At 45.0% G+C, this 72,089-nt stretch overlaps 4 non-coding genes across 4 annotated transcripts; 2 read left to right on the forward strand and 2 right to left on the reverse strand.

The window, feature by feature from the left end:
- The first annotated feature begins 45,743 nt into the window (after positions 1–45,743).
- trnap-cgg (transfer RNA proline (anticodon CGG)) lies at positions 45,744–45,827 on the forward strand. Its single transcript is given in 2 exon segments — positions 45,744–45,779; positions 45,792–45,827. It is a non-coding gene; the product is annotated as a tRNA-Pro (tRNA).
- Positions 45,828–51,286: 5,459 nt separating this feature from the next.
- Positions 51,287–51,368, forward strand: trnas-uga (transfer RNA serine (anticodon UGA)). The gene has a single exon. It is a non-coding gene; the product is annotated as a tRNA-Ser (tRNA).
- Positions 51,369–55,026: 3,658 nt separating this feature from the next.
- Positions 55,027–55,098, reverse strand: trnae-cuc (transfer RNA glutamic acid (anticodon CUC)). Its single transcript has one exon. It is a non-coding gene; the product is annotated as a tRNA-Glu (tRNA).
- A 16,583-nt stretch (positions 55,099–71,681) lies between these two features.
- trnar-ucg (transfer RNA arginine (anticodon UCG)) lies at positions 71,682–71,774 on the reverse strand. The gene is given in 2 exon segments: positions 71,682–71,717; positions 71,737–71,774. It is a non-coding gene; the product is annotated as a tRNA-Arg (tRNA).
- Positions 71,775–72,089: the final 315 nt, after the last annotated feature.

Genomic DNA, 72,089 nt, shown 5'->3' on the forward strand with positions numbered 1-72,089 from the left:
AACAGCTTTTTGCACATTGGCCCTTATAGACCAAAGTACTGACACAGGAGTTGGGTTGTCACGTTGCTGTGGTTTAAGGCTTTATTGGGGCCCAATTAAAAATATTGTGTGCAGTTCGTTTCAACTATCTGCAGGAAAGATGCAAATAAGTTTGAAAGAAAGCAGAAAAAAATTTACACAGCTATTGCCGGGGCTGAATGTTTTTAATTAAAAGGAAAGATTACATATGTCAGCACTTTATTCCCGTGCGAGTGGAAGACTGAGGGGAGATTTGATAGCGATATACAGCATTATGAGGTGTATAGAGAGTGTAAATGCAAGTGGGATTTCTCCACTGATGATGGGCGAGAATGCATTTGGAAGTCATGGGTGAAGGGTGACACGTGAAATGTTTAAAGGAAACATGAGGGGAAATCTGCAGAGTGTAGACAGTGCTGCCAACTCAAATATCAATTGAGATTCTGATGTTAACGTTTAAGAGATGATTGGAAAAGTACTGGGATATGGATGGCCACGGTCCGGGTGAGGTTGATGGGAGTAGGCAGTTTAAATAATTCCGCTCGGACCTGACGTGCTGAAGACCTTATTTCTGTGCAATGGTTAGAACTTTAGTGTCTCACAGCCACTATAATGTCGTCGATACTGTTTTATCCCTCTGTCCTTGCACACACTGAAGCATGGAGACTGAGTTAATGGATGGTTACAGCATGAGAAGATGGAAGCTTTGTGTATTCTGCATTCCCCAATTGCCTGCGATGGGTTTGAAGGAAGACAAGTGTGAGCCCGGATATTTGCTTTGCCTTCGCTGCGTTTTTAGTTTGCGTAGATTTGTGTGTTTCATTTATTATTGATTTCACAGGGAGACACGGATTCCACACCGGTCATGTGGATTCAGGGTTAAATAGATCGAAATATTTGCGTATTTACACTCGATACAATAAAACCACGATTCAGGGGTAAATTGACATTAGGATTAATTAGAGTGTACTTGAATTCGGAATTTGGAATTGACATTTTGTAAGGCTGGTTCATTTAATAAGCACCAATAGCTGCTGCTGAACACTTTGAAATGCTGGTTTTAAGTTGTAGGGCTCAAATTTGAAAACATGCTTTGAAGTCATTGTAGCATTTGCCCTGTAATATGTAAATGCCAGGTCGGGTTAGAAAACGCGCTGGCGCGGTCAGTTGCTCAACGATTTGCTTACGTCATCAGCCCTAATTCCATTAATTATCCAGGTGCCGCTGTGTTTTCAGATTAAATCGGTTATTTCCCTCAGCCCTATTTCTTGGAGCACTGTAACTGCAGACTCGTAATAGAGTTGTAAAGTGTACCGAAGTTTCGACTCTCCATGTGGAACACGGCTGCCCTTTGTCTCCCAGACAGAATTCACTCTGTCTCCCACATCATCTGCCTTCCGTTAGGAAGCCAATTCTGACTCAACGCAGCCAGGTTTCCCTAAATCCCAGGCCTCCTGACTTTCTGAATGAGTCTACTATGGGGAACTGATCAAACGCCTGAGCATAATTAATGCACCCACATCGACTGTCCTGGTTCATCCGTTAGTTTTATTTTCACTTTTTCAAATAATTCAATCTGACTCATTAAGGACAACATGCCATGTTGTCTCACCTTAACCAGACTACGTTCCTCCAAATACTCATAAATTCCTTCTTCAATAATTCTCTCCGGTAGTTTACCCACTACTGTTGTAAGACTCCCTGGTTTATAATTCCAAGAAGCATCCCTATTATCTTTCGTCAGCAAATTAATAATATTTCTCCACTCCAAGCATCTAGTTCTACTTCCGTGGCCAGCGAAGACACAAATATCCTGTCCAGAAGCGAAGTAATATCTTCGCTCACCTTCCAAAGTTACCTGGACTATATCCTTTCCGGTATCGGGGAATCATCTATTACAAAGACTATATCACTTCCGGTATCGGGGTATCATCTATCATAATGTTTTCCAAGTTTCTATCGCATCCTCTTTCAAGGCGTCGGCTTGTTCGAGCATATCTGCCTTTTGACGCTGTGTTCACATTGATCAATGTATTCAGCGAGGAGCTTCACCGCCTCCTTGGAGTCCAGACACAGATTTTCCTCTTTTACCTCTGGTCTGCCCACACTTTCCCCAGTCATCCTTCTGTTCTTCTCTTATCTTAGTGCATCTCTACTCCCCTTCGAAATTTGAAGTCCATTGTTAAATTGTTTTCTGTCTACATTTTGACTCGCCATAACCCTATCTGAACCTTTCTTCCCAAAACTTAGGTGTCCTTCTTTCTTCTTCTTGACGAGCTGTTCCATATTTCTTGTCAGCAAGGGTTACTTACACTGTCATACTTTCCCTGCGTCACTGAGACAAGCCTATACTGAACCCCAGGTAAGTGCTCAGTAAACAATCCCCACATATCTGTTGTGAATTCCCCTGAGTATATCATTTTCCTGTTCACCTTCCCAAGTTCCTGCCCGGTAACACCATACATCGCAGACCCCCAATTAAATAAGTCCATGCTTTCTGTCCTATTTCTCTGCAAGGTAAATGGAGGGGAGTTCTGCCCTGTCGTTCTGAAATAATGCTGACCAGCGGATCTGTCACCTGATCCGTTTCCTTTTCTAATATTAGATCCGATATGGACTTTTCGCTAATCCGCCTGTCTTCATATAGTGACATGAATCCTTCCAGCACGCAACTGAGGAATTCATAACCAAACCCTTTTACCCTGGGGATGTGCGAAAGAATATTAGGGAATTTTCAGTTGCCCTTGCCAATAACATGACACGTGTCCAAGTTCCGCTTCCCGATCGGTACCTCACTGTTTCACTTGCGGCATTTTATTTTGTTAATCTTGTGGGCGCTGTATAGAATGCTCCAAACGGAGAGATTGCGCCCTTCATCTTTCTGTGTTCGTCTCACAGTCTATTCCCAAACGAACGCTCCACGTTGTCCTCCATATCCGCAGCTGCGATAATATCCCTGGTTTCGCATCGCACTCCCATTACACTCTCTCACGCGACCCTGCACATTTTGAAAAATCTAAAACACGGAAAGCCCTGAAGCCATCCCTGCCCTTGTGACAGTCGAATGTCTGTGATAGTTCGGAACATACTTCAACCAATATAACAATCACACCAGCAGCATTGAGCGTTTCTATTGCTACCTACCTGAACTGTATGAAGGCAGCAATCGTCCGCCAATTCTGCAATTTCCGGATGATCAGGTATATGAATGTTTGAATTTATAACATATTTGCCAAACCTGTTCATTGTAAGACGACTTTATTAGAAATCTCCGCTGAATTGTCAGTAGACACGGGCATTATCTACACAGATGGCCATTTAATGTAAACACATACTTCATTCCATTCCTCAGCTCTTCTCTGAATTTCCTCTGTGTCAGTGTATAGATACAAGTATTGGTGCACATACTGAGTGTTTGCAACATGAACCCAAATTGTTGTAGGATGTATACCGGGGAACTCAAGTATCTGTCCTGGTAAAAATAGTTTTGCGCTTTCCATTTTAGAGAACGGGCTAAATGGGGAATCCAAAATAATATGAAGTTACCTGATATAGAAAACAACAAAATCATCGATTTTCTGCGTTTTTCCACCTCGGCATCTTTCTGATTGTCGCGGCTGTGCCGAAGCTTTCTGCGGACTCTATTTGCCACAACGATATGTCTTACGGTTAACCCGTTAAACACCAGGATTAAGCCGATTGGTATCAATGGTGTTGAAATGCTCTGAAGGAATGCGTATCCTCTCCACACGGGTGAAGTAGCGTATTCATATGTGCCGATGCACCGCCACGGCGTGTTGTCAATGATGACGTAAGGTTCAAGGGCAAAGTAAGTCGGGACACATTTCCCACAGCTCACTATAACCACGGTCACGATAACCAAAGTTGCTGTTCCCTCGGTGCAGTATCGCTCCCGCAGCTTTCGGCAACATATTGCGATGAAGCGATCGAAGGTAAAACTGACCGTAAACCAAACAGAACAGTCCCGCGTCGCAGCCGCAAATACAAGTGTCAGAGCGCATAGAGGAGTGATGAGCAGGGATCTGGAATAAATGTAGATATTGTTGGTCTGTTCCACTAAAGCAACAACGATAACCACCATCAGATCCGCTGTCGCCATTCCAACCAGGTAACGGGTGATGCATTTGGAGAGTCCGCATTTACCCCGAGAAAGGATCACAATCGCCGTTAAGTTAACTGCAAGAAATTTGGAAACAAAATAGAAATACGGTCAGTTCCCTGAATGCCCCCATTCTACCGATTCTATGCAAGGTATGGTCTGTTTGGAAGTGGAAAGCGGGAATCCAGTGTGTGCGGTCTCGGTCGCTGCACTCCGGCTGGAGGACAATGACGGATGTGAGTGTCAGTGGATTGGCGACATTCCCACAGTTTAGAGCGAGGCATCCGAGTTCCACGACTCACGTACCGGTGAGCAGTCGATCGCCACAGTAAACAGCACCATTTCCTTTATTATAGGAGAAAGAACAGACGGGATTATTTGTAGTGGTGACAAAGTGGAATCAAGGAGATGCAAACCTCGAGTTCCCATTTACTGACTTACAGAAGAACAGACCTATGTGTTGAAAATAGACTGGACCGTCATTTAAATAAGATGTCACGTTGTTAGAAGCTCGAAGTGTCTGCACTGATAGAAACTCGGACCTAGAAAAGCAGAGACCATCATCACTTCAGAAAGCCTAGCGAGGTGAAATTATGAAACATTTACAATATCGGCATGAACATGATTGATTAATAAAGAAAACACTGCGATGGAAGTATTGAAAATGAAAATAAAACCATTAGATGCCTGAATCCTCCATTCCGGTAATACGTTTCAGCCAATGGTAGCATCTGTGCTCAGTAGCAGTGCGGATACCGCAGCAGAGTAACGACGGCACCATACATAAAGTGACCAGCTCCGGCATCTTACCGGGGACACCAACCGCTACAAGTGTGGGATAGTAAATGGCCGCGATGTAATAAATCGTCGAATATCCCATATTCCGTCAGAACCAGCGTTCAGTTGTACGGAACGTTTCAGCTGCTCAGATGGACTGGGGATCGGTTTAGCAGACTTTTATTGAGGAGAAAGCAATTCCACTGAGGCAATTAGCGTGACTATCACGTCAGGGACATTAGTGACAACCAACTGCTCAAACTCTTACTTTAAACTATTTTTACTCATTGTTCCCGTGTCTTGAATTTGACTCCTCAAGGGATATTGCAATCTATTTAATTTAAAACAAAATATGATGTGAATCTCCCATGTTATTTTCCATGATGCCTGGCTTCAGCTATTTAAATGGGATATATTTATATCTGTGTTGCTTTTAATGTTGGCATTTATCTTGAAGTCGATTTATTTTGTAACATTTGACGGAGCACATTCGCTTCAAAAATTGAAGGGAGGAGTTTGTTCTGACGGGTGAAATGGCGAATTAAAGGGGAACATTCGTTCATTCTTTTCTTTGGTTCGTTGCAGTCATTTCAGGCTATTTGAGTGATGAAACAGAGTGTCAGTTGACATGTGTTACAATAACACTGCACTTATGTGCCCCCAAACACGTTTAAAGTTTTAAACCCCGGTTTTCCTCTTACCCTCCGTTTTCTCTTACCCCACAGTCTGTCTCTCTCTTCGCTACCAAGGTTCTCTTTCACACCCAGTCTATCTCTTCCTCACAGTTTACAGTGCGGGGGTGTGTTGGCGTGTGGCAAAGTGGTTAAGGCATTCGTCTAGTTATCTGATGGTCGCTAAATCGAGCCTTGGCTGAAGCTTTCGTATGTGTCTTTGAGGAAGACACTTAACCACATTAATCTGCGACGGCACCTAATGCCCTAATGGACAACATCGGTGGCGTGGAGAGAGAGACTTCTTCTTTTCATTTTTTTATTATTATTATTCAAAATAACAAGAGTACATCGAAGCAAGTAACACTCACAATGTCTCATAATAAAAAAAAAACAATATTAAGGTTTGAAAAATACGAAGAAGAAAAGAAAAAAATCTACTAAAGCAAGAAAATGATGTGAAAAAAATGAACCCATTAGATGTTGTACCCCGTTGGCATGTGTCATACAAAAAGCTTCTAAAGATAAACATCAAACCACCAGGAAAACAAATATATAATATACCAAAATTCACAATTAGATTGTGGAGGAAATCTATCTATTAACTCAAATGGTAGTAACGAACAAATGAACCCCATCTTTTCTCAAAATCAAGCGTAGGTTCAAAGGTTCGACTTCTAATTTTCTCCAAACTAAGACATAACGTCACTTGAGAGATCCAGTGTGACAGAGTGAGCCCGCCTGGCTATCAATGTAACAAACGCAATACCATGTTGGTCAGGCAAAGAAATACCGCGGATATTTTGAGGTATCATTCCAAAGAGCACAGTTAATTTGTTACGTTTTAAATTAATTTTAAGTGCTTTAAAAATTGTAGAAAAAAACTGACTTCCAAAACTGTCCCAGTATAGAAAAAGACCAAAACACGAGTGTCAGTGTAGCTGTCTCAGTTTTACATCTATCACAATAACTATCAATATTAGGAAAGATCTTAGACAACCTCTGCTTCGTCAAAGAATAACGATGTACAATTGCAAATTGAATCAATGACTGGCTAGCACAAATCGAGGAAGAGTTAACCAACTTCAAGATACGCATCCAGTCCTCTGTTATAAAAGTCAAATTAAGTTCGTTTTCCCAATCTTGTTTAATCTTTTCAAAAAAGGGCGCTTATCCCATTGTAATAATAAATTATAAATTCTTCCAGTGGAACCCTTAATCAAAGGGTTCATATTCATAATAGTATGACAGGTCGGCCTCTAATATGCAAGGAAAATTACTTAAATATTTTTCGTAAGAAATGTCAAACTTGGAGGTATTGTGAGAAGTGCGAATATGAACGAGAGTATTTATCGACTAATTGTTCAAAATACATCAGTCTATCTTGTTTAAATAGACCCAAAAAGTAATTAATACCATTATTTATCCAAAATATAAAAAAATTGGATCTCTCAAAGAAGGATTAAAAATAGTTTTGATAAATTAAACTGCAAAGTTTAAAATTTTTAAGATAAAAAAGAACTGAAGAGAAATTTGTAAAGAATATTTAATCACAAGGTATAAATTTAAATGTGCAAATTTATTTAATTGTATCCGTAGAGCCGCTCCCAATAACGAGGTTAAATGAAACTGTTTCACAGCTTTCAATTCCAAATCTGCCAAAATTGGCCGCATATTCTTATCAACCCAGTAGAGCCAAAAGGACATATATCGCACATCAACAGCCCAGTAAAACATTCTTAAATTAGGCAAAACAAGACATCCATCTTTTTTCAATTTTTGTAAGTGGCATTTACCAATTCTTGGTCTTTTGTCATTACGAATAAAAGATGAGATAATAGAATCATTTCGATCAAAAAACTTCTTAGTCAAAAAAGGGAGATTATGAAATAACTATAACAATTTTGGTAAAATCATCATTTTGACTATATGGATGCGGCCAACAAGTGAACATGTATGTGGGTTCCATCAGCTAAATAAATACTACATAGAATCTACCAAGGGGAAAAAAAAAACTTTATAAAGATTCTTCTTTTTTTTGTGATTATAACGCCTAGATATCTAAAGGAATCCATCACTTTCAAAGGAGTATTATCATATGTATAAACAGATTCATTTAAAGGAAACAGTTCACTTTTATTCAAATTAATTTTATATCCAGAAAAATCTCCAAATTAATTAAATAATTTCAGCAATGCAGGGATAGATTCCTCGGGATTAGATATATAAACCAGTAAATCAGCAGCATAAAGAGAAATCTTATGAATCCCATGAATATCCTTAGCTTCACGAAGAGCAATAGCAAGGGTTTCTAATATTTAGTTAAATAACAAAGGACTTAATGGACAACCCTGCCTTGTTCCCCGTGAAAGCTGAAAAAATGATCTATAATTATTAGTAATAACTGTAGCAATATGAGTTTCATATATCATTCTAATCCAATTATTAAAATTAACACCAAAACCAAATTATTCTAAAACATTAAATAAATATTTCCATTCGACTCGATCAAACGCTTTTTCAGCATCCAAAGAGGCAATGCATTCTGGAATTTTAAAAGAAGACGAAAATATAATATTAAATAATCTCCGAACATTGGAAATGGAATAACGACTCTTGATAAATCCTCTTTGATCTTTAAAAATAATTTCACCCAATATATTCTAACCGATTGGCCATTATCTTTGACAGGAACTTAGCATCAACATTCAATAATGAAATAGGTCTTTTTGAGGCACAATCGGTAGGATCTTTATCCTTTTTAAGAATTAAAGAAATAGAAGCCTTATGAAAAGTAGAGGGTAAATCACCTTTCACAAAAGAGTCCTTAACCATTTCCAACATATACGGAGAAAACAATTTTCCAGCCTAAACGATCACAATTACATTTAGCCAATTCTTTTCTTTGGAAACTTCGGGCCTGTGGGGAGATAGCAGGACAGTGTGGTTAGTTCGGGGACTGACATAGGTTCATAGCGAGAGATCGCGGTAACAGGATTCGTTTGGGGACTGACACGCGGATGTGTGGAGAGAGCAGGGCAGTGTGATTAATTCGGGGACAAACATAAGTTTGTGGGGAGAGATTGGGGTAACGAGTTTCGTTTGGGAACTGACACAATGGTGTGGGGAGAGAGCGGGGCAGCGGGATTAGTTTAAGGACTGACACAGGGCTGTGGGAAGAGAGCGGGGCAGAGGGATTACTTTATGGACTGACACAGGGCTATGGGGAATAAACTGGGACTTCACGGGGCAGTGGAGTTAAGTTTGGGGTGACACGAGGCTGGGGAGACAGCGAGATGGTGGTATTATTTTTGTACTGACACAGGCCTCTGGGATTAGTGCCTGTCCCCGTTTACGAAAGGTGGGTGCCAGTACAGAGTGAAGCACGCAAAAATACGAATTTTGCTGTATTTTTCACAAGTTTTAGGTTTGTGTTGTTCCAGAAATAGTTAAAATGACAAATCGAGCTCCCCTGCCCATTCCTCTGTCCAGTAGCTCCCCCTAACGGCGCAGCCGCGCATTCCCATGCTTTCACTCCAGCCTTCCTTTGACCTCCAGGCTACGGAATCCCCGAGCCCAGGAGCACCGCCAAACACATGAGTGCCGGGTGTTCTGATCACCCACCCACCGGGCCGGCTCTGCCCCATGGATCACAGACGTAAGGTAAATCTACAACCTTCCCTCACCTTCCTACAGCCTCTTCGGTCTCAGGACCTCTCGACCCGAAACGCCTCGCAAGCGAGACCCCTCGGTACACACAGTGGGGATGCTCCCGCGCCTCCAGCACCCTCATCAATTGAGACTGAGGCAGGAGGTCGGGAGCGTTTTGTGTCCGGATGAGGGTAGGCAACGGCGAATCACAGTACCGAATAGGAAGTAGAAAGGAGCGGGAGTGTAGAGGAGGAACACAGCGACGGCGACACGGGTCAGGTTCTCTCTTTCTGGGAGGGGACGTTTTCTTTTGGAACGTACCCATCTCCAGTTCGGCCCAGCTCCAGACTGCACTTAGCTCCGACTGCAGACTGGAAAGAGGGCTGGCTGCAGCCCGTCCGTGAACTGCCTGGGGCACACCGCCTCTCACCGTCCCGTCCGGGAAGGACAAGGGGCAGCACAGAGAGTAGGGAAGACGATTTCTGCGGAGGGTCGGAGAGAAAGAGAGAGTGAGGTTTAGGTCGGAGTAGGGGATGTAGGTGGGGGTGTTCGGGAGAGGAAGGGAGTGTGATTCGTTAGAGATGGAGATCGCGAAATGGGGTGGAGAGTGTGATCAATGTGACAGGGAGTGAGGAGTCTGACCGAGACGGAAAGGGTTGGATGGATGTTTCCGAGTGATTTTATAATGGAAGTTGTACAATCCTAAAATGGCGTGCGGGTATGAAAACCTTCAAAAGACTCACGATACATAACCTTTTCTCTGACTCAGAATGCCCCATCCTCCCTCACACCAGTCTGTCTCTCAGCCCCCAGTCTCTCTATCTCCTTCCCCTACTGTTTTGCTCTGCCGGCTCTCTCTATGTCACTCGCGTCACCTCCAACATGCTTTCTCCTAGTCTCTCACCTCACAGCTACTCATCTTTGTCTCTCTCCAGCCTTGAGGTCTCTCTGTAACTGTTTCGTCAACCCGCGACAAATCACTCCGTGCGGCCTCTGTTCTCGTTTTCCACCGATATTCTCTCTCCCCGTCTCTTTCTCTTCTTTCGCTCCCCCGTCTCGCTCTCTCTCTCCAGTCCGCCTTTTTCACGCGTCTCTCTCTCTCTCTCTCTCTCTCTCTCTCTCTCTCTCTCTCTCTCTCTCTCTCCTCTCTCTTTCTCCAATCACACTCCCCACACTTTCTCGCTGTCTGCCCCTAGAGTCCCACCATCCCAATCGTTATTTTCACGTGATCTGTCTACTTCCAGTACCTTTCCTACCCCAATTTCCTTCCACACTCCGAACTTTCTCACCATCTCTTCCCCAGGTCTCTATACTCAGCCCGTCCTCTGCCTCCATTCGTCCTCTCTCTCTCTCTCTCTCTCTCTCTCTCTCTCTCTCTCTCTCTCTCTCTCTCTCTCTCTCTCTCTCTCTCTCTCTCTCTCTCTCTCTCTCTCTCTCTCTCTCTCTCTCTCTCCCTCTCTCTCTCTCTCTTCCTCTTCCCAGGCACCCTCTACCTGGCCACTCCGTCTCTCCCACAATCTTCCTCCGTGAAGCATCCTCCCTCAGTCTCTGTCTCGCGTCCAACTCTCTCTCCTCGTGTCTCTCCCTTCGGCTCTCTCTCCCAGTCTCTTTTCCCACTAGTATCTCCGCCCCCGTCGTCTTACACTTTCCAAAGTCTCTCTGTCACGGATGACTGTTCTGCCAGGCTTTCTCATATCCCCCACCATGTCTGCATCACCCTGTCTGTCACCGCAAACTCCTTTTCCCCTGCGATTTCCTCCCTCCCTCCGTTTCCCTCTCCACAGCCCGGTCTCTCTCTCCATAGCCCCAGTCTCTCAGCCACTCGTCTCACTGACTCACCGGCCCCTCTCCCCAGTCTCTCTCTCGCTCTCTGCACGCCATTGCTGCTCTGCTGACATCCCTGCCAGCAGCTCATTCCAATTCACTTTGGCCAACTTCTCTCTCTTACCACAGTAATTCCCCTTACTCCACTGAAACACTGCTACATCAGACTTTCCTTTCTCCCTATGAAATTTTAAGTTGAACTCAATCTTATAGGGTCTGTAACATACACATATATATTTTCCTCGTTGTGCTTTGTAAATGCGAGGACTGGGACTCAAAGCCACGGATTCCTCTGGTAGGAGTCGGTCGTCTAGCGGGCGTCGGGGGACAGTCTGCAGATGATGTCGTCGTTGTTTGTTTGATATTCTATGCGGGTTTGCTGACATATAGACAATAGACATTCAGCCCTTCGAGTCTGCACCGCTATTCTGAGATCATGGCTGATCATCCACTATCAATACCCTGTTCCTGCCTTGTCCCCATATCCCTTCTTTCCCCTATCCATAAGATAGCAATCAACCTCCTTCTTGAAAGCATCCAGAGAATTGGCCTCCACTGCCTTCTGAGGCAGTTCATTCCACACCCCCACAACTCTTTGGGAGAATAAGTTTTTCCTTAACTCTGTCCTAAATGACCTACCCCTTATTCTTAAACCATGCCCTCTGGTACTGGACTCTCCCAGCATCTAAAACATATTTCCTGCCTCAATCTTGTCCAATCCCTTAATAATCTTATATGTTGTAATCAGATCCCCTCTCAATCTCCTTAATTCCAGCGTGTACAAGCCCAGTCTCCCTAACCTTTCTGCATAAGACAGACCAGACATCCCAGGAATTAATCTCGTGAATCTACGCTGCACTTCATCTACAGCCAGGATGTCCTTCCTTAACCCTGGAGACCAAAACTGTACACAATACTCCAGGTGTGGTCTCACCAGGGCCCTGTACAAATGCAAAAGGATTTTTTGCTCTTTTACTCAATTCCCTTTGTATTAAAGGCCACCATTCCATTAGCCTTCTTCACTGCCTGCTGCACTTGCTCATTCACCTTCAGTGACTGATGAACAAAGACTCCTCGATCTCTTTGTATTTCTCCCATACCTAACTCTACACCGTTCAGATAATAATCTGCCTTCCTGTTCTTACTCCCAAAGTGGATAACCTCACACTTATTCGCATTACGCGTCATCTGCCAAGTATCTGCCCACTCACCCAGCCTATCCAAGTCACCCTGAATTCTCCTAACATCCTCATCGCATGTCACACTGCTACCCAGCTTAGTATCATCAGCAAACTTGCTGATGTTATTCTCAATGCCTTCATCTAAATCGTTGATGTAAATCGTAAACAGCTGTGGTCCCAATACCGAGCCCTGTGGCACACCACTAGTCACTTCCTGCCATTCCGAGAAACACCCATTCACCGTTGCCCTTTGCTTTCTATCTGCCAACCAATTTTCTATCCATGTCAATATCTTCCCACCAATGCCAGTGAGCTCTGATGTTACCCACCAATCTCCTATGTGGGACCTTATCAGATGCCTTCTGAAAATCGAGGTTCACTACATCCACTAGATCTCCCTTGTCTGACTTCCTGGTTTCATCCTCGAAAAACGCCAATAGATCAGTCAAGCATGATTTGCCGTTGGTAAATCCATGCCTGCTCGGTCCAATCCTATCACTGCTATCTAGATATGCCACTATTTCATCTTTAATAATGGACTCTAGCATCTTCCCCACTACTGATGTTAGGCTGACAGGTCGATAGTTCTTTGTTTTCTCCCTCCTTCCTTAAAAAATGGGGTAACATTAACCATTCTCCAATCCTCAGGAACTGATCCTGAATCAAAGGAACATTGGAAAATGATTAGCAATGCATCCGCAATTTCCAGAGCACGCATATGCCACATATGCATGCCGCGGCGGCGTCACGGGAGGTGGGGTGGTTGTGAAGTGGCGGGGTGGGCCTCGGAACACCTGTTGCTGGATAATGATCTTGTGTGTGCACCTTGACCCCGTGGCAAAGCTCTCTCGTTGTGGAGTGGGGGAGGGGTGGGCCTCGGGACACCTGTTGCTGGATAATGATCTTGTGTTCCCACCTTGACCCCGTGGCAAAGCTGTCTCGTTGTGGAGTGGGGGGGGGGTGTGGGCCTCGGAACACCTGTTGCTGGATAATGATCTTGTGTTCGCACCTTGACCCCGTGGCAAAGCTGTCTGGTTGGGCTGTATTCATGAGTATTAATATATGGATAAATGACAATTAGAACAATTAAACTTAAATTGAATGGAGGGGGGGGTTGTAGGCTGAAAGGGGCGGAGAGAAGTAAGAGTGAAAGACAGTGGGCGTGAGAAGAGTGAGACAGGGGCAAGGGGAAGAAAAGTAGGGAAAGAAGGGTACCAGGGGATGGAGGGACGAGTCTGAGAGATGGGAATGTATTCGGTGTGGCTGGAGTGGGCTGAGAGAATGGTGAGGGATAGGAAGGAACAGGGAGACGAAGTAGTGGAGGGAACAGTGGAGAGGGGAGGGAAGAAGTCTGTGAGGGAGCCGCACACATTCAAACAGGGTGTCGGTGGATTTTCCATTCCCTCTGTGGCAATAAGGGATCAGATGGTTAATACAAAAATAGTAAAATACACAATTGAAGACCAGCAAGACGACAAAAGTAGAAAATGCCAAGAGAATCCAGAAGCTATCCAACACATCGAAGGATCTTGCAGCAGTTTAGTTCAATCCGATTACTTGCCCAGACAGAACCAAGCGGCAAGCATCATTCACCAAAGTCCTGCTTCAAAACACAAACTCATGAAGGATACTATACTATAAATACAAACCTCATTCAATTTGAGAGCCCGAGTTACATTGAAATGATGACAGATCCATTATTTCATATCCATAATAACCGTCCCGATAGAATGTTACAGGACAAAAAAACAACTTCATTAATTGATGCATTCCAAACATACACAACATGCTAAAATCCAGAAGTGAAAAGAGCAGAACAATGCTGACATAAAGGAGAAAATTCATAGACTATGGTATGAACAGGGTATACGTTGTGCCGACAGTAATATATACCAAGTCACTGCACAGTAGTGACGGTAATATTTATGTAAATGTCCAAAACGCACCAGTACTAAACCCCACCAGAATAAAAGGGAAGTTTCTGGCAATTAAGAAGTCATTAAAACGTCATTAAAGGCTTTTGTTACTCTCCCATCCCCGGCAAGCACCCAGAGAAATGAGGAGGAAACGTGTTTTTCTGACAAAGTAATGCCAGTCACATTTAGAAATAGGCTTACTGTAGATGATAATCGGACCTCGGGCAGACATTCCATGTGCAGGTGAAACACACCAGGAAGTTGATACAAATTCACTGGATACAGGTGAACACGAATGTTGAAGTTTGAATATCTGTGAACAGGGGCGTTGTCTGCTCAAAGCGTGTTGGCGGACGTGCCGATCCGATGTTAGATGCGAACAGTTAAATCTCACTGCGGTGTTGTCTACTCACTGCGAGCACGGAGCGGTCCGAGCTGGTCTCCGGTGCGCTCAGTGTGAATTCCTCCCGTTCTCCTTGTGCCGGCAGTGTTTCCGCTCGGTGCTCCATTTCCTCACCGTCAGCGAGAAGCAACGGATAGGCCGATCACTTGACCGGTGAGCATTTACGCCGGAGGACGGGATTTGTTACCGTTAGACGTGTGGCGGTAACGGCAGCGGGAATATGGTGAAACATACAAACAGAAGGTGGTTTGATTTTAATGACCGGTGGGAGGTGGAAGCCGCCGGCTGCAGTTGCCGACGAGTCTGTTCCGGATCTGGGTCTCGCTCGGGCTCTCAACCACTCTCGCAGCTGCCACGTTCTCCGATGACCGTCAGTTCTGTACTGTCGAGATGGGAAACACAAACGGCGACCGCCTCTGGGAAGAACTTAGATAGTTTGTTTGTTAATCAGTTGAATGATTGACGTGAGAGGATATTTCGCTGCGCTGATGAACTGCTCTCTGAACTTGGACTGAGTTACCCCACAAATAAACGTGTTTGTGCAGCAACTTAATACCATCAGCATGTATCCGGTTTGTTGAAATATGTATTCCGAATCGTTGTAATTATTCTGATCCAATCCAGCAATGGTGTAATAAAGGAATTCGGCAACTTTTACTGACCACAGGATGATGAAGCTTCCGGAGATGGAGAGAAGTAAGATCACAGACCTCCTCCTGCTATCCATCTCCGGGTCACTGCGGTTTGCCGCCTTGCTCTGACCCCTCAGCCCCTTACGGACGCGACTAGCCACTAAAATGTGTCTGACTGTCAGAGCGTTAAGTAGTAGTATCAACACGAACGGGAGTAATGGCGTTAGGACGGTAGAAAGCCAGCTGTATCCCACCCACCCAGGATCCGTATAGTAGCTCGATTTGCGAATGCAGCCCCAGCGTATATTGTCAATCACTTTCATTGGTCGATACATAAAGAAGTATGGCACATTTTTAAATAAGAAAAGAACGCCGGTTGTTGTCAAAACTACAGCTGCAGTTTTCCCGGCGCAATACTTTGCTTTCAGCTTTTGGCAACAAATGGCGACAAAACGATCAAAATTAAAGGTGACAGTGAACCAGACAGAACAGTCAGTGGCTACCCTTAAGGGGACATAATTCACACTACATACGGGGGTTATGTCCAGAAACGTCCCGGGCAAATAATAATTAAAGACCCTCAATATAACCTGAAACACGATTGTCAGAAGATTCGCCATTCCCATGGCAACCAGGTAGCGCGTGGTGCAGGTGGATAGGCCGCACTTTCCGCGAGACAGGATCACAATCGCCACTAAATTCACTGGAGAAACAACAAAGAATGAGTGAATTACTGTCAATCGAAGTTTGTAGACAACGCATTTCTGGACTTTAACAGGTGTAAAGAGGGACTCGCAGGTGCCTCGTACAATTACATCCTAGGTGAATGGAAATACTACTCGGTCCTGGAGTCGCCCCATGCAGCGAAACCCCTCTCCCAAAGCTTCTGTCTGCCGTTCCCATGTCTTCGCCTCCTCCCCAACTCCCGTCGGTTCGCCTCTTTAAAATATAAAATTCTGCAACTGCGCTTGACCGTGACCAATTGCAACCAGGAAGTTCCATTTCCCGATTTTAATGATTTTGCCTGTATTTTGAACGTTAGTGCTTGAACCATCCAATTATCAAAGGAAAGCCAATTTATCTTTTGCAAAATATTTGCCTCTTTTAGAGGTTGCTGCAAAATCACTGCAACATTATTCTAAATGCTGCGATGCTTATAGTTCCAGAGCAGAGTATCGCGTGTACCTTATCCCGTCTGACCTGCAACAGACACTGCTGGATTGGGTTTTAACTCCTTCTTCACTAGATGTATCGTAGGACGCGGAAACGAAACCTGGTGCACTAAAACGCACACAGACCATTATTTGAATTTTGCAATCTCACAATGGTTCTGAGTCTAACTCACAAGTGTTGTCTACCGTTCTCCCCTGAATTTCACTGGCGATCCAGTCAAACTTGAAGCAATTGCTTCAAACACGGCGCAATACGATGAATCTGACTGTAAAGCATGTTACGCTGTTGATACGGAATAACACCAAGTAGCTGGATTATCGGAGTTTACTTTGACAGATGCTTTGCATTGATAAATCACAACTGTCTGTCATGAATCCGCAAAATGGATCTATCTATTCTATCTTCCGCTCTGCAGTTGTTTCAATTGCCGGCTTATTTTCAGTCGAGGTCACGGATTAAACTTCAAGGGATCTTCTGAAGGAACACAGAGCTTGTCACAATGTCTGCACCGCACTCTCTGATACACCGGCATCACAACGCTTTCGGTAACTCACCGAGTCCAAAGACCGCGCTCACAGAACAGCAAATGTTAGTTCGCCTCTGTTCTTACCAGGAACACCAATAACGGCAATGATCAAGAAATATATCTTTCTCACACGGAAAAATGTTTCAAGCATTCTGTGTGAGATTCAGCCTGTCTTCCAGCTGCTCGCGATCTCGCTGAAGAAACTCTGTGCTGTTGAATCTCCACGGTCATTCATTTATACTCGCTCCAGCACACTTAATGTTCAATATTACACAAGGCTGACGTGTCTTCCAACAGCTGCGGTAAAAATACACATGATGTAATTCAAATAAAATCCCAGTTGTAATGAGCTATAGATAGCTTGGCACGAAATTTCCAAATCTCAAAGATGATGTACGTTGGTGAATGTTTTGCGAAATGTCGTTGGCCTCATGGACGTGGCCACCGTAGACCAAAGCTGTGTTGTCATTGACTGCTCTGTTTCACTCTGAGAATTGTTTCGGTGATAGATCTTACAATAGAATTAAATAAAAAAGATTAAGTTGTTTGTATCTCCCTGTAATATAGTGAAGAGCCTTAAACTTATAGTATAAAGACAACGCACCAAACCGTTAAGCAAATGAATTCCACTCATGCAAAATGCCGGAGGAAGTCAACAGGTCAGGCAGCATCTGTGGAAATATATGAACAGTCGTCGCTCCGGCCGAGACCCTTCTTCTCATTGATGAACGTGTCGTCGAGTGCCTTATCTCCACCGACAAAATATTCCACTGGCGAACCGCTTCCATTTCTATCCCCATTCCCGGTCCGACATATCTATACCCTCCTCTTCTGCCACGATATGACCCTCTCAGATTGGAGTATTAACACCTTCTGTTCCGTCAAAGTAACCTCCAATTTTATGGCATGGACATGGATATCTCCATTTTCCGGTATTTCCGTCTCTCCCTTCCCTCTTCTGCATTTCTCCACTCTTCTCCTCATCTGTCTATCAACGCTCCCCACCGATCCCCCTACTCATTCCCTTTCTCCCATGATCCACTCTCTTCTCCGATCAGATTCTTTCTTCTCAAACACTCTGCCTTTTCCGCTAATCACATTCCAGCCTCTTATTTGGTCACCCGACTCCAAACACCTTGCTTCACCTATCATCTTCCGGCTTGACCTCCTCCCACTCTCCCAAACATTCTTATTCTGGCACCTTCCTCCATTTTTTACGAGTGCTGTTGCACGTTTGGGCCCGAAACATCAAGGGCCGATTCATTTCCACAGTTGCTGCCGGTCCGGCTGTGTTCTTCCAGCGTTGGTGCAGCCCGTTACGTGGTAAACCAGCTCCAGTCAAGGTTCGCAACGGTCTGACGTAAAGTAATTCAATTACCGTACACACCGTCTTCGGATTGGTTAAAAATGCTTAAACCGACAGAGCATCTGCATCCATTACATTTTTTTTTACCAGCAATGACAATTGTTTTGCAGATGCACAAAATTGGTAGCTTTGTTGACCATGAGGTAGGTAGCCGGATTAACATATTTGACGAACCGAACAGCGCTTTCATTGGAAATACTGTTTTGGACACTGTTGATTGGGACGACCTACCAGGGACAAGTTGCAGTGGTTGCGTCTCTGGCATTGAGACTGGACCCTCAGCTTAGAAGTGAAGGAGGAAAAAGAGGAGAGCAGTAGTGATAGAGGATTCGATAGTTAGGGGTTCAGATAAGAGGTTCTGTGAAAGAGATCGAGAATCCCGGATGGTCTGCTGCCTCCCTGGTGCCAGGGTCCTCAATGTCTCAGATCGAGTTCTCAGTATTCTCAAGAGGGCGGGTGAGCAGCTGGATGTCGTGGTCCATGTAGCGACCCATGACGTGGGTAGCAAGAGTGAGGAGGTCCTGAAAGGTGAGTTTAAGGAGGTAGGCGCCACGTTAAAGGACAGGTCCTATAGGATAGCAATCTCAGGATTGCTACCAGTGCCACGTGCAGGTGGGTTTAGAAATAATAAAATAGCGCAGATCAACACGCAGTTGAAGACATGGTGCAGGAGGGAGGGCTTCAGATTTATAGATAATTGGGCAGTTTTCCAAGGAAGGTGGAACCTGTACTGGCGAAACGTTTTACATCTGAACTGGAGGGGGAAAAATATTCTTGCAGGTCGGTTTGCTAGAGATGCTACAATGAATTTAAACTAGATACAAGGAGGGAGGGGAAATAGAGTGTAGGAACAGATGTATGGGAGAAGGAAGAAAAAGAAGATTGTAAAGTTATTGGCACCGTTAGTGATAAACAGAGAGTAAGGGGTGGAAAATTTCTTCAATGCTTTTAGTTTAATGCTAGGAGCATTGTAAGAAAGGTGGATGAGCTTAGAGCATGGATTGATACTTGGAAATATGATGTTGTAGCTATTAGTGAAACATGGTTGCAGGAGACGTGCGATTGGCAAATAAATATTCCTGGATTTCGTTGCTTCAGGTGTGATAGAATCGGAGCGACAGGACGAAGAGGTGTTGCATTGCTTGTCAGAGAAAATATTACAGCGGTGCTCTGGCAAAATAGATTAGAGGGCTCGTCTAGGGAGGATATTTAGGTGGAATTGAGGAATGGGAAAGGTGTAGTAACACATAGGGGTGTATTATAGACCACCTAATGGCGAGCGAGAATTGGAGGAACAAATTTGTAAGGAGATAACAGATAATTGTACTAAGCACAGGGCTGTGATTGTGGAAGATTTTAATTGTCCACACATAGACTGGGAATCCCGTACTGTAAAACGCTGGATGGTTTAGAGTTTGTAAAATGTGTGCAGGATACTTTTTATGCAGTAATACATGGAGGTATCAACTAGAGAAGGGGCAGTGTTGTATCTCCCGTTAGGGAATGAGATAGGTCAGGAGACGGAGGTAGGTGTTGGGGAGCACTTCGGGTACAGTGATCACAATGCCATTAGCTTCAATATAATTACGGAGAAGGATAGGACGGAACCTAGGGTTGAGGTTTTTGATTGGAGAAAGGCTAACTTTGAGGAGATGCGAAAGGACTTAGAAGGAGTGGACTGGGACAATTTGTTTCATGGGAAAGATGTAATAGAAAAATGGAGGTCATTTAAAATTGAAATTTTGAGGGAACAGAATTTTTATGTTCCTGTTAGGTTGAAAGGAAAGGTTAAAAATTTGAGAGCCATGGTTTTCAACGGATATTGGAAACTTGGTTCGGAAAAAGAGAGATATCTACAATAAACATAGGCAGCATGGAGTAAATGAGGTGCTCGATATAAAGAATGTAAAAAGAATCTTAAGAAAGAAATTAGAAAAGCTAAAAGAAGATACGAGGTTGCTTTGGCAAGCAAGGTGAAAATAAATCCAAAGGGTTTCTAGAGTTATATTAATAGCAAAAGGATAGTGAGGGATAAATTTGGTCCCTTAGATAATCAGAGTGGACAGCTATGTGTAGAGCCAAAAGGGATGGGGGAGATTTTGAACAATTTCATTTCTTCGGTATTCACGAAGGAGGAGGATATTGAATTGTGTAAGGTAAGGGAAACAAGTTGGGAAGTTATGGAAACGATGATGATTAAAGAAGAGGAAGTGCTGGCGCTTTTAAGGAATATAAAAATGGATAAGTTTCCGGATCCTGACAGGATTTGCCTCGGACCTTGAGCGAAGTTAGTGTAGAAATAGCAGGAGCTCTTACAGAAGTATTTCAAATGTCACTAGAAACACAGATGGTGCCGGGGTTTTTGGTGTATTTCTCATATTGTTCCATTGTTTAAAAAGGGTTCTAAGAGTAAACCTAGCAATTATCGGCCTGTACGTTTGACGTCAGTGGTGGGGAAATTAATGGAAAGTATTCTAAGATATGGTATATATAATTATCTGGATAGACAGGATCTGATTAGGAACAGTCAACATGGATTTGTGTGTGTAAGGTCATGTTTGACAAATCTTTTGGAATTTTTGAAGAGGTTTCTAGGAATGTTGAAGAGGGTATAGCAGTGGATGTTGTCTATATGGACTTCAGTATGGACTTTGACAAGGTTCCACACGGATGGTTAGTTAGAAAGGTTCAATCGTTAGGAATTAATATTGAAGTAGTAAAATGGATTCAACAGTGGCTGGATGGGAGATGCCAGAAAGTAGTGGTGGATAACTGTTTGTCAGATTGGAGGCCGGTAACTAGTGGTGTGCCTTAGGGATCTGTACTGGGTCCAATGTTGTTTCTCATATACATTAATGATCTGGATGACGGGGTGATAAATTGGATTAGTACGTATGCAGATGATACTAAGATAGATGGCGTTGTGGATAATGAAGTAGTTTTTCAAAGCATGCAGAGAGATTTAGGCCAGTTAGAAGAGTGGGCTGAAATATGACAGATGGGGTTTGATGCTGATAACTGCAAGGTGCTACATTTTGGTAGGACTAATCAAAGTAGGACATACATGGTAAATGGATGGGCGTTGAAGAATGCAGCAGAACAGAGTGATCTAAGAATAATGGTGCATTTCTCACTGAACGTGGAATCTCATGTGGATCGGGTGGTGAAGAAAGCTTTTGATATGCTGACCTTTATAAATCAGAACATTGAGTATACGAGTTGGGATGTAATGTTAAAATTGTACAAGGCATTGGTGAGGCCAGATTTGGAGTATTGTGTACAGTTTTAGTCACCGAAATATAGGAAGGATGTCAGCAAAATAGAGACAGTACAGAGAAGATTTACTAGAATGTTACCTGAGTTTCAGCACCTAAGTTACAGAGAAAGGTTGAAGAAGTTAGGTCTTTATTCTTTGGTGCGTAGAACTTTGAGGGGGGACTTGATAGAGTTATTTAAAATTATGAGGAGGATAGATAGAGTTGACGTGGATAGGCTATTCCCATTGAGAGTAGGGGAAATTCATACAAGAGGACATGAGCTGAGAGTTTGGGGGCAAAAGATTAGGGGTAACACGAGGGGCAACTTCTTTACTCAGTGTGGTAGCTGTGTGGAACGAGCTTCCAGCAGAAGTGGTAGAGACAGGTTCGGTATTGTTATTTACATTAAAATTGGATAGGTATATGGACAGGAAAGGAATGGAGGATTATGGGCTGAGTACAGGTCGGTGGGACTAGGTGAGCGTAAACGTTCGGCACGGACTAGAAGGGCCGAGCTGACCTGTTTCCGTGCTGTAATTGTTATATGTTTATATGGAAATATAACACAATATTCTATACTCTTTTGATTGCTCGCAACGAAGTGCTTATGTATTGCATGGCCTGAACTGAATGGCGTAAAATAAGACGCTTAAACTGTGACTGGATAGTCGTTGCAGTGATAAATTAATGGGTCGTGGGTGATGGTATTCAGTTCATCAGTTGGCACTGATTGGCAGATCAGCATCAATATTGAAGTATGTGATAATTATTGTCCATGGGTGAGTAGTGTAAGGACATTCACAGTGTAACAGGGTTCTCGTGAGTGCTGATTCAGAATCAGATTTAGATTTCTGTTTCTTATCAACGGTATGTGACGTTATTTTTTTTAACTTAGCAGCAGCAGTTCAGTGCAATACATAACGTAACAAAGAAAAATATTAATAATTATAAATAAAATAAAAAAATAATTATAAAAAAGTAAATCAGTTAGGTATATTGAGTAGATTAAAAAAAACGTGCAAGAACAGAAATACTGTATATTAAAAAGAAAAGTGAAGTAGCGTCCAGAGATTAAATGTCCATTTAGGAATCGGATGGCAGAGGGGAAGAAGCTGTTCCTGAATCGATGGGCGTGCGCCTTCAGGCTTCTGTACCTCCTAGCTGACGGTAATACTGAGAAAAGGGCATGCCCTGTCTGCTGTTGGTCCTGAATAATGGACGCTGCCTTTCTGAGACGGACAAGGTAATGGAATTCCAAGCATCAGTGAAGGCGGTGATGCGGATTGATAATGTTGTGTTTAATACTTGGCTTCACTGACATGTATAGTTACATTGCTCGGGAGAAGGTTCTTGGGAAGCCGAAAGGTGGGGAGCTGAATAGGTCACCTGGACCCGCTGATGTCCGTCTGAGAGTTCTGAAAGAGGTGGCTGAAGAGATTGTGGAGATTTAGTAATGATTTTTCAAGAATCAATGGATTCTGGAATAGTTCCGAAAGACTGAAAATTTGGAGATGTCACTCCACTCTTCAAGGAGATAGAGAGGGAGAAGAACCTAAATTGTAGACCAGTTAGTCTGATCTCTCTGGTTGGGAAGATATTGGAGTCAGATGTTGAGGATGTGTTTTCAGTATCTTTGAGGTTCATGACAAAATTGGCCATTTTCAGCATGTTTTTATGACGGGAAATTCTTGTCTGACAAGTATGCTGAAATCCTTTGAATTAATTGAAGAAATAACAACGGAGATAGAGAACGGAGAATCGGCTGATGATGCGCACCTGGCGTTTCAGAAGTTCACATGAGGCTGCCTATCAAGTTATAAGCGCAAAATATTACAGGAAAGATTCTTGAATGAAGAAAGCAGTGGCTGATTGGCAGGAGGCAAAATTAGTAATAAAGTAATAAAATAGAGTAATAAAAGGAACCTTTTCCGGTTTGCTGCCGGTGACCAGTGGTGTTCCACAGGGATCTGTGTTGGGACTGATGCTTTTTATGTTGTATTACAATGACTTGGATGACAGAATTGACGGCTCTATTGCAAAGTATGCGGATGATACCAAGGTAGTTGGAGGAACAGGTTGTTTTGAGGAAGTAGATAGACTACGAGAGGACTTCGACAGATTACAGGAAAGGGCAAAAGGAGGCAGATGGAATACAATGTAGGGAAGTGTATAGTCATGCACTTTGGAAAAAAAGAAATAAAAGGTAGAATATTTTCTAAATAGAAATTTAAAAAAAGCAACAACGATGCACAAAGGGAATGGGAGTCCTTGTGCAGGATTCTCTGATGGGTAACTTGCAGGGTGAGTCGGCGGTGAATGAGATAAAGGCGATTTTAGCATTCGTTGCAACAGAGCTAGAATATGAAAGTACGAAATTAATTTTGAGACTTTATGAAGCAGTTTGGTGCTCTTATGAGTCCGGTGAGGACTCACTTAGAATATTGTAAGCAGTTTGGGGCTACTTATATTAGAAAGGATGGGCTGACACAGCAGTGAATTTAAAGGCGGTTTACGACAATGATTCCAGGATTGAATGTCTCGTAATATAAAGAGATTTTGAGAGGTGATATAATTGCAACCTATTTAATGTCTCGATGGATTGGATGTGCAGAGGATGTGTCCTATGGTGGGAGAGATTAGCACCGTAGGAGGCAGTTAATAGAGGGGCGTCCTTTTGAAATGAAGATGAGATTAGCCGGAGAGTGGTGAATCTGTGGAATTCGTTGCTACAGGCAGCTGTGAAGGCAAAGTCTTTATGTTTATTTAAACAGAGGTTGATAGATTCTTGACTAGTCTGGACATGAAGGGACACAGGGAGAAAGCAGGAGATTGGGGGCACGAATAAAATTGGATCAGTCATGAGGAAATGGCGGAGCACTCTATGGGCCAAATAATCTAATTCTGCTCCTACGTCTTATGGTATTATGTTTCATACTCATCTCTCGGTTGTATTGTATCTTGCTGATCTGTTTCATATTCCACCAGCTCTATTCCCCTCACTTATCCTGTCCATAGACAAAGGAGAGACAATGGATCTTGTTTGCTTGGATTTTCAGATGGTCCGTAAAAAGGGCTTGTACCTGAGGCCGCTGAGCAAGATCACTGCTCGCGGTATTACACGAAAGGTACTAGTAACGATCGAAGATTGGTTTACTGGCAGGAGGGAAGGAGTCAGAACAATGTGAGCCTATTCTGTTTGCTGCCAGTAAATAGTGGTGTTCCGCTGTAGTAGGTATTGAAATCAACGATTTGTGTGAAGGACTTGATAACTTGCTGAGCAACTTTACCACTGATATGAAGGTAGGTTAGAGCAAAACAGGTGTCTGCAGATGGACTGGGACGGACATGGAGAACAGGCGATGCAATGGCAGATGAAATGCAGGTGGAAGACTGAGTGGAGATTTGATAGATGTATACCAAATGACGAGGCGTAGAGACAGTGTAAATGCAATCGGGCTTTCTCCACTGATGTTGGGCGAGAATACCACTGGAGATCATGGGCGAAGGGTGAAATGTGAAATGTTTAAGGGAAACATGGGGGTAAATTTCTTCACCCGGAGGGTGGTGAGAGTGTTGACAGTGCTGCCAACGCAAACGGTAATTGCGATTCCGATGTCAGCATTTAAGAGATGATTGGATAAGTACAAAAATCAGAGTGATGTGGATGGTCATGGTCCGGGTGCACGTCGATGGGAGCAGGCAGTGCAAATAATTCCTCACGGCCTGACGGACTGAGGACCCTGTTTTGTGCAGTGGTTCCCTATGGCTGTCTGACTGTATGTCTGGGTTAGAGCGTTAGTGTCTCACAGCACCGACCAATCTAGAAAGTCGTTGATACTGTTCAAAGCCTCCGTCCTTGCACACATTGAAGCATGGAGAGTGAGTTAATGTATGGTTACAGAATGAGAAGACTGAAGCGCAGATGTGAGATGATAACAAGGGTGTCACACGACAGAAATATAAGTTCACCCCTTCAGTAAGGCGGTAAAGACAGTAGTTTCGGGCTAGAGGTGGGTGTGACAGCGGTCCCGGAACAGTGAACAGGACTGTTGCTTCAGCGGTGGTAACGGAGATCATTAGCACCAATACTATACAACAAAGGATCCATTTAATCCGAATCCTATCCTTGGTCAGAGATTGAAAGTGAGAAATCTTGGCAGTCGTTGGAGGCTTGGAGTTGTGGAGACGTCATATTTTAATTGTGTTGAATATTAACTCGTGGACGATACGTTATTTTCTGCGTCTCTTTGTCTTGGAGTCGAAAGGCTTCATTAAAAGTTGTATGACTGCAGTTACAGATGTTGGTTAACTATTGAACACATAACAGGAAGTCATTTTCTGCAATATTTTGAAAATATGAATGCATTGTCAATTTGAAATATAGCACGAGGTTTCGATATAAGTGAGTTCAATTGAAAGAGAGAGAGAAAGATTACGGCCATGAATGGCTTTATGTGAGGTGTGTGTTTCTTTAGTTTGTGTTGGGGAGAGTGATTGAATTGATCTTCTTTTTCACCATACACATGACAAAAAAATTGTGTCACCTTGCGAGATGTAATTTCTAGGAACTGATGCGAAATTCGGAGTCTGTGTATCTTTCTGAAATTCTATGAAGTGTTAGTGTATGTGAGCCTCAGCTCCCCACATCTCATTCTCCCAGGTTCTTCAGAACACGGGCTGAGGCCTTTTGCTTTGGAAGTTGTTTATTCTCTATTCTCCACTTGCCGGCTATGGTTTTGAAGGAAGAGAAGTACGAGCACGGATGTTTGCTTTGCTGTCAAAGCGTTTTAAGTCTGTGTCGTTTTGTATGATTCATTTATCATTGATTTCAGAGGGAGATACGGACTCTACACCGGCCATGTGGATTCCGGGTTAAAGGGATCGAAATTTACATCTACACCCGATACGATAGAACTACAATTAAGAGGTAAATTGGCATTAGGATAAAATGGTGTGTACTTGAACTGCGAATTTGGAATTGACATTTTGGAAGGCTGGTTCTTGTAATGAGCAGCAAAAGCTGCTGCTCAACACTTTGGAACACTGGTTTGAAGTTGTAGGTTTCCATTGCAAAAGATTGTTTTGATGTCATTGTAGCATCTGCCCTGTAATATGTAAATGGAAGGTCGGTTTAGATACCGTGGCGGTGCAGTCAATAGCTCAGAGATTTGCTTACATCCTTAGCCCTAATTCCACAAATTACCCAGCTGCAGCTCGGTGGTCAGATTAAATCGGATATTTCCCTCTGTAACTGCAGAGCCCAAATATAGTTTAAATATAATTTTAACCCTCCGTGCGGAACACGGATGCCCGCTGTCTTCCAAGCAGAATTCACTCTGTCTGCTACATCATCTGCCTTCTGTTAGTAAGCCGATTCTGAATCAACGAGGCCTGGTTTCCCTGGACCCTTTGCCTCCTCACTTTCTGAATGAGTCTGTTATGGAGAACTGATCAAACGCCAGACCGAAATTAATGCACACACATCGACTGATCTGATTCTTCTGCTTGTTTTATTTTCCAAAGAGTTCAATCTGGTTCATAAAGGACAACATGCCACTCAAAAAGCCATGTTGACTCTCAGTAGTCTGGCTACATTTCTCCAACTATTCAGAAATTCCCTCTACAATAATCTTCTCCAATAGTTTATCCACTACTGATATAAGTCTCACTGGTCTATAATTCGAAGGAGTATCCCATTTCGTCAACAAAGGTAATAGGATAACATCTGCCACCCTCACCTCAATCTTCCCCTCCAAAGGCGCAGCAATATCTTCGCTCTCTTTCCAAAATTACCTGGACTATGTACCTTCTGGCACCGGAGAATCATCTATCATAATGCTTTTCAATTTCCAGCACATCCTCTTTCTTAGCGTCGGCAAGTTCGAGCATATCTGCCTGATGAATATGAATATGAATTCGCTGCCTTCTTGGAATCCAGACACATATTTTCCTCTTTTCCTTCTGACCTGCACAGACTCTCTCTAGTCATTCTCCTGTTCTTCACACTGCAACTCGCCAAGGACTTCTCAAGTCCCCTTCTATCTCCTATCAGTCCATTTTAACATTCTCTCCTGTCTGCACTGTGATTCACCATAATCCTACCCGTTCCCTTCTTCCAAAATTTTAAGTTTCTTTCCTTCTTCCTCTTGACTCCTTCAAATTTTCTTGTCACACAGGGTTACGTTACAGTTTCATCCTTTCCCTGCGTCACTGAGATAAGCCTATACTGAACCCCATGTCAATCTCCACATATCTGTTGCGTATTTCTCTGAGTACATCATTTCCCAATGTACGTTCCCAAGTTCCTGCCAGGTAGCGCCATAATTCGCAGACCCCAAAATTCCATGCTCCCTGGTCCTAACGCTGTGCAAGGTAAATATAGGGGAGTTCTGCCGTATTGCTCTGACATGCAGACCCGCGGAGAGATTTGTCACCTGACCCGGTTCCTTTTCTAATAATAGATCCGGTATGGACTGCTCGCTAGTCCGTCTTTATTCTTATAGTGACATGAATCTTTCCTGAACACAACTGAGAAATTATACCATACCTAAATCTTTAAACCTGGGGAGGTGCCAAAAAAATATTAGGGAAGTTTTAATTACCCGTGCCAGTAACATGGTCGATGTACATGTTCCGCTCCCGATCGGCTCCTCACTGTTTCCGTTGTGTGTGTTTGTGCGTTTTCTTTTGTTAATCTGGTGGGCGGCTATACAAAATATTCCAGATGGCCCTTCATGTTTCAGTGTTAGTCTTACAGTGTATTAACAAACGAACGCTCCACGTTGTCCTCCCTTTCTGCAGTTGCGATACTATCCCTGGTTTCTCATTGCACTCCCTTTACACTCTGTTACCCGAACCTGTCCATTTTTCAACATTTAAAACCCGGAAAGTCCTGAAGCTATTCCTGCCCTTGTGACAGACAAGTGTCTGTGATAGTTTGGAACATACTTCAAACAACGTAACAATCAGGCCAGCAGCATTGAAGGTTTGTATCGCTGCCTAACTGAACTGTATATAGTGAGAAATCTTACGCCAATTCTGCAATTTCCAGATGGCCAGGCATATGATTGTTTGAATTAATGACAAATTTGCCAAACCTGTTCATTGTAAAACGGTTTTATTTGAAAACTCCGCTGAATTGTCATTAGACGCGGGTGTTATCTACACAGATGGCCATTTAATGTAAACACATACTTCATTCCATTCCTCAGCTCTTCTCTGAGTTTCCTCTGTGTCAGTGTATAGATACAAGTATTGGTGCACACACTGAGCATTTGCAGCATGAACCCAAATTGTTGGAGGATGTATACCGGGGAGCTCAAATGTCTGTCCTCGTAAAAATAGTTTTCCAATTGCCATTTCAGGGAATGGGCTACATTGGGTATCCAAAATAATATGAAATTAGCTGATATAGAAAACAACAAAATCATCGATTTTCTGCGTTTTTCCACCTCGGCATCTTTCTGATTGTCGCTGCTGTGCCGAAACCTTCTGCGGACTCTATTTGCCACAACGATATGTCTTACTGTTAACCCGTTAAACACCAGGATTAATCCGATTGGTAGCAATGGTGTTAAGATACTGTCCAGTAATTGGTATCCTCTCCACACGGGTGAAGTAGCGTATTCATATGTGAGGGTGCACCGCCAAGGCATGTTGTCAATGATGATGTAAGGTTCAATGGCAAAGTAACCGGGGATACATCTCCCACAGCTCACTATAACCACGGTCACAATAACCACCGTTGCTGTTCTCTCGGTGCAGTATCGTTCCCGCAGCTTTCGGCAACATATTGCGATGAAGCGATCGAAGGTAAAACTGACCGTGAACCAAACAGAACAGTCCGTCATTACAGTCCGAAATACAAGTGTCAGAGCGCATACAGGAGTGATGAGCAGGGTTCTGGAATAAATGTAGATATTGTTGGTCTGTTCCACTAAAGCAGCAACGATAACCACCATCAGATCCGCCGTTGCCATTCCAACCAGGTAACGGGTGATGCATTTGGAGAGTCCGCATTTTCCCCGAGAAAGCATCACAATCGCGGTTAAATTAACTGCAAGAAATTTGGAAACAAAATTGAAATATGTTCAGTTCCCTGAATGCCCCCATTCTACCGATGCTATGGAGGGTATTGTCTGTTTGGAAGTGGAAAGCGGGAATCCAGTGTGTGCGGTCTCCGTCGCTGCACTCCGGCTGGAGGACAATGACGGATGTGAGTGTCGGTGGATTGTCGATATCCACTCACAGTTTACAGCAAGGCATCCGAGTTCCACGACTCACGGACCGGTGAGCAGTGGATCGCTCCTGTAAACAACACCATTTCCATTATTAGAGGTGAAATAGTTGAAAGGATTGTTTGTAGCGGTGACAAAGTGGAGTCAAGGAGATATAAAGCACGAGTTCTCATTTACTGACTTACAGAAGAACAGACCTACGTGTCTGAAATAGACTGGACCGTCATTTAAATAAGCTGCCACGTTGTTATAAGGTCGGAGTGTCTGATTTGATAGAGACTCGGATCTAGAAAAGCAAAGACCAGCATCACTTCAGAAAGCCTAGCGAGGTGAAATTATGAAACACCGACAATATCGACACTAAATTAATTAACAAAAGAAGAAAACACTGCGATCAAAGTATGGAAAATGAAAATAAAACAATCAGATTCCTGAATCCTCCATTCTGGAAACACGTCTCAGCCGACGGTAGCATCTGTGTTCAGTAACAGTGCGGATACCGCAGCAGAGTAACGACGGCACCATACATAAAGTAACCAGCTCGGGCATCTTACCGGGGACACCAACCGCTACAAGTGTTGGATAGAAAATGGCCGCGATGTAGTAAATCGCCGGATATCCCATATTCCGTCAGAAGCAGCGTTCAGTTGTGCGGAACGTTTCAGCTGCTCAGATGGACTGGTGATCGGTTTAGCAGACTTTTATTGAGGTGAGAGCAATTCCACTGAGGTAATTAGCGTGGCGATCACGTCAGGGACATGACTGACAACCAAATGCACAAACACTTATCTTAAGCTATTTATACTCACTCTGACCCGGCTCGTGAATTTGACTTCTCAAAGGAGTCTATTAATTTAAAGCAAAATAAGATGTGCTTTTTTTTCCCTGTTATTTTCCATGGTACCTGGCTTCAGCTATTTAAGTAGCATATTTTATATCACTGTTGCTTTAAAACAGGCATTCATCTTGAAGTCAGTTCATTTTGTAATATTTCACCGTGCACGTTCGCTTCTGAAACTGAGGGAAGGAGTTTGTTCTGGCAGGTGAAATGGAGAGCACTTCTTTATTAAAGGGGAACATTCGTTCATCTACTCGTTCGTTCATTCCAGTTATTCCAGCCGGTTTGAGTGATGGAAATCACAGTGACAGCTGACATGTATTACAAGAAAATACACTGCACATATTCCTACAAACAGTTTAAATGATCCACAGCGATATTCCAGACCTTTGATCAAAAAAGGAGCGTGTCTTCAGGAAATTAGCGAGGGCTGTCGACAGTCTGAAGAACAGGTTTTCCAGTGAACACATTCAAATTCACCCTTCCAAAGTGAATCTTTCCGTAATGTTCCGGTGTTATGGTCCGCTCCAGAGCCCGCATTCCGGGTCTTGTAGCCGTCCATCCTTTCATCCTTTGAGTCAATAAGTCACACCTGTGGATCATTGTGGCTTGTTTGGACTCAAGGAGGCGCACCTGATGCCCGTCGGCTAGTAGGTGTATATAAGGGGCTCTGGGACTGAGCCTAGTCGGGTGGTCGTCCTGTCTGTCTTGTTCCCCTGTTTCTCTTGTACGCGCTGGTCCCGCTGTTCTGTCCGGTTCGCCTTGCTCGCGTTGTCGCGCTGTTTGCCTGTCTATCCCGTTCTACCTGTTCATCATGGTTGCCCTGCTTGCGCTGTTCGCCCGGTTTCGTTCTATGCGTCCTGTTCGCCCCGGCTTGGAGTACCCACCGCTGATCAACCAGTTCTGTGAGTCAGTCTCATAGTCACCCTGGACCTAGTCCCCTTCCTATCCCTCGCCTCCATCGGGTAAGCCAGGCCAGAGTGGCGTTGCCTGGCGGAAGACTTTGTCTCTTTTCTACCCCTCGCTTCCAACCGGTGGTACCCCGCAACTGCCCAGCTGTCCCGCGTCTTGCCCTGGCCTTTGTGTTCATGCCAGTGAGGCGACCCTGCCAAGCAGTTATGCGGCCCGCCCAGCGGACTCTCTTCCCTGCATTCCTTGTCCCAAACACCCATCCTCTAGCCTAGCCAAGATCCCGCCTCGCCATGGACTCCGGGATCCCGCCTCGCCATGGACTCCGGGATCCCGCCTCGCCATGGACTCCGGGATCCCGCCTCGCCATGGACTCCGGGATCCCGCCTCGCCATGGACTCCGGGATCCCGCCTCGCCATGGACTCCGGGATCCCGCCTCGCCATGGACTCCGGGATCCCGCCTCGCCATGGACTCCGGGATCCGCCTTCCTCCTGCCATGCCTGAACTCTGGGTTCCTCCTGCCATGCCTAAACTCTGGTATCCTCCTGCCTTGCCTGAACTATCTCTGAACCCCAGGATCACCTTTGAATGCCACGTCCCTCACGCCACGGTCACCTCACCTTGTTCTATCCTTTAGTTGTCCCCGTCCTGCCCCTAGTACTTCAGTGCCTGCGTCCTGCATTTGGGTCCATTCCATGTCCGCTCATGACATCCGGGTTGAGCACGATCTGTAACTTCTCAGCGCTGCTCTGCGTCCTGTCACTGCCCTCTCGTAAACTCTGATTATCTTCTATACTATCCATAATTCCACCAACTTCGAAATCATTGCAAATACAATAACTCACCATTCCACTTCCTTATTCACATCATTTTTAAAGCACACAAATCCGGGGGTCTCAGAACAAATTTCTGCAGGAAACCACTGGCAATGGAATCCAAAGGGAAAACGTTCCATCCACAACTATTCTGTGCCTTCTTGGGCGTCAGTCCTGAATCCATAAGCGAACTTTTCAAGGACACCAAGTTTTCTAACGTTCTGAAAGGTCTTACCATGGTTAACCGAAGGATGACCGTCACAGTCTCACAGAATGGAACCTGGGTCGTGAGAGATGGTCTGCCCCTCACAAAGCCACACTGATTCTCCCAAATCAGACACAGCTTCTGGAAATTCTCGTAATTCCTGTTTATAAAAATGTTCTCCAATAATTAGCCCGTCGCTGAAGTAGGACTCACCGCTTCCCTCAGTCACCCAGGGATTCTCTCGACCACATAAGATAACTTATCTATACTGATTTTTTTTCAAACGTACGGTACATCCTTGTACATCCTTAACATTGGTACCTTGTCGCACATCGGCCCGTTTAACGCTTTTCTCACAAATGTCCCTCTGACTGGTGAATACTGAACTGAAGTCTTCATTCAGGACCTGCCCTTCTTCCCCCGACCTCAGGGGCTTGTTTCATTTTCTTTCCCCGACCGGTCCTACACTCATTTCCGGTAATCTTCTTCTTCGCATACATCTCGAATGGCTTAGGGTTTTTCTTAAAGCCACTGTAGACCTTCTGTAGACGGTTCTAGTTATCCTAATTCCATTCTTCAGTTTGTCCCCGGCTACTTTGTAAATCTACAGTCATGCCTGATCCTTGCTTTCTAATCCTGAGGTCAGCTTCCTGAAGCTTCTCTCTTCCTCTTGGCCAGATGTTTCACATCACTTGCCAACGTTGGTTCCTTCTCCCTGCAGTCCTTCCCCTGTCTCAATGAAGCAAACCTGTCCAGAACCCCATGTAAGTGCAGCCTAAAATATATTCACATTTCCGTTGTGTATTTCCCAGGACATATCCGTTCCTGATTTATGTTTTGATGTTCCAGCCGAATATCTTCATAATTCCACTTACACAGTTAATTACTTCGGGAAATGACACAGAGCCGTAGGACGAGAGCGTGTAGAATGATTAACTTGAACCCTGACAAGGGGCAGTGGGCAGAGAGTGGAGCAATGGGATGGTATGGGGAATGACACGAGGTTGTGGGGACACAGAGAGGCATTGAGATTACTTGGTGACTGATCCGGGCCTGTGTGATTAGTGTATGTAATCCTTTTACGAAAGGAGGGTGCTGGACCCCTTATGATTTGCCTACCGACACAACCGATCCACAGACATTGCAATAGCCATTGCTCTACACACCGTCCTTATACATCTGGAGAAGAATTGTGCTTATGTAGGAGTGCTGTTCTTGGACTCCAACATCATAATCCCCTCCAGGCTCGACAGGAAGCTCAGAGATCTCGTCCTTGACCCTGCCTCTCAGATCGCCAGTATGTTGTAAGAGTGGGTTCCCTCACCTCCACGCCTCTGACTTTCATCACAGGAGCCCCTCAGGGCCATGTACTGAGAACCGTCCCTTACTCCCTGTATACCCATGACTGTATCGCCACCCACAGCTCCAATCTGTTAATTAAATTTGCCGACGACACTACATTTATTGGCCTAATATCAAAAAATAACGAAGTGGCCTACAGGGAAGAACTTATCTCTCTGACACAGTGATGGCAAAATAAAAACCTTTCCCTCAATGTCGCAAAAACAATGATCTGGTTGTTGATTACAGGAGGAATGGAGACGGGCTAACCCCTATTGACATCAATGGATCTGCGGTTGAGAGGGTAAACAGCTTTAGGTTCCTGCAATCCACATCACCGAGGACCTCACGTGGCCTGTACAGACCAGCTGTGAAGTGAAAAATGCACAACAGCGCCTCTTTCACCTCCGACGGTTGAGGAAGATTGGTATGGCTCAGAAATCCTGAGATTTTTCTGCAGTGGCACAATTGAGAGCATCATGACTGGCGGCATCACTGCCTGGTATGGGGACTGTACTTCCCTGAATTGCAGTACTCTGCAGTGAGTTGTGCGGACAGGCCAGCGCATCTGTAAATGTGAACTTCCCATGATTCAGGACATTTGCAGGGACAGGTGTGTAAAAAGGGCCAGAAGGTTCACTGGAGACCCTGGTCAGCACAACCACTATCTATTCCAGCTGCTACCATCCGGGAAGCGGTACCGCAGCATAAAATCCAGGACCAACAGGCTCCGGGACAGCTTCCACCAGGACATCAGGCTGATTAACTCACGCTGATTTGTTTGTACTCTATGCTACATTGACTGTTCTATTTACTATAAATTATTATAAATTACTATGATTGCACATTTAGATAGAGACGTGACGTGAAGATTTTTACTCCTCATGTATGTGAAGGATATAAGAAATCAAGGTAATTTCAATTCATTTCAGAGTGAAGCACGATGAAATATTAGTTTTATTATATTTTCTAAAGACTTTTTTTATTACTGCATAAGTAGTAAAATTGATGTACGGAACTACAGTAAATTAAATACATCTAAGAGCTCCCACTAATGGCCTAACCAGGTATTTCTGTGCTCTCACAACACCCTTCCTTTGAGCTCAGGACCATGGAATCTCCGAGTCTAGGAGCACGAACAAATCCACCAGTGCCGGGACTACGGAGCTTCCACCTACCGGGTCGCCGCGCCCCCATGGATCAAACCCACGGAGACGAGGAAAGTCCCCAACTTTCACCCACCATTCCACAGGCCCTTCGGTCTGAAGACCCTATCGACTCGAAACGCCTCGCAAGCGAGCAGCAGCACCTCACTCTCAGGGGAGCGAAACCCCACCAGCTACGATTGTGGCGGACTGGAGGTGGGAGAGTGTCCCTCCCCCTCCTGTATTTAGCAGACTCTGGCGTGGTGGTGCGTTGTTCCACTGTGCAGCGACACCTGCACAAATATGACCTTCATGGAGGAGTCGTCAGAAGAAAACCTTTCCTGCGTCCTCACCACAAACGTCAGCGTCGGAAGTTTGTAAAGGAACATCTAAACAAGCCTGAAGCATTTTGGAAACAAGTCCCGTGGACTGATGACGTTGAAGTAGATTGTTTTGGCCTCAATGAGCAAAGGTATGCTTGGAGAAAAAAGGGTGCAGAATTTCATGAGCACGGGGGTGGATCGATCATGCATTAGGCTTGTGTTGTAGGCAAGTGGCACGGGAAACATTTTCCTGGTGGAGGGAAGAACGAATTCAATTAAATACCAGCAAATTCTGGAAGCAAACATCTAACCCCGGCTGTAAAAAAGCTGAAGGTGAGAAGAGGACGGCTTCTGCAACAGGATAATGATCCTATGCACACCTCAGAATCGACAATGGACTACCTCAAGAGGCGCAAGCTGAAGGTTTTCCCATGGACCTGACAGTCCCCCGACCTAAACATCATCGAACATCTGTGGCTAGACTCCAAAAGAGCAATGCGGCCCAAGAATCTCACAGAACTAGAAGCCTTTTGCAAGGAAGAATGGGCGAAATTCCATCAACCAAGAATTGAAAGACTATTAGCTGTCTGCAGAAAGCGTCTACAAGCTGTGATACTTGCCAAAGTGGGTGTTACTAAGTACTGCCATGCAGGGTAACCAAATCTTTGCTTCAGGCCCTTTTCCTATTATTGTTATTTTGAAACTGTAAAAGATGAAAATAAAATGTAATCTTTCTTAAATTATTAAAGAAATCTGTAAACTTTAACTTTATGCTTTTGGAAATCAAGTCATCTTTTACTCACTTAGATATTCAGAGCAAAAGAAATTTTGACTAGGGGTGTCCAAACTTTTGCACGCCACTGTATATAGAAGAAAAGTGAGAGTGAAGGCAAGTGGGGTGAGAGGAGTAAGACAGGGGAAAGGAGAAGGTGAGGGTGGAGGAAAGAGGCTGAGGGAGAGGGGGTGTGCTGAACTATTAGAGAGGGGTGAGAGAATGGTGAGGGTGAGGAAGAAGGGAGGGACGAAGTAGTAGATTGCGCTGTGGAGAAGAAGATGGTCAGGGAGCTGCTCACATTCAGAAACGGTGCTGGTGAGTTCCATTCCTTCTGTGGCAATATAGGACCGGGTGGGTAACACGAAAATATCGAAAACACACAATAAAAGACGAACAAAGTCAAGACGATGAAGGCAGAAATTAAGATAAACTAGAAATTATTCAACATATTACAGTATCCTGAAACAGTTTAACTCAAGCTGGTTACTCACACAGGCACAATCAAGTGGCAGGCATAATCACCAAAATCATGCTTTAAATTGTAAACTCATGAAAGAGACGATCCAGTACTCTAATTCGAATCTTGGGGGAGTTTTAGAGTGAGAGTCCGACAATTTTATTATGACCAATCCATTCCTCGAGATAGGACAATACATCAGACACATCCGGATATAATATTACAGGATTAAACAGCAAAAGCAATTTACTTAATAGTCAACCAATAAAAAACAAGAAACAAATCTGCAGGTATGTGTGTGCCATTCCAAACACACATAATAGACAGAAATCAGTACTTGAGAAACAACAAAAATATGCTGACCTGAAAAATAAAATTGAAAGACTATGAAAAGGGTGTGCAATGTCCCAATTGTAATATCCACTGATGGTTTCATCCCAGACTCACTGCACAACAATAATTACACCTACACAGCAATATTTCTGTAAATCTCCAGAAAGCTATAATAATAAATATCACTAGAATAGCAGGAAAGTTCCCAGCAATTGAAAAATGAGTTTTATCAGTCTTAGCTGTGAGAAAAAAAATAATAAAAATTATTAACAGACATGTGTTTGTACTGGAGTAAATGCAGAGGAGATTCAACATGTATTTTACTCAGATGGAAATTTGGAGAACTGCCAAACTCGACAGTTACGATTCGGATCTGTGTCCAGGTGGATGTTGTCTGCTCATCGCGTGTTGACGGATCCGATGTTGGGTGCAAACAGCTAAATCTCATTGCGGTGCTGCCCACTCACTGCGAGCTCGGACCAGTCCCGATCTGACCGTCGGGGTGCTCACTGTGAATTCCGTCCGCTCTCCCTCTGACGGTCATATTTTCAGCAACTGCTCCGTTTCCTCTCCGTCTGCGAGAAGCACCGGCTTTGTCCGTTACTTGAGCGGTGAATATTTACACCGCAGGGCGGGGTTTATTATTGAACGTGGTTCGGCGATGATGACAGCGGGGTTATATTCAAAAATAAAAATAAGATGCAGGATAAATTTAATCACTGGCCGGTGGCGAAGGTCGCAGGGTGCGGGCGCCGAGGGGTCTGATCTCATGATGTGGCTCCGTCGGGATGAAAACCAGTTTTATTCTCCCCGCTGCCACGTTCTCCAATGACCGCCGGTTCTGCACTGTCAAGGTGGAAAAAGACCTCCTCCCACCACTGAGAAGACTTTAGACATTTTATTTATTAATTAGTTGACTTGACCGGATATCTCGCTGCGCTGGGGAGCTGCTCTCTGAATTTAAACTGAGTTACCCCATAAATAAACGTGTTTATGCAGCAAATTAATACCATCAGCATGTATCCGGAGTGTTCAACATTTTCCAAGCCTTGGAGTGAGTACGAGCAAAAACGGACGTGGGGGAGGCAATGACGGGAGAATGAGAGCACAGTGGAAAGTGGAGTGCAGACACACGGGGAAGAGAGAGATGGGTAGAGAAACTGAGATAAAAACGAGAGGCAGACGGAAGATCAGAGAGGTAAGGGAAAGCTAACGAACTAGAGACGTGAGGGAAAAGAAATTTCAAGGGAGCAGACACTTTGGTTAGAAAGACTACGGCGGAGAAAGGTTGGTTGGAATGAGACTGGGAGCGGGTGAAGGAGCTATAGAGTGAGCGAGGCGGCAGAGGAAAGACAGACTGGGAGAAAAGGGAGACGAGTGGAATAGAGTCTTGCAGAGATGTGGAGAGGCACGGGGAGCGAAAGAGAGAAGCGTAGGAAGGAGAAAGACTGGGTGAAAGACGGGAGAAAGGGAGAGGTTGAGAAGCAGAGAGTGACAAGTACGGGGCGTGAGACAAGAGAAGGATACGCATAGAAGGAGAGTGACGAGGAGAGAGAAGCAGGGCGAGGGAGAGTTGCAGAAGAGAGAACGAATGGGCTGATAGAAACCGGAAGACAGAAAGCCTTGAGGAAGACAGAAAGACGTGAGGAAGACAGACTGGACAGACAGAAACTGAGGGACTTGAGAGAGGATGAGTGAGAAAGAGAACAGCAGGGAGATAGTCTGGAGGTGAGAGACACGGGGTGGGGGTGGGTAGGATGGGAGACTGGGAGAGAGAGTCCCGGGTTGGGGAGAGATAGCGGGATTGGAAAGCGACAGTGATGGGAGAGACAATGGAAGACGGGAGTGATAATGGGGGATAAAGGGAGACTGGAGAATGTGCAGAGACGAGGGGTAGAGAGTCTGGGGAGTAAAGAAGGACAGGGGAGAGGGACGTAGGAGAGAAGACAGTTGAGTGGGAGACGGAGTGGATGGCCTTTGGGAGGAAAACGGCGGGGGGCGGGAGAAACTGCGGGTGAGAGCTGGAGGAGAAAGTGGACCGGTATGAGAGAGAAACAGGGAGACAGTGTGCGGAGAGATTGTGGAAAGAGACGGAGAGAACTTGGGGAAGAGAAAGACTGGGTGGAGATGGATTGGAGAGAGAGAGTGTGGCGAGTGACTGAGGGCGAGAGACTGGGGAGAGACAAAATCGTTAGATAGAGACTGGGGAGAGAGTGATTCGATAACAGAGAGACTGGCGAGGGCGATTGGGGGTGAAACATTGGGAGAGAGGGAGAAGGAGACCAGGGATAGAGACTTCTGGCATAGAGATTGAGCGGATCAGTCTGGGAGAAATAGACTGGACAAGATAAACTGATTGGAGAGAGATTGGAGAGGGAGCCTGGGAAATAGACTGGTTGGAGAGAGATTGGAGAGAGAGCCTGGGAGATAGACTGTAAGAAGAGAGACTGGGGAGGGACATGGACAGGGGAAAGAGAAACTGGGGAGAGAAACGGTGTGAGAGAGTTTGTGAGAGAGAGAGAGTAGGGAATGAGAGAGAAAGGGTGAGTCAAATACAGGAGTGGGAGAGAGTGAAAGGTAGAGAGAGAAATGGAATAAGAGAGAATAGGGCAGGGAGAGGCTTGAAGAGAGAGACAATGGAGACAGAGCCGAGTGGAAATGGAATGACAGGGTAGGAGTCTGAGGAGCGGGAAGGGCGGGGTAAAGAGGGTAGGGGTAAGAGAAAATGGGAGAGACCACTTCGGAGGCGAGATAGCGGCTGGAGGATGAGACGGAGAGAGAGAAACAGCGGCAGAGAAAGAGACGGGGGAGAGAGAGTGGCCGGAGAGGGTATGTGGGGCAGATAGAAGAGGCAGGGGTGAGAGGGAGCGACATGAGGAAGAAAGACTGGAGCGGAACGGCTCTGAGAGAGAGAGAATGGAGTGCCGAGGAGAGATACTGGGGGTAGAAGGAGTGAGAGATGGGGCACGAGGAAGATGAGGTAGAAAGAGAGCGAGGGGGAGAGGTAGAACCAGACAAGGAGGAGGAATGCTTGGGTGAGTCGAGGGATCTGGGTTGGGGAAAATGATTTGGAGTGGGAAGAGAAGTCTGAGTGACGAGGGAGATGGGTAGAGACCCGGAACAGAGATTATCATCAACATCATCATTGTTATTGTTGTTGTTTGTAGTAGTATGAACATGAGATTGTGCTGGAGTGAATGCAATGGAGATTTAATGTGCAGTTTGCTCGGATGTTTTGTTTTAGAAATCAGGAAGTGTAACTCATTCCTTCCTTAATGCAGAGAGAACATTAGGATTATCCATCGAAATTTGTATAATTGTGAACAAAATTCACGAATATTCTGGAGCTGTTTTTTTTTGCATAACAGATTTTTCTAATACGAAGGAAAAGTGTAAAGTTTACTGCAAATCTCGGCTGTTTGTTTTCTTTTTCGTGTCATTCCCAAGCAGAAGACAAAACTATCAAATGAGTTGCTTTCCTGCCGAATTGGTCCTGAATATGCTCAGATCCTGACCCGCTCTGTTATTACCCAAAGGGAAGCGGTGGACACTAAAGAGGGAATACAGTGAAATGATAAAAAATAAAAGTTAGGATGAGTTTAATTTTTGGTCGGAGGTGGAGGTCGCGGATTCTAGATCCGTACCTCAGGGAGCGCGAAGCGCAGAAACAAATATCGCTGTGATGACTGAACACTCCAGTATTAATTGTCTGGTGACAATAAAGCAAAGTATAAAGTATAGATTCCGAAGGTTCTGCTCCCGGGTTGTGTGTCTCTCCCTTTTATTTTCACCGCTGTCGCGTTCACCGGGTGACCGCCAGAAAACCTCGAATCTGGAAGAGCCTATCCCTCTCCAGTTAATTTGTTTTGTTTGTTTTTTAACGAGGTAGACTTGCTAGCTCGACACTCAGCCCAGGCATTTCTGGAGAGCGTGCAAGGTAGCCGGCCCGATTCGACCCGGACCTTCTCGCCCTGAACTCCAGCGCTGATGCCAGTATGCCACCAGCCGGCATAGATCTGTAGTATCAGCACTGAAATCGGAGAGACCGCCTCTGAGAAGAATTTAGATTTTTTGTTTATTAATTAGTTGAATAATTGATGCGAGCGGATATTTCGCTGCGCTGATGAACTGCTCTCTGAACTTGGACTGAGTCACCCCATAAATAAACGTGTTTGTGCAGCAACTTAATAACATCAGCATGTATCCGAAGTGTAGAAATATGTACTCCGATTCGTTGTAATTCTTTGGATCCAGTTCGGCAATAAGGTAATAAAGGAATTCGGCAATATTCACCGACCACAGGATGATGAAGCTTCCGGAGATGGTGAGAAGTAAGATCACAAACCTCCTCCTGCTCTCCATCTCCGGGTCACTGCGGTTCTTCGACTTGCTCTGACCCCTCAGCCCCTGACGGACGCGACTCGTCACTAAAATGTGTCTGACTGTCAGAGCGTTGAGCAGTAGTATTAACACGAACGGGAGTAATGGCGTTAGAACGGTAGTAAGCCAGTCATATCCCAACCACCCGGGATCCGTATAGGTGCCCGGCTTTGGAATACAGTCCCAAGGTATATTGTCAATGACTTTTGCAGGATGGTATGTAAAGAATCTGGGCACATTATTAAAACAGAGCAGAACGCCGGTTGTTGCCAGAACAACAGCCGCAGTTTTCCCGGTGCAATATTTTGTTTTCAGCTTCTGGCAACAGATGGCGACAAACCGATCAAACGTAAACATGACGGTGAACCAGACAGAACAGTCTGTGGCTGAAAATCCCAGGACAGAGATCAAACTGCATACGTGGGTGATATCCAGGAAAGTCCAGGGGAAGTAATAATAACTGATCCGCCACAAAAGGACCCGAAAGATAATTGTTAGTAGATCCGCCGTTGCCATGGCCACCAGGTAGCGAGTGGTGCAGGTGGAGAGGCCACATTTTCCCCAGGACAGGATCGTAATCGCCACTAAGTTCACTGGGAGGGAAAGCAGAAAGATAGAATGAATTACAGTCTCGCCGCTCCGTGGGTCTCAGGGCCGGGATAAACTGGAAATTGAGAACAATCAGACTTTGCAGAGAACTCATTTCTGGAGGTTGACAAGTATAAAGCGGGAGTGAACGATGCCTGAAGCGCGTGAATGCTGGGTGAACGGGAATAGAACGCGGGACTGGAAAAGAAACACTGTTACAGAAGGAGGTATTGCCAACTGATGGCCAAGTGCACTATGGAGAAATCAATATAAATTTCACACCAGAAGGTTCTCGACTAGTTTGTGAGGCCTGGATACCTCGGCAACTGTCTCAGCGATGCTGCTTACCGAGTTCCCGTCACTTATGTTCTGGCAAACTCCATATAGTTCGAAGGCGTGCTCCCTCCGTCTCTGTCCACTTCCAAAGTTCGTTGTTGAAAGCAATTTTATTTCCCGCATTTTCATGTCTTATTCTCGCTTCGTTTGCATTCTGCAACAACTTCTCTTCGTGGCTCCTTCACACCGTGTCAATGGATCTTAACAGAAAGTTTCAGTGTTCGCTTTTAAAGATTTTGCCTGGCCCGCTGAACTTTGAGATATTTTGAACGTTAGTGATTAAACCATCTAATTTTCAAAGGGAAGTCAATGTAGATACTTTAAAACATTTGTCACTTTTAGGGGTTGCTCCGAATCCCTGCAGCATTTTGCTAAATGCTTCCGTGCTTTTTTTTCGAGAGCGGAGTATCGCCTTTACCCGGTCTGTCCTGTCACGGACACTGCCAGGTTGACTCTTTCTTCTTGCTTCACTTGACGGATAACAGAGCGTGGAAACAATCCCCGGTACACTAAAACGCACACACACCCGATATGAATTTTGAAAACTCCCGATGTTTTTTACGGATTCTCACTCGGAAGTGATGTCTACGGTTCTCCGCTGAATGTCACTGGGGTTTCGCTGCCCGCTTTCCCTTCGAGCTCGCAGCAGTTTCTGAAAACACCGCGCAATACCTTTAAATTTGAATTTCAAACATGTATCACCATTGAGACGGATAAAACCAAGTAACCGGTAAAGGTGCTGGGCGCAGTGAATGACGGGAGTTTACTTCGACAGCGGCTTTGCATTGATAAATCAAAACTAGACGCACGAAAAGGCTGGATGAACTCAGCAGGTCGGGCAGCATCCGTTGAAAGAAGCAGTCAACGTTTCGGATCCCTTCGTCAGGTTTCAACGGATGCTGCCCGACCTGCTGAGTTCATCCAGCTTTTTTGTACGTCTTGATTTGACCACAGCATCTGCAGTGTACTTTGCGTTTGATAAATCAAAACTGCCTGCTCTGAATCCACAAAATGAGTCCATCTCACCGAACTTCCTCTCCACATCTGTGTCAGCAGTCGGTTCATTTTCAGCTGACACCGCGGATTAATCTGCAAAGGAGCTTCTGGAAAAAGCACAGAGTTTTGACACAGTGTTTGCACCGATACCCCGGCATCACAACGCTGTCGGTAACTGAACGAGACCACAGACCGCGCACATAGGACTGCAAATGATAGTTCGCAGATATTCTTACCAGGAACTCCGATAACGGCGATGATCAAGTAATATGTCTTTCTCACTCGGTAAAATGTTTCAAGCATGCTGTGTGAGATTCAGCCTGTCTTCCAGCTGCCTGCGATCTCGCTGAAGAAACTCTGAGCTGATGAATCTCCACGGTCATTCATTTATACTCGCTCCGGCACACTGAATATTCAATACTACACAAAGCTGACTGTCTTACAACCGCTGGGATAAAAATAAACATGATGTCATTCGATTACAATCCCAATTGTGATGAGGCATGGATAACTTGACAGGAAATTACAAAATCTCCAAGATGAAGAAATGACGATGCGAGCTGTCAGCGAATGTTGTTGTGAAACACCCTCAGGATCGCCTCTCGGTTTCATGATTGTTATTGTGGATCTTGTTAATTGCTTGGCTCCGTGGACTTTGTCATCACAGACCGATGCTCTACTGTTCGTCGCCTGTTCAGTTTGAGTGGCAATAAAACACATCAAAAGGAATATGCTGTTTGTGTGCTCCTGTAATAGAGTCTTAAACCAATAAAGTGCCCACGCCTGCTATAGGACATAGGAGGAGAATTAGGCCATTCAGCCCATCGAATGTGCTCTACCATTCGATTCTGGCTAATTCTGGATCCCTCTCAACCCCATACACCTGTATTTTCGCCATACTATTTAATACCCTGACCAATCAGGAATCTCTCAACTTGTGCTTTAAAAATACCCACAGACCTGGCCTCCAACGCAGTGTGTGACAATCACTGCTCACTGGCTAATGAAATATATCCTCCTTACTGCTGTTCTAGAAGATCGCCCCCTCAATTCTGAGGCTGTGCCCGCTACTTCTGGAAATCCCCACCATAGGGAACTCCTCTCCACATCCACCCTGTCTGGTCCTGTCTGCATTCGGTAGCTTTCAATGTCTGACGGCATCCTTGCTCTCGATGCTTGTTAAACAGGAGGAAGCCTGCTCATGCATGTAAGAAAGAATATGCAGCAAAATGTCCACTGCTATCCTATGAATGGCAGAAATCCAGAAATTGCCCACGACGGGTCAATAAATCTCACCTTGAGTGCGAGATAGGACGGCAGCTTACTCTTCTTCTTCGATCAAAGTCAAGAGAAGCAGATCCAGAGAAACGGACCGCACCCAGTCGGCCACTTGTGTTGAAAGGGAGGGAAAAGGCTGATCAGTTTTCTCCCGGATTTTGTAATGGATTGTGAGAAAGGCTGAGGAAATCATCAGGGGCTCTCCGTCAATATCAAAGGCAACTCGCATTCGTCCTACTGTTCCACGATGTCTCCGACCTCATACCGTCAGGCAGAACGTACCACGGGCTGAGAACAAGGTTTGTTCGGCTGGGTAACATCTTCTTCGCCCTGTGAGACTTCTGAACAGCCAGTTGTCATCCACTAAACATTATTTATGGCAACGTCTGTAGCATTATTCACATATGTTTAACTATATGTTGTACTGGATATGCACTTAATGTCAACTTGTACAGTATACCTCCCGAATATATATTTAGTATCTGGTAATGCTATTGTGTTAACATAATTTTATGTGTTGTATGTGATGTAGGTTTTGTGTTTCCCTGCTCAGACCCAGAAAAACGTTCGTCCAGCTGTTTGCCTGTTTACGGTTTAATAGCAGTAAATCTGAAGCTGAGCTTGAATGATAACTTTGCAGCGGTTTATGTGAAAGCGCAGTTGATGGTGCCACAAAACAAACGGGCAAGGTCAAGTACGGGATTCGGACGCGCGTTTGCAAAACAGAATAGGTGACCAGTACATCGCTTTAACCTCACCACCACCTCGTCGGTTATTCAATGTTCTGCATTCCAACAGGCTGGAGGAACTCAGCAGGCCAGGCAGCATCGACGTGTGAAAATTCGTCCTGAATAAAGTTCTTAATGCGTGTCAGTTATCAAGCGTCTCCGCTGTTCATGAAACAAATGCTTCTATACACCCGCCTGAAATCATGCCAATTATTCACCGTCCAGCAGCCGCCGGGGCAGGGACCTGCTCAGAGGCATCTCCCAATGCAAGAAAAGTATGCTCGGAATTGAGTTTTAAACAAACGTCCCTTGTTTGGTTCCTTTCCATTGGCAAACGCATTCTGATCTGCTCTACATCAGGTTCCGTTATATTCTTATTTTGACTGAATCAAGTAACGAATACTCTTGTAATCTCAAAGGAATACAGGCACAACATATATCGAAATCAGGCTCTCCTCTCAACAACGGAGAAGGCAACGGGTTTTCCACCAATTAACTTCAAATGGCTTCGAAGTTCAGTTGTGACGCAATCTGCGAGTGCAGGCTCGTTGGTCTAGTGGTATGATTCTCGCTTCGGGTGGAAAAGCACATGCGAGAGGTCCCGGGTTCAAATCCCGGACGAGCCCCGTTATTGGACATTATCAGTGATTTGCTTCACGACTTTTGCATTGACGCTCGAGATAATTGGCTATATCAAGCAGAAACACTGAAGAAGGAATTCGAAATAGTTTTCAAGGCAGATAAGTTTGAGGTTTCACATTTTGGAATGTCAAACCAGCTGAGTATTTATTCTAGGAATGACAGAGCACCGGGGAGTGCAATTCAGCAGGGAGAGAGAGTCGTAGAGAGGCATAGTTTGATGAAACCCGTCTCATGTGCAGAGAGACTGTGGGAAAGGTGTTCGGCACGCTGGCCTTAGGAGGTCAGTGTAGGAGTTGGGAGACTGTGTTGCAGTTACACTCTGTTGTTGACATACGTGTAAAATGGAAACAGTGCAGCAGTCTTTGGAAAACGATGGGTCTGCATGTTGATGAGCGCTGTAGACATTAATGTGGAAGAACAAGAAACTGGCAAGTGAACTTATATAGTTTAACCTCTTCCCTTTTCCCGACCAGGACACAAGTGCCTCTAACTTGCGTACAATATCCGTTTATACATTTCATAGGGTTGCGAATCGGTGCGGGCAGAAATTAGGTGACAAGCGAAACTGCCCACACCGGTCACATTGTTGTGCCAAACGCTTGGGATTTCGAGAGCTGGAATCTTCCCACTGAACTCATTTTCTGCTGATCCAGATTGAGAGTCTCAGTTCTGATCTTCACCAACATCTGTCTTACGGATGTGACTTACTTCAGAATCAGAATCAGATTCGGGTTTAATATCCCGGACAGATGTCGAGAAATCTGTTAAATTAGCCGCAGCAGTGCAATCAATACATGATACATATAGAAATAAAAATCAAACATTCAATTAGAGTAAATATATGTATATTAAATTGGTAAATTGAAAGTAGAGCAAAAACAGATAAAAGAGTGATGCAGTGTTCATAGGTTCAATGTCCATTTAGACATTGGATGGCAGAGGGGAAGAATTGGTTCCTGAATCGCTGAGTGTGTGGCTTTAGGCTTCTGTACCTCCTTCCTGACGGTAACAGTGAGAAGAGGAATGTCCTGGGTGATGAGGTCCTTAATGACGGCCGCCGCCTCTCTGAGTCACCGCTACATGAAGATGTCCTGGACACAACGGAGGCCTGTCCCCAGGGCGGAGCTGACTAATTTCATAACTTACTGCCAGTCTCGCCGCTGGCTTTTCGGGGCAGCGATGAAGATCCCCCACCCCTGTCAGTCGGCAGCGTTCAGGGATTCATTCATCGGGTCAGTAGCTTCCTCTCGGTTTGCGCAATTCCCTGCCAAGTCCCGGGTAGCGATTCAGAAATACCGACGGGTACATATGTAGACGGACTCTTCATTTTCGTTTCACTGAAGTTTTCTTTGACCAGTTCGGCTTGTTATCTCTGAGGTAAGCCCTTGGAATTGTAGGGCCGGTGAGCACTCTCAGTCTGCCCTCTGCCATTTGACTTGTTTGGCAAGAGTGACCCTACCAAGAGCCAAAGCATCAACTCCTAACTCCAGCCAGCTTCGCTCTCCAGGTTACTGAGCCAGGCAAGCCTTCACACCGCGACTAGGTTGTGTTCTGTTTGGAGTCTATGGATGTGATCACTAATTACAAGCCAACCCTGAGACGAATACCAGGAATGTCTGACAACAGACCGAGCTGAAACCAATCACGTGAAAGTGACAGTCTCAGCCCATCCTGCGTTTGCAGTGAAATGTGCAAACGCTTTCTGAAGAGTGTCGTTCTCCGTGACGCCACTCGCTGCTCCATTCTGTAGACACTGAACCATTTCAGCAACGACCCAGGACTGATTACACACAGTCACTCACACCGGGTGGTCCGGAGGAACAGCCATTGCGTTGACTGTACTGCTGATCCATGACTGGGACGGGTGAAGCATCGAGGAGGCGGTGACTTTCCCTGCTACCCATGCTGCACTCGGAACTTGGAGGAACACATCGTTTACGTTGACTCTGCAGGCAATCCCGTTTCTAATGACACCAACAGGCGTCTCAGCAACAGATGGATATGCTGATTGGGTGGAGTCGAAGCAACAATCTTCTCATCAATTTTAGTAAGACCAGGGAATTAATTGTACTCCAGGGAGAATGCGTCAGGTGAACAAACGCAAATCCTCACTGGAGGTTCAGAACGGTGAATTTATGGAATTTGTTGCCACAGGCAGCAGTGGAGGCCGGGTCACTGGGTGTATTTAAGGCAGAGATTGAGTAGTTTCTGCGTAGTCAGGGCATCAAAGGTTATGGTGAGAAGGCGGGGGAATGGGACTAAAGGGGAGATTGGATCAGCTTATGATGAAATGGCGGAGCAACCTCGATGGGCCGGATGGCCGACTTCAGCTCCTTTGTCTTATGGTCTTATGGTCTTCTGGGTGAATATCGTCAAGTTCCTAGGCGTCGACATCTCAGCGGATCCATCCTGGTCCCAAAATGCTGACGCGGTCAATGTGCAGACGTCATAATTGTTCATTAATGACATTTAGAGGGCTGTCGAAGAATCAAATGCATTTCTGTGGGCGTACCTGAACAGCATTGTCAGTTCTTGCGTCACAGTCTGGTGTGGGGCGGGGCTCCAATGCGTAGGATGGAAAGAAGGGGCAGAGTGCTGTAGTGACGGGCACGCCTCGCCAATATCATGTTCTCAATACGGTGCCAAAAGAAGGCTGGGTGCATTATTCAGAATCATCACCAGACCAAACATGCCCTCTACATATTTCTACCCACGCGGGTGGGGAGTGGGGGAGTGTGGCGTGGGGTGGTGGATGTAGAGGAGTCTGAAAATAGAAAATCACATTTTTATTAAGAGCCGTTTTTTCTGCTCAGCTTAGACATTTCTCCACACATGAACACATGAACTCTCCCTAACAATTCTCTTTTTTAATTTCTATTTATTTTATTTATTGTAATTCATAGTGATGTACAGATTTTTTTTTAAAAAGATCGTTAGTGAGAGATAACATAGGATCAGAGTATGGGAGTTATATGCAGGCCTCTAGCAGTCGACTTTGAGTACAAATGACAACGGGAGATGCACAAGGCATGTGAAAATGGCAATATTACGATGGTCATTGTAGGATCTCAACATGCAGGTAGTTTGGGAATGCCTACTGGATGGTTTTTTTAGAGTACATTGTGGTTGAGCCCATTAGAGAAAGGCAGTTGCGGATTGTGTGTTGTGTTGTGCTTTGACCAGGTAGATTAGTATACAGGAATGCTTCAGAGTCAGTGATTGTAATGTGATCGATTTTATCCTGCAGTCTGAGAGCGAGAATCTAAAATTAAACGTATGAGTATTCCATGCAGTAAGTGGAACTGCAGTGGCACGAGTGAGGAGAAGAGAAAGGTGCAAACGGTTAATATTATTCTCAAAGCCTGCATGTGCAATACCACTCTGATATTCGTCTGCTCCGGACAACAACTGAATCCAGACCGGTCATGGGTGTTGATGTAAGGACAGACATCAACTCCGGCACGAAAAAGGAAATGAAACAAATCTCACAAACCCCAAACTGTCTCCTCCCCCCCAGCAAAAAAATAATAATAGCGACAATAGCAGTCCCCCAAAACATCAATGGCAGAAAGAAGTCAGGGACGATAACAATCCTCGACCCCGTCACTCGCATGGAAACACAACAGCAATAACAGTTCCCGACCACGTCATTCGCAGAGAATAATGTCATGGACGATAACAGTCCTCGACCCTGTCACTCGCAGAAAACAACAGCGACCTAAGTCTAGGGCTGGCCAAGTCGATTGGAAAGGGGAACCAGCAGGGTTAACGGCAGATCCATCAGGGCTGGTGTTCTAGGGGCAATTGGAAAGGCGCAGGATAGATGCATCACAAATAAGAATAAATATTCGATAGGGAGAATGAGGCAACAGTGGCTGATACTGGAAAGTAAAGGCAGCATAAAGGCAAAAGTGAGGGCTTATAATATAGCAAGCATTAGTGGGAAGCTACAGGTTTGGGATGCTTTCAAGATACAAAAGAAAGCAAATCAAATTTGATGAGAGGAAAAAATAAATGGCTAATAATAGAGAAAATACTATTTTTTCAGACATATGAAGAATAAAAGGGATGCGAGAGTGGGTATCAGAAAGCTGGAAAATGACGCGGAAGAAGCAGTAATGGGGGGAAAAAGTAAAGGGACGAACTGAATGAATATTTTGCGTCAGGCTGCTCTGTGGAAGACACCAGCATAATGGCACCGATGAAAAGACGGACGAACTGAATGAATATTTTGCTCTGTGGAAGACTCCAGCATAATGGCACCGAGAAACATGTGTCAGAGGGCATCAGTGAGAGTGGATGTTATGGCTCTGGAGAAGGTGCCTGTGAAGCTGAAAGCTCTGAAGCTGTATGTCAACGGGACCAGTTGGACTACACCCCAGGGTTCTAAAAGGGGGAACTGAAGATTCTCGAGGCAATAATAGTTCTCCTTCACGTATCATTACATTCTACAATAGATCCTGATGGTTGGAAAATTGGGATTGTCACTCCACTCTGAAAGAAGGAAAGGAGGCTAAAGAAAAGAAAATATAAGAAAGGTAACCTGAGTTCAACGTGTTCAAAAACTCAAAAGATTATAACAAATTTAAGATCAAAGACAGTTGAGGAGAATGGGAGAAGATTTGTCAAATAGATCATCGTGTGGTACGGTGATGCACATTGGAAGGAAGGATACGGTGGGATACAAAGATTTGGACACCGATGCTCAAAATTTCTGTTACTGTCAACAGCTAAGCGAGTAAAAGATGACCTGATTTCCAAAAGGCATAAAGTTAAAGATGACACATTTCTGTAATATTTTAAGCAAGATTACTTTTTTTTTTATTTCCATCTTGTACAGTTTCAAAATAAGAAAAAAGGAAAAGGTGCCGAAGCAAAGGTTTGGGCCACCTGCATGGTCAGTACTTAGTAACACCCCCTTTGGCAAGTATCACACCTTGTAAAGGCTTTCTGTAGCCAGCTAAGAGTCTTTCAATTTTTGTTTGGAGGATATGCGTCCATTCTTCCTTGCAAAAGGCTTCGCGCTCTGTGAGATGCTTGGGCCATCTTGCATGCACTGCTCTTTTGAGGTCTGTCCACAAGATTTTCGTTGATGTTTAAGTCGGGGGATTGTGAGGGCCACGGGAAAATCTTCAGCTTGTACCTCTTGAAGTAGGGCTATGTGGATTTTGAGGTGTGTTTAGGATCATTATCCTGTTGTAGAAGCCATCCTCTTTTCATCTTCAGCTTTTTTTTTTTTACAGACGGTGTGATCTTTGCTTCCAGAATTTGTTGTTATTTAATTGAATTTATTTTTTTCCTCTACCAGCGAAATGTTACCTGTGCCATTGGCTGCAAGACAAGCCCAAAGCATGATCGATTCACCATTTCCGTTACCGAAAATAAATCAAGTACAACCCTCACTTCAGGTGCAGTGCTACGGAGGGTGCTGAACATTGATGGAGCTGCGATGGCCGAGTGGTTAAGGCGTTGGACTTGAAATCCAATGGGGATTCCCCGCGCAGGTTCGAACCCTGCTCGCAGCGCTCACACTACAAGCAGCAGCATGTAGTGTGCCAATAAAATTTAACACCCTGGATGCTGTCTGAGCGCTGGCCCCAAATGTGTTCAGTTGACAATCTGCAGATGCCTTGCAAAATACCTGATCCATCGGCTCGCCATCTCTGTTTCGTGAACAGTTTCCTTTGACAGTCTCACCGCAACCGATCGTCCTTTATTTTAATCCCAACGAAGTAAATGACCTCACACATTCCTGCATTCCTGTTTATTCAAAATAAACACTTTTGTCCAGTTTGTGCCCTCACTGAACGAACCAATTGCAGCCTAAATATTCTCATTGCAACCTGCTGTCCGGCAATTCACGTCATCAGCCTCACACAGTCAAGACAGTGTCTAACAGTAGATTTTCAGTAGGAACAGGACGATTGATGCCGGTGTGTTCTACAACTGTACGGATGCAGAGCGCCTCGCTTCGTTCACCAAGGTATTTCCTTACGTTCGACAGCGGGGGATTTATCGCACTGAGCAGAATCCTCGCGTCCAAATCAAACAACACACACAAAATTTGTGTCTGTTGTTGTTTGAATTTCCAGCATCTGCAGATTTCCTCGTGTTTGCTATCCAAATCAGAACTAACTTTGGAATTTTAAGAATTAATGGCACTAATTTAATGTTAATTGCCTTTATAATTGAAGGCACTGGGAGAAGCATCAATAAGTATAACGTGCTCCTGCTCCCTCTGTTGAAGGGCAATGTGTAAACGCATGAACCATTTCTCCTCCTCAGTACAAACGGTGAGAATACTTACGAGTCCTGCAGCGTTCGAGTTTAAATGAAGGGACGGAAAGATCCACTTCGTTTTGTCGGTGAGGTGAGTTACTCTGGTGGTAAAAAAAAACACTGGGAGGAAAACAGTGGGCGAAAGTGAACATGAAATTGATAAATTGCCGTGTAACTCTCTCTCTCTCTAACTGCCTTTCAAATCTCCCTTGTTCTGTCTACGATGTGACTCTCTCCCCTGCCTCACATCTATGTACCTCTATCTCTAACACACCCACACACACATTCTCATTTTCTCTCTCTCTCTCTCTCTCTCTCTCTCTCTCTCTCTCTCTCTCTCTCTCTCTCTCTCTCTCTCTCTCTCTCTCTCTCTCTCTCTCTCTCTCTCTTTCTCTCTCCACATCTCACTCCCTCACTCCCACACTTTCCTCACAAGTTGAAGCGAACGCTTAGCTATCAATATTCGTGTTCAGTGAAAGGACTGTGTGAATGCAGTGGGATGTTTATAGATTTTCCTTTATAAGACAGCTCGAGTGGAGTGTAGGGGAGTGGGTGTAAACTGGTGCTGAAATGTCGGGGCGAACAGGTGATATGACATGAAAGAGTAGCGAATTTTTAAACAAATCTGCTCCTGTACTTTGGTTCAGTGCTCAGTTATGACACGACCACCATGTGAAATTTCGATTAGCTGAAAACACTTGAATTGTCAACTTATAAAAATATTTCCATATTCAATAAGATATGTTGTTCAGCCGCGGCTGGGAGGGGGAGATTGAGATTGTGACTGATTCTCTGAAGTGGGCAGCACGGTCTCTGAACGCGAAAAGCTTTCGCCGTTTCATATCACTCACTGTACAGACTCCCCATTGCTCTCTTGTCTACCGAGCGACCCCGCCTATTGCCATAGACAAATCGGTTCGCTGACCTTCCGTCAAAATCATCCTCGCCAATTGTCACTGAAGCGGTGTCATGGTACGACATCAACCAATCTCGTAAAACTACGTGCAACTACCTAGCTCCCATTCGTGCATGCAGATCTCAATCCAACGTGTTATCCAATTGCGGAAAGGGTTTCACCCGAGTTGCTCCCTCCCACAGACTCTGACTGATTCTGCCTCCCCAAAGTCCCGTCAATACTGAGCCAAACTCAGAACAACGTCCCATTATATAACATTCATATCCATATGCTTCTGATCGAAGCTGGGGGCGCAGTCAGGGCGTCGAAATAAAGGCGGGCGACAGAAGTTTATCTCCTCTCACCGGGGGAGACGGTAGAAGATTTGCTGGAGGACACCGGCCGATTTTTGACCGGCAACTGCGGTATGGGGAGTAGGATTGAGGAAAAGTCTGGGCCAGCCTGATCTTATTGAATGCCGGGGCTGGCTGAAGACTAGAGACTCCCCCTTCTTTCTGTTGTCTGTCTGTTTAAAGAAAAGGAATAAACAGGCCTTTCTTGGGCCTGCATGCTCCCCCGTGGATATAATAGTTGGCAATCTATGTCATCAGTTTGCCTGAGGAATCATTTCCAAGCCTGAAACTGGCACAAGATTTATATCAACCGTTTGTTCATGATGCAGAATTGTACAATTTATGTTCTGCGTACTCTCTGTCTTTTCGAGCCTGCAATGACGCTGCAAGTGTTTCATTGTACCTGTCCCTCACCGTCCCTGTGCACACGGCAATAAACCCGGCTGGACCTGACAACACTCACTGAGATTTGAGCAGTGATGACCCCGGGCAGATGAGTCAAGGTGATGTCGGCAAACTGAGTGAGTAGGACCAGAGTCCAATATGGGAAATGTATGGTCACCCTCTTCTACACAGAGACAGCATCTCTGCGTGGATTGAGGTGCAGTGAGGAGTGAAGAGGATCAAATCTACATTGTACCGATAGCAAGTTATTGTCTGTAAGACCTCGCACAGTTATTTCCAGCTTTATTAATTTTAAATTAATAATTTAAAATAAGCACATTAAATTAGGGCATTGAGGAATGCAGTGGAACAGAGAGATCTAGGAATAACAGTGCATAGTTCCCTGAAGGTGGAGTCTCATGTAGATAGGGTGGTGAAGAAGGCTTTTGGAACGCTGGCCTTTATAAATCAGAGCATTGAGTACAGAAGTTGGGATATAATGTTAAAATTGTACAAGGCATTGGTAAGGCCAAATTTGGAATATTGTGTACAGTTCTGGTCACCGAATTATAGGAAAGATATCAATAAATTAGAGAGAGTGCAGAGACGATTTACTAGGATGTTACCTGGGTTTCAGCACTTAAGTTACAGAGAAAGGTTGAACAAGTTAGGTCTCTATTCATTGGAGCGTAGAAGATTGAGGGGGGATTTGATCGAGGTATTTAAAATGTTGAGAGGGATAGATAGAGTTGACGTGAATAGGCTGTTTCCATTGAAAGTAGGGGAGATTCAAACGAGAGGACATGATTTGAGAGTTAGGGGGCAAAAGTTAAAGGGAAACACGAGGGGGTATTTCTTTACTCAGAGAGTGATAGCTGTGTGGAATGAGCTTCCTGTAGAAGTAGTAGAGGCCAGTTCAGTTGTGTCATTTAAGGTAAAATTGGATAGGTATATGGACAGGAAAGGAGTGGAGGGTTATGGGCTGAGTGCGGGTAGGTGGGACTAGGTGAGATTAAGAGTTCGGCACGGACTAGGAGGGCCGGAATGGCCTGTTTTCCGTGCTGTGATTGTTATATGGTTATATGGTTATTGAGACAGCACCTGCGATATGTTTCTCAATGTCATCTTCTGCTCATACATTTTGTGGTTTTATGGTGCTGAATCAGGCGGATGCAGGTTAAGCATAGACAGGAATCGGGTTGTTGTGGAAGCAAGTTAATACACAAAATAATTTAAAATAAGCACATTAAATTACAGCAGAAAATATCTTAATTCCCTGACCGGGAATCGAACCCGGGCCGCGGCGGTGAGAGCGCCGAATCCTAACCACTAGACCACCAGGGAAACTGATAATGTTCTGACTACAGCAATAGACAACTACCAAACCAGCAAAATATGAAACAAAACCTATACATGAATAATAATGAATAAATGTGATAAATATTGTCACGAATCTATTGCTCAGCAATTTGCAGACCGCGTGTTCACCCAGTGCTTCTGGTTAAGGAACACTCTGGACTCTGAATGAATCAGCGGGAAACACTCTTTCTCCGGTGTCTTTATAAAGACTGTGACATTTAGATTCTCTTATGAGCCCTGGGTCATTTTTGTTTCTGTCCTCGCCTCGAAACAATTCAGTAGTCGGCCCCCGATTCCCGCGACATTGTCGCCGATACATCTGGTGTCTTGTTCCTCACCCTCCGCCTGGGTAGAGGTAGGAGAAAGAAAATCAGACTCCAGAATGCCCGAAATACGGTCTGGGGATGGAATGATAGATAGATAGATAGATAGATACTTTATTCATCCCCATGGGGAAATTCAACATTTTTTCCAATGTCCCATACACTTGTAGCAAAAACTCATTACATACAATACTTAACTCAGTAATAATATGATATGCATCTAATCACTAACTCAAAAAGCATTAATAATAGCTTTAAAAAAAAGTTCTTAAGTCCTGGCAGTTGAATTGTAAAGCCTAATGGCATTGGGGAGTATTGACCTCTTCATCCTGTCTGAGGAGCATTGCATCGACAGTAACCTGTCGCTGAAACTGCTTCTCTGTCTCTGGATGGTGCTATGTAGAGGATGTTCAGGGTTTTCCATAATTGACCGTAGCCTACTCAGCGCCCTTCGCTCAGCTACCGATGTTAAACTCTCCAGTACTTTGCCCACGACAGAGCCCGCCTTCCTTATCAGCTTATTAAGACGTGAGGCGTCCTTCTTCTTAATGCTTCCTCCCCAACACGCTTTTGCTCGGCTTTTTGATCGTGCTCTAACCGTGGTCGCGTGTGCGGGAGCCGCTGGTACTGAGGATGACTTGCTGATGATAAATAAGCCTAGAATTCTTTAAATAAGCCTCACAGAAACCCCGCAATGATTTGAAAGTCCTCAGGGTAGGCAGTTCCTTGTTTGCTGGTCGCGGAACTCAGTACATGGTATGCTTGCTAAACATCTGCTCTGGCGGTATGTGAAGTGCCGTCCGGATCAATGAGGAGAACCTCTCGGTAAGCAGCACCGACAGAACTCAATAATTGGATGTTGTGATTGGGAGAACAAGGGTACGGCAAGACCGCTATATACGGAGAGCATGAAGAGTTAGTCATGAAACAACACCGCCGTTCCACCGCCCCCCCCCCACCCCCAGCACCACAATACCTTCTTATCTTCTCCGAACTGTGGATCGAGAATCCTTCCGGCTGTTCCACCGAACTGAGCCATGTCTCCATGAAACAGAGAAGACAGCAGCCCCTCATTTCCCTCCGAAACTGCAATGTTTCACTTACATAATGTATCTTGTTTTCAAGTCATTGGCCTTTGGCTAAGAAGATGCCGGGTAGAGGATGCTTCATCGTCCTTCGATTTAGTCTGGCTTGAAGTCTTCCGAACCGACCTCTTTTCCGGCAATGGTAATGGCTGACCTTCGCTGATCGCTGAAAGGTGCCGCACCTGTATTACCGAGAGTTAAGTCCACTTAGTCCTTCAGCAGCTCGTTAAACTGCCGATTAATTTAGACAGATCAACAGTACATTTCTTAAAGGGAAACTAGGGGTTTCAGATGGCAGCGACAATGGGTCAGCTGTAATACATCTCGACATTTTGCGAGCTGTCGGCAATACGTCGCGTGTATCGCCAGTGCCATTGTGGATCTTTGGGTTTATAAACAAATCTCAACTTTCCTAAAGCCTTATCAATAATGTAGACATCCCGCTCTTACTGGAGCCTACAAAATGCATCACCTCGCACTTTATCTCTCTCCTGTCTATCCCCCTCCCGCTTTCTACCGACACCAAGCACCCGACTCCGATCTCTCTCCCCATCGAAAATCTTTCACCAACCCCCGATCTCTCTACACACCAGATTCCTCGACTTCCCCGGCCTCCCTCCACATGGTCTTTCTCTACCCTCCTCTATCTCTCGCTACCTCTCCTGCCTCTGTCCCCGCTCTCTTTCTCCCCAGTCTCTATCTCTCGTCTCTCTGGCCAGAGTCGACTCCTTTCCCCGGTAATAACTTTTCTCTTCATTGACTGTTCATTGAGTGTCCTGGAGTGATGATGGCGTGTGAAACTACGTGCTTGGTTAGTTGAAATAATAAAAATTACTTGTTGGCAAATGCAGATTCTCTGTTCCTCACTGATCATTATTACTGGGGGTGATTCTTGTAAGAGTGGCATCCATAATTAAAGTTGCCCACCAACAGGACACGCCCTCTGCACAGTGTTACCATCGGGATGGAGATACCGGAGCCGGAAAGCTCCCGCTCAACGATTCAGGAACAGACACTTCCCCTCCGCCACCTGCAGCTCATGTCTTTTTTTTATCTCTAAATTTATTTATACTCTGTTTCATTGCACTGCTACAGTAAAGTTAACAAATTTCACCACATACCCCGATGATATTAAATCTGGTTCTGATTCTGATTCAGATGAAGGGAGATGTGTTAGTTTGAACTTAAATTAGTTGAAAACCTACAGAACCTCGTGAGACGATGGGCTGTACTATGTTGTAATATTCTATGTTCTATGCTCTATCTAGGTACAGTATCTCACTATTTAAGTCCAATCGATTAATTATTTAAAGCTACGACGCCTTCCTTTTCCAGATTACTCTCAATGCGTCTGGTAATAGTTCAGGAGAACTTAAAACCAACAGGCCATAAATGTGAGTGCCGACCGCAGCATGATATCGATAGTTTTGCTTGGAAAGGACTCGTCAAGAACTACGACATGAGGTGTTGAGACTACCCTGGTCATGGGGTATGACAAGAAGTATCTGCATAAACAGGAACATTAACGATAGTCATTATGGGCCAGTGCGTATTAGGTCATGTCTAACCAATCTCACAGAGCTTTACGAGGTAGTTACCAGGAATGGTGTGGAAATCACGGCAGTGGATGCCGTCTAACAGGGACTTCAGCAAGGAATTTCTCAAGGTTCCGTAGGGGAGGATGTTCGAGGAGATTCAGTCGCTTGGTTTTCACGATGAGGTAGTAAACTGGATTAGCCATTGGGTATGTTGGGGAAGCCAGAGTGTGGGAATGGATGGTTGTCTCTCTGACTGGGGACCTGTGATAAGTGGAGTGTCCCAGGGATCGTTGTTGTGCCTGTTGTTGTTTGTCATCTATATCAATGATCTGGATAATAATGTCGGTAACTGGATCAGTAGATTTGCCGATGACAACAACATAATGGGTGTAGTCCACAGCGAGGAAGAGTACCGGAGCATGAAGCGGGATCTGGCTCAGCTGGAAAAATGGCTGAAAAATAGCGGATCGGAGTTAACGCAAACAAGCGTTGGATTTTGCACTTTGGGAGGACCAGCCAGGGTTGGTCTGACACAATGAGAAATAGGGCACTGAGGAGTACGATCGAATAAACGAATCTGGGAATGCAGGTCCATAATTCAATGTATGTTGCGGCACAGTTAGACAGGGTCGTAGAAACAGCTTTTCGCACATTGGCCTTCCAAGACCAAAGTACTGAGTACAGGAGTTGGGACGTTACGTTGCTGTGGTTTCAGGCTTTATTGGGGTCGAATTTGGAATATTGTGTGCGGTTTGACTCAACTACCTGCAGGAAACATGCAAATAAGATTGAAAGAATGCAGAAAAACATATTGCACGGCTATTGCCGGGACTGAATGTTTTGAATTAAAGGGAAAGTTTACATAAGTTAGCACTTTATTCCCGAGTGGTTAGGAGACTGAGGGGAGATTTGATAGAGGTATACAACATTATGACGTGTATAGAGAATGTATATTCTCCAATTGCCTGCGATGGTTTTGAAGGAAGACAAGTATTTGCTTTGCCTTCGCTGCGTTTTTAGTTTGTGCAATTTTGAATGTTCCATTTATTGTTGATTTCGGAGGGAGACACGGATTCTACACCGGCCATGTGGAATCAGGGTTAGATGGATCGAAATATCAGCGTATTTACACCAGATACGATAGAACTACGATTCACAGGTAAATTGGCATTAGGATAAATTGGTGTGTATTTAATTTGGGAAATTGGAATTGGCATTTTGGAAGGCTGATTCTTTTAATAAGCACCAGGAGCTGCTGTTGAACACTGTGAAATGCTGGTTTTAAGTTGTAGGATTCCATTCGAAAAGATTGTTTTGAAGTCATTGTAGCATCTTCCCTGTAATAAGTAAATGACAGGTCAGTTCAGAAAACGCTCTGGTGTAGTCCGTCGCTCAGCGGTTTGTTTATGTCGTCAGCACTAATTCCATAAATTATCCAGGTGTTGCTGTGTGATCAGATTAAATCGATTATTTCCTCAGCCCTGTTTCTTGCAGCACTGCAACTGCAGACTCGCAATAGAGTTGTAAAGTGTACCGAAGTTTCGACTCTCCGTGCGGAACCCAGCTGCCCTTTGTCGTCCAGCCAGAATTTCCTCTGTCTACCACATCATCTGCTTCGGATAGGAAGCCAATTCTTAATCAACGCAGCCAGGTTTCCCTCGATCCCATGGCTCCTGAATTTCTGAATGAGTCAACTATGGGGATCTGATGAAACGCCTGACCAAGGTTAATGCACCCACATCGACTGTCCTGATTCTTCTGTTTGTTTTAGTTTCACTTTTTCAAATAATTCAATCTGACCCATATAGGACAACATGTCATATTGTCTCTCCGAAGCAGACTACGTTTCTCCAAATACTCATAAGTTCCTTCTTCAATAATCCTCTCCAGTAGTTTACCCACTACTGTTGTAAGACTCCCTGGACTAAAATTCGAAAAACTATCCCTATTATCTTTTGTCAACAAATGAATAACATTTTCCACCCTCCAATCATCTAGTTCTACTTCTCTGGCCAGCGACGACACAAATATCTTGTCCAAAAGCTCAGCAATATCTGATCGCCTTCCAAAATTTCCTGGACTATGTCTCTTCCGGTATCGGGGAATCATCTATTACAAAGACTATATCACTTCGGTATCGGGGAATCATCTATTACAAAGACTATATCCATTCCGGCACCGGGGAATCATCTATTACAAAGACTATATCCCTTCTGGCACCGTGGGATCATCTGTCATAATGCTTTCCAAGTTTCCAGCGTATCCTCTTTTCAGCGTCGGCATGTTCGACCATATCTGCCTTTTGACGCTGTGTTCACATTGATCAATGTATTCAGTGAGGAGCTTCACCGCCTCCTTGGACTCCAGGCACAAGTTTTCCTCTTTTACCTCTGATCTGCCCACACTCTCCCCAGTTTCCTCCTGTTCTTCACAGAGCAACTCGTCAACGATTTCTCAGATCCCCCATCACTTTTTTAAGTCCATTCTTAAATTCCTTTTTGTCTGCATTGTGACTTGCTATAGGTTTACCTGATCCTTTCTTCCTGTTCTGTAAGAATCGTTCTTTCTTCCTCTTGACGTGTTGTTACAACTTTCTTGTCTCCCAGGGTTACTTTACATTGTCATCCTTTCCTTGCGTCACTGAGACAAGCCTATACTGAACCCCATGTAGGTGATCCCTAAACAATCTCCACATATCTGTTGCGCAATACCCCGAGTGCATCATTTCCCAATGTACCTTCCTAAAATCCTGCCAGGCAGCACCATAATTCGCAGACCCTCAATTGAACACGTTCCATACTCTCTGGACAAGGTAAAAAGGGGAGAGTACTGTCCTATTGTTCTGAAATGCTGACCCACCGATAGATCTATCACCTGACCCGTTTCCTTTTCTAATATTAGATCCAGTACGCCCTGTTCGATAGTGCGCATCTCGACATAGTGACATGAATCCTTCCTGGACACAACTGAGAAATTATGCCATAATTAAACCTTTTACCCCGGGGAGATGCCAAAGAATATTGTGGAAGTTTCAGTTACCCATGCCAATGAAATGGCAAATGTCCAAGTCCTGTTTCCCGATCGGTTCCTCACTGTTCCCGTTGCAGGGACGGCTGTATAGAATACTCCAAATGGGGTTATCATGTTTCTGTGTTCGTCTCCCAGTCTATTCACAAACGAAAGCTCCACGATGTCCTCCCTTTCTGCAGCTGCAATACTATCCCTGGTTTCCCATCACACTCACTTTACACCCTGTTACCGGACCCTGTCCATTTTGAAACATCTAAAACACGGAAATTCCTCCAGCCATCCCTGCCCTTGTGACAGTCGAGTGTCTGCGATCGTTTGGAACATACTTCAACCAATGTAACAATCACGCCAGCAGCACTGAGCGTTTGTATTGCTACCTACCTGAACTGTATGAAGTCAGCAATCTTCCGGCGATTCTGCAATTCCCGGATGACCAGGCTTATGAAAGTTTGAATTCACGACTTTTTTTGCCAAACCTGTTCATTGTAAAACGGCTTTATTTGAAAACTCCGCTGAATTGTCATTTGACGCGGGCGTTATCTACACAGATGGCCATTTAATTTAAACACATACTTCATTCCATTCCTCAGCTCTTCTCTGAATTTCCTCTGTGCTAGTGTATAGATACAAGTATTGGTACACATGCTGAGTACTTGCATCATGAACCCAAATTGCTGCAGAATGTATACCGGGGAACTCAAATATCTGTCCTCGTAAAAATAGTTTTGCGCTTGCCATTTTAGAGAACGGGCTACATGGGGAATCCAAAATAGTATGAAATTAGCTGATATAGAAAACAACAAAATCATCGATTTTCTGCGTTTTCCAACCTCGGCATCTTTCTGATTGTCGCTGCTGTGCCGAAGCCTTCTGCGGACTCTATTTGCCACAACGATATGTCTTACGGTTAACCCGTTAAACACCGGGATTAATCCGATTGGTATCAATGGTGTTAAAATGCTCTGCAGTAATGCATATCCTCTCCACACGGGTGAAGTAGCGTATTCATATGTGCCGGTGCACCGCCACGGCATGTTGTCAATGATGACGTAAGGTTGAAGGGCAAAGTATAACGGGACAGATCTCCCGCAGCTCACTGTAACCACCGTCACCATAACCACCGTTGCTGTTCTCTCGGTGCAGTATCGTTCCCGCAGCTTTCGGCAACATATTGCGATAAATCGATCGAAGGTAAAACTGACCGTAAACCAAACAGAACAGTCCCGCGTCACAGCCGCAAATACAAGTGTCAGAGCGCATACAGGAGTGATGAGCAGGGATCTCCAATAAATATAGATATTGTTGGTCTGTTCCACTAAAGCAGAAACGATAACCACCATCAGATCCGCTGTTGCCATTCCAACCAGGTAACGGGTGATGCATTTGGAGAGTCCGCATTTTCCCCGAGATAGGATCACAATCGCCGTTAAATTAACTGCAAGAAATTTGGAAATAAAATAGAAATATGGTCAGCTCCCTGAATGTCCCCATTCTACCGATGCTATGCAGGGTATGGTCTGTTTGGAAGTGGAAAGCGGGAATCCAGTGTGTGCGGTCTCGGTCGCTGCACTCCGGCTGGAGGACAATGACGGATGTGAGTGTCAGTGGATTGGCGACCTTCCCACAGTTTAGAGCGAGGCATCCGAGTTCCACGACTTACGTACCGGTGAGCAGTCGATCGCTCCTGTTAGAAACACCATTTCCATTATTAGAGGTGAAATAGCTGACGGGATTATTTGTAGCGGTTACAACATGGAATCAAGGAGATATAAAGCACGAGTTCTCATTTACTGACTTACAGAACAGACGTACGTGTCGAAAATACACTGGTCCGTTATTTAAATCAGCTGCCACGTCTGTATAAGATCGAACTGTCTGCACTGATACAGACTCGGACCTAGAAAAACAGAGAGCAGCATCACTTCAGAAAGCCTAGCGAGGTGAAATTATGAAACAGTGACAATATCGGAACCAACTTAGTGTATGGACAATGAAAATAAAACTATTAGATGCCTGAATCCTCCATTCCGGAAACACGTTTCAGCCGACGGTAGCATCTGTGCTTAGTAACAGTGCGGATACCGCAGCAGAGTAACGACGGCACCATACATAAAGTAACCAGCTCCGGCATCTTACCGGGGACACCAACCGCGACAATTGTGGGATAGAAAATGGCTGCGATGTAGTAAATTGCCGGATACCCCATATTCCGTCAGAAGCAGCGTTCAGTTGTTCAGAGCGTTTCAGCTGCTCAGATGGACTGGTGATCGGTTTCGCAGACTTTTATCCAGGTTAAAGCAATTCCACTGAGGCAATTTGCGTGGCTATTACGCCAGGGACATTAGTGATAACGAACTGCACTAACAATTACGTAAACAATTTTAATCACTCTGTACCTGTGTCATGAATCTGACTCACCAAGAGATACTGCAATATTTTTACTTTAAAAAAAAATGATGTGAATTTTCCATGTTTTTTTCCATGATACCTTGCTTCAGCTATTTAAATTGGATATTTTTATACCAGCGTTATTCTTAAAGTAGGTATTCATCTTGAAATAGATTTATTTTGTAACATTTGACGGAGCACATTCACTTCTGAAATTGAGGGAAGGAGTTTGTTCTGGCAGGGGAAATAGAGAATACTTCATTATTAAAGGGGAACATTCGTTCATTCTTTTCTTTCGTTCGTTCCAGTCATTCCGGGGGTGAGTGTTGGAAATCACAGTGACAGCTGACACGTGTTACAAGGACATGCACTGCACTTATCTTCTTCGAAACTATTTAAAAGATCCACAACGATATTCCAGAGGTCTGTGATCAAAAAGGGAGCGTGTCTTCGGGAGATTAGCGAGGGCTGTGGATAGTTTGAAGAACAATGTTTTCCAGCGCACACATGGGCCGTTTGGCAGGAACCTGACCTCTTCCAGTGAATGACCTGACCACCCCATACCCGTGACGTGCGATGCAGTCCATTTAACTTTGAATAATTTCGCAAACCTGCGACAATTCCACCGCTATTTCTCCATCCATTCTCTGTCTGAAACAAAGTAGCAAGTAAAACCTCTGAACTATCCGCAGGTTCCCAGGCTGTTCTATTATTTGCCACGAAGTTGTATTTTTTTCCTCCTGATTTACTGTCAGGTATATTGCCTTTCGAGCGTCACTATGAGTATGTGCAGAACAGCGGATGTGGTCAAGCTCACCTGTCAATCACACTTCCTTCTGCTCCTGCAGTGCACCGCTCCGTGCCGATTGTAGTTCTCGTACCGACGAACGGGCCTCGGCTTATTGGAGAAAGTCTCATCACTCTGTTTCCGTTGTGGAACTCGTACTAACGTGCGGCCGTCGGTTGACTGGAGAAAGTACCACCTCTGCCTTCAAATTCATCTTCCAAAAGTGAATCGCTCTGTAACGTTCTGGGTTGAAGTCCATCTGTAACTTCTCAGCGCTGCTCTGCGTCCTGTCACTGTCCTGTTGTAATCTCCACAAATGTGTAACCTGCAGGAAACTGCGAGGCAAGTTGGAAGCTCAACGTATGGCGGACCTCCGACCAGAAAGCCTTGAAACCTGCCCTCCTTTTACATATGTGGGGCTCAATGTATTTGGTCCCTGGTCTATCACTACGAGACGCACCAGAGGAGGACAAGCAGAGAGCAAGCGGTGGGCCATCATGTTCAGCTGCATGAGTTCAAGAGCGGTACACATTGAGGTCATCGAATCTTTGGATGCATCCAGCTGCATTAACGCTCTCAGGCGCTTCTTTGCGCTAAGAGGCCCTGCAAAACAGTTAAGGTCTGATTGCGGCACGAACTTTGTTGGAGCGTCCAAGGAGCTGGGGATGGACAAAACGGTGCTAAAGTACCTCAGTCAGCAGGGATGCAACTGGGAGTTTAACACACCACACGCCTCTCACATGGGAGGCGCATGGGAGCGGATGATTGGTATCGCCAGAAGAATTCTTGATTCAATGTTTCTGCAGCAACGCACCCGATTGACTCACGAGGTACTGTGCACCCTAATGGCAGAGGTCACGACCATTATAAATGCACGACCACTCCTATCTGTGTCTTCTGACCCGGAAAACCCCTTCATACTCTCGCCATCAATGCTCCTTACGCAGAACGCAGGAGCTCACCCTCCACCTGGGGATTTCTCTGATAAGGATTTGTACACAAAGCAATGGAGACAGGTTCAGGCTCTTGCAAATCGTTTCTGGTCTAGTTGGAGACATGAATATCTACCTTTGTTGCAACACAGACAAAAGAGGACAGAACCCCGCAGGAACCTTCAAGTTGGAGATTTAGTCCTGCTCAGGGACAAGCAAATCGCCCGTAACTGCTGGCCAATGGCCAGAATCACTGCCACATTCCTTAGTAGGGATGGACATGTCAGGAAGTTTGAGTTGAAAACTTCTGACCAAGGTGATGTGAAAACTTACCAAAGACCAGTTGCAGAAGTCATTCTACTTCTACCTAAGGACTGATTTAGAGACTGAAGTTTTGTATTATGTTCATAGTGACCTTACAAGGCCAGGCGGGGAGTGTCTTGCCTTTAAGGCATTTGTTTAGTTTATTATATTTTCGCTTTAGTAATTCGTTTGTAATCGTTTTCTAGTTAAAGTTCAGGTTGTTTAAAGTAAATTCGTGGTCTGTGATATATCGCGGCATGCGATGACGTCACACCCTGTTTCGCCGCGTCTTGTGGGAACATACCGGTTTGGAGAAACGGGAAGGAGGGGGCTTATGTGTGCAGGATCAGCGCGAGAAAAGTTTTCTTTCTACGCACTAGAAAGATCAGAGAAGGAAAGCCGTAAGTTAATAAGATAATCGATATGTTGAATTAAAAATGTTAATGCTGATTCTGTTAAAAGTAATAACGGTCGATAAGGTTTATGTTTTTTGTTATTTAAAGAGTTGCGAATAGCTTGTGTTGATGTATTTAAAGCCAGTCGATGGCGTAGGTAGATTCTGACTGTATGTTGCTCTTTAATGTAATATAGTTGTTGTAGTTTTACTTTTGCAAGTATTTATGATGTAAATGTGATGTCAAGAAGGAAACAAATAATGTATATATTTTGTATTGTTTTATCAACAGTTTTCACCATACGTTAATGTGGAAGAGTGAACAGTAAACGGTTAATCTTACTGGGACCCGCCTCATTGACTGGTTTATGCATGGTTTTTAGTTCAGAGTTCTTTTACACCTGTGCGAGAACACTACATAATGAATAAATGTGATAAATATTGCCACGAATCTACTGCACAGCACTTTGTAGATCTCTTGTTCACCCAGTGTTTCAGCTTAAGCAACACTCTGGACTCTGAATGAATCAGTGGGTAACACTCGTTCTCCAGTGTCTTTATAAAGATTGTGACATTCAGATTCTCTTCTGAGTCCTGGGTCATTTTTGTTTCTGTCTATCGCCTCGAAGCAGTTCAGAAGTCGGCCCTCCGATTCCCACGATATTGTTGCCGATACATCTGGTGTCTTGTTCCTCACCCTCCGCCGGGATGGAGGTAGGAGAAAGAAAATCAGACGTTCACAATGCCCGAAATATGGTATGGGGGTGGAATGGTAGGCTTTCCTGATTGTGCTCCAACAGTGGTCGAGAGTGCGGGAGCCCCTGGTACTGTGGATGACGTGCTGATGACAAATAAGCCTAGATTTCTTTAAATAAGCCTGATAGAAACCCCCGCAATGATCTGAAAGTCCTCAGGGTAGGCAGTTCCTTGTTTGCTGTTCGCGGCACTCAGTACATGGTATGCTTGCTTAACATCTCCTCTGGCGGTATGTGCAGTGCCGTCCGGATCAATGAGGAGAACCTCTCGGTAAGCAGCACCGACAGAACTCAATCATTGGATGTTGTGATTGGGAGAACAAGGGTGCGGCAAGACCGCTATGTACGGAGAGCATGAAGAGTTAGTCATGAAACAACACCGCCGTTCCACTGCCCCCCACCCCCAGCACCACAATACCTTCTTATCTTCTCCGAACGGTGGACTGAGAATCCTTCTGGCTGTTCCACCGAACTGAGCCATGTCTCCATGAAACAGAGAAGACAGCAATCCCTCATTTCCTTCCGAAACTGCAATGTTGTGCTGACGTAATGCATCTTGTTTTCAAGTCATTGGCCTTTGGCTAAGAAGATGCTGGGTAAAGGATGCTTCATAGCCCGGCGATTTAGTCTGGCTTGAAGTCTTCCGAACCGACCTCTTTTCCGGCAATGGTAATGGCTGACCTTCGCTGATCGCTGAAAGGTGCCGCACCTGCATTCCCGAGAGTCAAGTCCATCTGGTCCTTCAGCAGCTCGTTAAACTGCCGATTAGTTTAGACAGATCAACAGTACGTTTCTTAAAGGGTAATTAGGGGTTTCAAATTGCAGCCACAATGGTTCAGCAGAACCACATCGAGACAGTTTGCGAGCTGTTGGCATTACGTCGCGTGCATCGCCAGTGCCATCGTGGATCTTTGGATTTATAAACAAATCTCAAAATTCCTAAAGCCGTATCAATAATGTAGACATCCCTCTCTTACTTTTGCCTACAAAATGCATCACCTCGCACATCATGGTTAAATACGATCTGTCTTTGATCTGTACAGCAAATGGAACAACGATGTATAAAATGCAGGCCATTGAGTCTAACAGCGTTGGTGGAAGAGTTACAGGAGGGGAAGCGGGTGTTGGGATCTGTCAGCATTTAAACAGGCAGAGGCTAATTTGAGGTAATCAGGTGGTTCCTAAATTTCTAAATGACATCAGTGTCGGTGGTGTCTTGGACAATGAAGCGAATAGACCAACTCAGAAAGTGGTCAAGGATTGGCAGGTTGAATTTAATTTGACAAAATGTAACACTTTGTAAAGTTAAGGCAGGGCAGTTCTTGCATAGTAAATGGCAGGACACTGGGAATTTTGCAGAATTGGATAAACCAAGCCGAAGAATGCATATTCGCTGAAACCGGTTATACACGTAGAAAAGGCACAGGAAGGATGCCATGAGACTGGAAACATACCGGGAACGTTTCATGAGAATATTTCTTTGAACACTCGATTATTATATAAGGATAGTTTGTGTAAGCTGAGAGATTTCTCCTTGCTGCATAGGACGCCGAGGGGTGACATTCACGACGGTCACAGATAGGCGTCATTAAGTTTGTTGTGATGCGTCTAGTGTGATAGTATAGTGGGTAGTGTTTGTGGCTCTCACTTTCGGCGAGGAGAAAAGGAGAGCTGAACGTGTAATTCTCTCCCTGCCAGCGCACAGCTTCTCCGACAGAAAGCCTCATGTAGTGTCTACTCGCTGGCGACACAGGCAAACTGAATTACTTTTGGACGCAGGCTGAACTACAAAGGGCAGGGAGGACGTCTGGCTCCTGCACACGTAGCTCGCAGGACCACCGGTGCGTGGACGCGTCCTGGTGCTCGTGTACAGATCCCTATGGGCAGCCTCGGGAGAGACGAAGGCTCTGGGAGTAGCACGGACAGCAAATCCGGAATGGAGCTCCTTACCGGCTGAACGTCACAGAGCGCCCTTCCGGCAACATCCCCTCACGCTTATCTGGGTTGAACTCCCATTTACCACTTCTCAGCCCAGTTTTGCATCCTATCAATGTCCCGCTGTAACCTCTGACAGCCCCCCCACACTATCCACAGCACACCCAACCTTTGTGTCATCATCAAATTTACTAACCCACCACTCCACTTCCTCATCCAGGTCATTTATAAAAATCACAAAGACTTGGGGTCCCAGAACAGATACCTGAGGCACTCCACTGGTCACCGGCCTCCATGCAGAATATGACCCGTCTACAACTACTCTTTGCCTTCAGTGGGCAAGCCAGTTCTGGATCCACAAAGCAATGTCCCCTTGGATCCCATGTCTCCTTACTTTCTCAATAAGCCATGCACGGTGTATCTTATCAAATGCCTTGCTGAAATCCATATACACTACATCTACTGCTCTACCTTCATCAATGTGTTTAGTCACATCCTCAAAAAAAATCACTCAGGCCTGTAAGGCACGACCTGCCTTTCACAAAGCCATGCTGACTATTCCTAATCATATTATGCCTTTCCAAATGTCAATAAATACTGCCTCTCAGGATCTTTCCCATCAGCTTACCAACTACTGAAGTAAGCCTCACTGGTCTACAATTTCCTGGGCTATTTCTACTCCCTTTCTTGAATAAGGGAAGAACATCTGGCAGCCCTCCGATCCTCCGGAACCTCTCCTGCCCCATTGATGATGCAATGGGGACGGTGTGATCCCGAAATTAAAGGGATTACGTGTGAGAAGCGTTTGATTAAATGTGGGTGCATATTATTGACAACTGTAGAATATTGAAAGACTGCGAGAGTATGGATGTGGTGTGAATAATTCACATAGTGTAGGGAGTCTAGGACCAGACGGAACTGCCTCAGAATACAAGGGCGCCACTTTAGAAGAAATATGAGGATAAAATTCTGCCATTTAGGGATCTCCTTGCTATGGACGGCTGTAAAGGCGGAACAATTGGGTTTTTTATATAGCAAAAGTTTCTGATCAGTCAGGGCGTCAAAGGTCACAGGCAGAAGGCGGGAAACTGGGGGTTGAGGGGAATAATAAAGCAGCACAAGCAACAACAAAGGTATCAATAGCCCCCCCCCCCCAACGTTTCAGCAAAAATCATCAGCGCCCACCACCCACCATGTAAGCAATGGCAAAGTCCCTAAAGATAGATGTGTTCAATGGTGGGAGAGCTTTACCGGACATGTACTGGGCCGAACCCACCACATTCTGTAGGAACTTACGTTCATTGACATTGATGTTCCCATACCGAGCCATGAGGCAGCCAGTCGATACACTCGGTATCACATCTACAGAAATGTGTCAAGGTTCCAGATGTCCTGCCGATCTCCGCAAACTCCGACGAAACCAAAGGCACCGCCGAGCTTACTTCGCATTTGCAGTTGTGATGGGTCCAGGGCGAACCCTGTGAAATAGGAACACCCGGGGATTTAAATTTGTTCACCCTCACTGATCCTCCGATGAGGACTGGCTCGTGGACCTCTGGTTTCTTCTCCCTTTGCTTTGCTCGCATTGAGTGGGACTTTCAAGGGCGGGGTGGAAGCTGGAGGCGAAGTGGGTGACATTGTCGAGCTCAGTGTGAATGCAGGAAGCGGCAACAATACATTGGTTTCCTCTGGTTTCTTCTCCCTTTGCTTTGCTTGCATTGAGTGGGATGTTCAAGGGCGGGGTGGAAGCTGGAGGCGAAGTGGGTGACATTGTCGAGCTCAGTGTGAATGCAGGAAGCGGCAACAATACATTGGTTTCCTCTGGTTTCTTCTCCCTTTGCTTTGCTCGCATTGAGTGGGACGTTCAAGGGCGGGGTGGAAGCTGGAGGCGAAGTGGGTGACATTGTCGAGCTCAGTGTGAATGCAGGAAGCGGCAACAATACATTGGTTTCCTCTGGTTTCTTCTCCCTTTGCTTTGCTCGCATTGAGTGGGACGTTCAAGGGCGGGGTGGAAGCTGGAGGCGAAGTGGTTGACATTGTCGAGCTCAGTGTGAATGCAGGAAGCGGCAGCAATGCATTGGTCGACGTAGCGCTGGGAGCACTGGGGTGAGTTACCGGGGAAGGTGTGGTACATTGGTTTGGTAGACTGATTTACTTAGGCAACGAAAAGGGAGACATACATTGGGATACATGCGGGTGTCCATGGCTACCCATTAAATTTGGAGTAAGTGGGAGGAGCCGAAGGAGAAACTGTTGAGGTGAAGACCGGTTCTGCCAGACGGAGGGTGCTGATGATAGAGGGAAGCTGTTTGGTTGTTTCCTTTAGAAATGTGGAGCGTTTTAAGGCCCTCTTGATGAGGGACTGGAAATCCATGGAGAAAATGCGACGGTCGGGGCCAGGGAATCGAAAGTTTGTGAGTTGATCGAGAGCACAGGAAGCTTCGGGAATGTAGGCGGGAAGGGGCTGAATTATGGAGCATAGTTTGGACTGGAGCTGTAAGAACACAGGATAGTGGGGCAGGAACTGGCAGAGACAATGGGCCTAACCGGACATTTAGGCTTATGAATGGAGTAGGAGGTCGAAGCGGACAGTTCAGGGCAATGGAAACACGAGTTATCCACAGTGAATGGAGGTTCTCTGGAGTTGATGATGTCAGTGATCGTGCCGGATGCAGTTCTCTGATGATCCGGAGTCGGGATTCTTCGAGGTGTAGGCATCATGATGTGTCTGAAAGTTACCGCCTAGTCTCAGCCAGGTGGAGGTCAGTTCGTCACTCTACAACAGCAGCACTTTGTCAGCAGGTTGGATGGTAACTTTGGGACCGGTGCTGAGAGATTAGAGAGCAGTAAATTCAGTGGGGGTAAGGTTCGAGAAGCGGTGAAGATTCCTGATGTTGAGGCGGTTGCTGTCTGCTCGGGAATTAGTGATGAAGACATCCCACAGCAGGCAGATAACCAGCGTGCTGTGTCCGAGAGGAGGAGGGTTGGAACCGGAAGAAATCACCCTCAGTGCTGTGTGGTGAATTATTGCCGATAAGATCTGCTCACGCGGACAATCATGCTGCAGGGAGTGAACAGAATCCGCCAGTTTGTCAAAACGACCGTGGCAGGACTCGAACCTGCAATCTTCTGATGACTTCCACCAGTCAAGCACCGAAGTCAGACGCCTTATCCATTAGGCCACAACGGCCATATTCTGTGAGAAAGGGCCAAGGGGGCGAATGGGGAACATGCTGACTGCTGCAAGGAGTTTCCACCTGTAAAATGATTTCTTAACCGAGCTAAAAGTACTCGCCTGTAGTGATTTCAACCCAGGTGAGCATTCGACCATTGTTGTGTCAATGTCTCTCCATACATTCCTGCTTTGGGTTGTTCAATATTCCATTTCTGTCACACAGAAAGGAATTATCAAAGGCACACACCACTGTCTTTTGCAGCGGCGTTATATTCTGGGATTGGAATCAGTGACAATGGTCCACCACATTCAATACATTATTGACAGGGAA

The sequence above is a fragment of the Hemitrygon akajei genome, unplaced genomic scaffold, assembly GCF_048418815.1.
Source record: "Hemitrygon akajei unplaced genomic scaffold, sHemAka1.3 Scf000045, whole genome shotgun sequence".
Taxonomy (NCBI): domain Eukaryota; kingdom Metazoa; phylum Chordata; class Chondrichthyes; order Myliobatiformes; family Dasyatidae; genus Hemitrygon; species Hemitrygon akajei.